We start from the raw sequence: 72,089 nt of genomic DNA on the forward strand, positions 1-72,089 counted from the left end.
CCACTCAGCTCTAAGACTAAGATTTGTCTGAATCTATCTTTATACTTGCTAAAATTAATATTACCAGAAAAAAATGAAAGTAAGCCCTGCATAAATGATGTGTGTGTGTGTTTCTTGGCTCAGTCATTTTTGACTCTTTACAACTCCATGGACTGTAGCTAGCCAGCCTACTCTGTCCTTAAGATTATGTCGGCAAGAATGCTGGAGTGTGCTGCCATTTCCTTCTCCAGGGGATCTTATTGACACAGAGATCAAACTGGCATCTTCTGCACTCCTGCATTGCAGATGGATTCTTTACAACTGAGCCAATTGAAATGAAGTGAAATGAAAGTCACCCAGCCATGTCCAACTCTTTGCAACCCCATGGACTGTGTAGTCCATGGAATTCTCCAGGCCAGAATACTGGATTGGGTAACGCTTCCGTTCTCCAGCGGATCTTCCCAAGCCAGGGATCAAACCCAGGTCCCCCGATTTGCAGACAGATTTTTTACCAGCTGAGCCACAAGCCACCTGGGAGGCCAATTAATGATACTAGAAATACACAGTTCAGTTCAGTCGCTCAGTCATGTTCGACTCTTTGCAACCCCATGAATCACAGCACACCAGGCCTCACTGTCCATCACCAACTGCCAGAGTTCACTCAGACTCACGTCCATCAGGTTAGTGATGTCATCCAGCCATCTCATCCTCTGTCGTCCCCTTCTCCTCCTGCCCTCAATCCCTCCCAGCATTAGAGTCTTTTCCAATGAGTCAACTCTTCGCATGAGGTGGCCAAAGTACTGGAGTTTCAGCTTTAGCATCATTCCTTCCAAAGAAATCCCAGGGCTGATCTCCTTCAGAATGGACTGGTTGGAACTCCTTGCAGTCCACGGGACTCTCAAGAGTCTTCTCCAACACCACAGTTCAAAAACATCAATTCTTCAGCACTCAGCTTTCTTCACAGTCCAACGCTCACATCCATACATGACCACAGGAAAAACCATAGCCTTGACTAGACGGACCTTTGTTGGCAAAATAATGTCTCTGCTTTTCAATATGCTATCTAGGTTGGTCATAACTTTTCTTCCAAAGAGTAAGCGTCTTTTAATTTCATGGCTGCAGTCACCATCTGAAGTGATTTTGGAGCCCCCCAAAATAAAGTCTGACACTGTTTCCACTGTTTCCCAATCTATTTGCCATGAAGTGATGGGACCAGATGCCATGATCTTTGTTTTCTGAATGTTGAGTTTTAAGCCAACTTTTTTACTCTCCTCTTTCACCTTCATCAATAAGCTTTTTACTTCCTCTTCACTTTCTGCCATAAGAGCGGTGTCATCTGCATATCTGAGGTTATTAATATTTCTCCCAGCAATCTTGATTCCAGCTTGTGCTTCTTCCAGCCCCGCGTTTCTCATGATGTGCTCTGCATAGAAGTTAAATAAGCAGGGTGACAATATACGGCCTTGATGTACTCTTTTTCCTATTTGGAACCAGTGTGTTGTTCCATGTCCAGTTCTAACTGTTGCTTCCTGACCTGCATACAAATTTCTCAAGAGGCAGGTCAGGTGGTCTCGTACTCCCATCTCCTTCAGAATTTCCCACAGTTTATTGTGATCCACACAGTCAAAGGCTTTGGCATAGTCAAAAGCAGAAATAGATGTTTTTCTGGAACTCTCTTACTTTTTTGATGATCCAGCAGATGTTGGCAATTTGGTCTCTGTTTCCTCTGCCTATCTAAAACCAGCTTGAACATCTGGAAGTTCATGGTTCACATATGCTGAAGCCTGGGTTGGAGAATTTTGAGCATTACTTTACTAGCGTGTGAGATGAGTACAATTGTGTGGTAGTTTGAGCATTCTTTGGCATTGCCTTTCTTTGTCATTGGAATGAAAACTGACCTTTTCCAGTCCTGTGGCCACTGCTGAGTTTTCCAAATTTGCTGGCATATTGAGTGCAGCACTTTCACAGCATCATCTTTTAGGATTTGAAATAGCTCAACTGGAATTCCATCATCTCCACTAGCTTTGTATGTAGTGATGCTTTCTAAGGCCCACTTGACTTCACATTCCAGGATATCTGGCTCTAGGTGAGTGATCACACCATCGTGATTATCTTGGTCATGAAGATATTTTTTGTACAGTTCTTCTGTGTATTCTTGCCACCTCTTCTTAATATCTTCTCCTTCTGTTAGGTCCATACCGTTTCTGTCCTTTATCAAGACCATCTTTGCATGAAATGTTCCCTTGGTATCTCTACTTTTCTTGAAGAGATCTCTAGTGTTTCCCATTCTGTTGTTTTCCTCTATTTCTTTGCATTGATCACTGAAGAAGGCTTTCTTATCTCTTCTTGCTATTCTTTGGAACTCTGCATTCAGATGCTTATATCTTTCCTTTTCTCCTTTGCTTTTTGCTTCTCTTCTTTTCACAGCTATTTGTAAGGCCTTCTCAGACAGCCATTTTGCTTTTTTGCATTTCTTTACCTTGGGGATGGTCTTGATCCCTGTCTCCTGTACAGTGTCACGAACCTCAGTCCATAGTTCATCAGGCACTCTATCTATCAGATCTAGTCACTTAAATCTATTTCTCACTTCCACTGTATAATCATAGGGGATTTGATTTCAGTCATACCTGAATGGTCTAGTGGTTTTCCCTACTTCAATTTAAGTCTGAATTTGGCAATAAGGAGTTCATGGTCTGAGCCACAGTCAGCTCCTGGTCTTGTTTTTGTTAATTGTATAGAGCTTCTCCATCTTTGGCTGCAATGAATATAATCAATCTGATTTCGGTGTTGACCATCTGGTGACGTCCATGTGTAGAGTCTTCTCTTGTGTTGTTGGAAGAGTGTGTTTGCTATGACCAGTGCATTTTCTTGGCAAACTATTAGTCTTTGCCCTGCTTCATTCCTTATTCCAAGGCCAAATTTGCCTGTTCCTCTAGGTGTTTCTTGACTTCCTACTTTTGCATTCCAGTCCCCTATAATGAAAAGGACATCTTTTTGGGGTGTTAGTTCTAAAAGGTCTTGTAGGTCTTCATAGAACCGTTCAACTTCAGCTTCTTCAGTGTTACTGGTTGGGGCATAGACTTGGATTACTGTGATATTGAATGGTTTGCCTTGGAAATGAACAGAGATCATTCTGTTGTTTTTGAGATTGCATCCAAGTACTGCATTTCGAACTCCTTTGTTGACCATGATGGCTACTCCATTTCTTCTGAGGGATTCCTGCCCACAGTAGTAGATATAATGGTCATCTGTGTTAAATTCACCCATTGCAGTCCATTTGAGTTCGCTGATTCCTAGAACATCGATGTTCACTATTGCCATCTCTTATTTGACCACTTCCAATTTGCCTTGATTCATGGACCTGACATTCCAGGTTCCTATGCAATATTGCTCTTTACAGCATCAGACCTTGCTTCTATCACCAGTCACATCCACAACTGGGTACTGTTTTTGCTTTGGCTCCAACCCTTCATTCTTTCTGGAGTTATTTCTCCACTGATCTCCAGTAGCATATTGGGCACCTACTGACCTGGGGAGTTCCTATTTCAGTATCCTATCATTTTGTGTTTTCATACTGTTCATGGGGTTCTCAAGGCAAGAATACTGAAGTGGTTTGCCATTCCTTTCTCCAGTGGACCACATTCTGTCAGACCTTTCCACCATGACCCGCCCGTCTTGGGTGGCCCCACGGGCATGGCTTAGTTTCATTGAGTTAGACAAGGCTGTGGTCCTAGTGTGATTGGATTCACTAGTTTTCTTTGAGTATGGTTTCAGTGTGTCTGCCCTCTGATGCCCTCTTGCAACACCTGCCCTCTTACTTGGGTTTCTCTTACCTTGGACGTTGGGTATCTCTTCACCGCCGTCCCTTCTGACCTTGAACGTGGAATAGCTCCTCTAGGCACTCCTGCGCCTGTGCAGCCACCGCTCCTTGGAGGTGGGGTTGCTCCTCCCAGCCTCGGCCCCTGGCCTTGGGCGTGGGGTCGCTCCTCTTGGTCATTCCTGTGCCATTGCAGCCTGGCACTCTCGGCCGCTGCCCCTGACCTCGGATGTGGGGTAACTCCTCTTGGCCGCTTCCCCTGGGACATGGGGTCCTTCCGGCTTCTGCCCCTGACCTCGGACATGGGGTAGCTCCTCTCGGCCGCGCTAAATGTGCCAATCACAGCCGCCTGCACTAAATGAAATACACAAATGGTTAACAAAAACATTTGTTTACTTCCTCCCCACTTCTTCTCATTACAGTGGCCTTACTGAATATTCATTCTCTCCTGAGTGACTACAGTAACCTCCTAAACTTACTACTTGTTTTTCTGCTCAAAGGACATCATTAGATGCTCAGGAGCATTTGTGTGCTTAGTAACTTAAATTCAGTAAAGGATAATCTTTGGATAATTTGAAAGTATCCTTGGGTATCTAATAAACTGCTTGAGAAAAAACAAAATATGATTATGGCAAAGCAATCCTAACAGAAATTCTGATTTGGGAAAATGGGGAAGAACTTAGGGCTGGAAATTGAAGAGAGATTTGCCTCAATGCTTTATTGAGATCTAGTTGAAATACAGCAAGTAGTACTTGTGAAAAATGTTTAATTGACTACATTGTAACATACATCCACATCCATGAAGCAATAACAACACTTAAAGAAATGAAACTATCTTTACCATTAAGTTTTCTCATGACTTTTGTAATGACTCCTTCAGGCCTTTTTCTGCCCCATCTTGTTCCTACTCAATCATGGATGTCTTTCTGAATACAGATTATCTCCTGTTTTCAAGAATTTTATGAAAATGCACATTTTTAATATAATTGTATATTTGACTTAATTCACTCAGAATACTCATTTTCCAGATATGTATATTGCTACATGTATCCATAATCTACGTTTTATTCTCTACTGTTGGGTAATATCCCATTGTAGGCGTATGCAGCAATTTTTTTATCCTTCTGCCAATGAATATTTAAATTTTTTCACATTTTTGGCCTGTACAGGAAAGTTGCTGTGAACATTCATTTGCAATGTTTATGTAAAAATTCCATTTTAGTTCTTTTACATGGAGAGAAAAGTCTGGGTCATAATATTAACTTTATTTCTACATTTTGAAGATATCATAACACTGTTTTCCAAAAATGGTTGTACAAATTTCTCATGAAAATTTCAGTTATATTCTTTTTGGGGAATAGAATTTAAGAATTTATCTCTTTAATGTAAATAAGAAGTCTCATATGACTACTGCTACAGATACATTTTTGTACTGATGGGTACCTTCACCATATGCTTCCTTCTCACTTTTTAAGTACTTGTCTCCTGTTGTTGTTGTTTAGTACTAGGTCCTGTCTGACTCTTTTGTAATCCCTGGAGCTTCCAGGCACCTCTGTATATAGGATTTCCAGGCAACAATACTGGAGTGGGTTGCCATTTCCTTCTCCAGGGGATCTTCCAGACCCAGGGATTGAACCCGAGTCTTTTGCATTGGCAGGCAGATTCTTTACCACTAAGCCACCTGAGAAGCCCCCCTGTGTCCTACTTGTGTCTATACCCGCAATTCAGTGTGAAAAAGGATGGCCCGACAACAGACTAATGATTCATATTTGCATCCCCCCAAAATTCCTGCCCCATCTCCTCTTAGGGTTTTACTTCCTAATTTATTTCCTTTTGTAAAAAGGGGTGGAGGGATATAAAACAGCCCAGCCTCTGATTGGTGAGATGTCCTTTGGAAATTTATGACCTCAGTTTTCACAAATACACATCAAGTTATACCACACAGTAAACTGAAAGAAGTCCTAATTTTGGATCTCCTTCCTTCTTAACATTATGCTTCTGTTTGGAATGAATTGCTTACTTCTTCCTTCTATTTTTTCAAAGGAGAGTGAACAGGAAAAAGGCAAGTACCAAATGTATTCCATTGGTACATTGTCATTCTCTCATCTATTTCTTATGCCCTTGCCTTCCACTCTTAAAGATCACCTTTAAATGCAAACAAAGACATAGTTTTACATGCTTTTATGTCAGTATCTTATCCTTCCAACTCAAGCTACCTATCTTCATTCACTATTCAATTTACGGCATTATTACCTCTTTTGTATTTCCAGTCATTGCAATCAAGGAGACAGAGCCTTTCCATGAATGTTGTTGCTCACTCACTAAGTCATGTCCGACTTCTCATGACCCCATGGACTGCAGTGAACCAGGCTTTCCTGTTCTTTACTATCTCCTGGAGTTTACTCAAACTCATGTCCATTGAGAAGGTAATGCCATCCAACCATCTCATCCTCTGTTGTCTCCTTCTCCTCCTCCTCTCAATGTTTCCCAACATCAGGGTCTTTTTCAGTGAGTTGGCTCTTTGTATCAGGTGGCCAAATTACTGGAGCTTCAGCCTCAGCATCAGTTTCCAATGAATATTCAAGGTTGACTTCCTTTAGGATTGACTAGTTTGATCTCCTTGTTGTCCAAGGGACTCTCAAATGTCTTCTCCAGCACCACAGTTCAAAAGCATCAATTCTTCAGTGCTCAGCCTTATTTATGCTCTAACTCTCACATGCATGCATTACTAATGGAAAAATCATAGCCTTGACTATCCAGAACTTGATCAGCAAAGTGATGTCTCTACTTTAATAATGTCCATGAAAAAAATTTTTTATGAAGATATGTGCCAAGTTTGAGTATTTCAAATTCTGACCAGTTTTCATCAAGATAGTCTCATTTGTCACAGATCTCTCTTCACTGCCCCATAACACCTCTTTTCTATTACTTTCTTGTTATTTAATTTAAAGAAATGAGTTTTTCCTTACTGGAAAGTATATGAGATTACATTAGTTTCCTTTCTTTTAAAGTGAGGAATTATATCCTAAAAGGCATCTAAATTTAGAAAAGTTACAACTTGAAATACAGATTGATGTTTTAGTCTAGTAAAACCAGGAGAAATCAGAAAAGACCACATAGTGGACATAATACCACCAGAGAGGTTTCCTCCAATAATGTAGGACAAGTAAAAGTGTACCTGGTACATAAAATCTTGAATTCTATAAATTCTAAGGGCTCTCAAATGTTGTCTTTTAATAAAATTTCAATTCTGGAAATGAGCTAATCTCTTGAAATTTGCATGAAAATTTAAGAGACTTCAGTGAAGTCTGGAGTCACATTATAGAAAGAAGATAAAACAAGTGTATAAACACAGCTTTCTAACACTTTGCTCCTGTAATGCTAGTATTTTTTCCTCCATTATCTCATTTTTACCAATTATGTTTCCTCGAAATGCATGAATCAGTCATCAGTATCAATTGTATTCCATTTGTTTGTTTATAGGAAGTTTGTTTGTTGAGAAATTTTCTTCTATTATCTAAGTTATTATGTAAGTAGTGGAGCAAATTTGGTTAGAGTCATATCACTCAATTTGTTGATTTTTCTGCAATAGATAATAAAATCAAAGTGTACAGGCTTTCAAAATTATTTTCAAAGTCCTATGAATTTGTAACAGAATTAATCTTATTGCCAATTTGTTATATGCAAAGAATTAGAAATCATCAGACTTGCAAAAAGTTTGTACCCATACATACATTGATTCACTTTCTCAGCAGGTTGTGGCATCTTCTTTTTTTTTTTTTTTTGTAACTTTTTAATAACTAAAAAGTAAAAATAACTCTTCTCATGCAAACATCAGATAGCAGCAAAATTCCAACCAGTCTATAAAATGAAAAGGATTTATTCCTCCTGGAATAACTTTCTTGAAGTCAAGGGAAGCATAACTTCAGGGATGGCATGGTCAGGGCACTCTGTTTCACTGAAGTTCTCCCTGGGCCCTTTTCTGTTGGCTTTGCCCCTGAGTTAGTGCTACCTTGATGGTCCCCATGATTCTGGATTTCTTGCTGTATGGCACTGCCACCCAGTCCCAATGGTGAGAATGTTTCTGTCTCTACATCCCAGAAGAGCCCTTTGATTTGTTTTGATTGGCTAGGCCTGAGGTTTGTTTTGATTGGAAAGACCTAGTTCACATGCCACTTCTGAACTAATGACCTAGTCTAGGGTGTGAAATGTCTGTATTTCTTTAAGTGTGGCATCTTCTAAAACGACCTTTTCAGAACTTATACCTGCATTTGTCCATGATTACACAAATAATTTTTTACTTAAAAAAATCTTGTTTAATCTGTCATATGTGTAGTATTTGCTGTAAAAATATTTTATTATTTTATTAAATACATATTTATTCTAAATTTTGAATTAGGAATTCTATATTTGGAAATTTTCATCTTTTATTTTCTGTTGATTTTCTATGATATTTACATGAATGTGATTTAAAAAAATTTTTTTGCTTTTCAGATGTACTTCAGATTGAAATTGGTATTTTTTTTCTTATCTCTTTCTTTTGCAGATGTATTACCTAGAAATACTTTTTCTTAGTTTCCTTGTTTTCCTTTAATACAGTGTTAAAGTACTATCTTCCAGATGATTATCATAATTTCACTATAAGGTTGGTTCAATGAAGACGGTTGGACTAAGAAGGATAGTGTTTTCTCTATTTAATAGAAGACATTCTTTAACTTGGGTTCTTCAACTTGTCCTCCGAGATAGAATGCCTCTGGTTTTGTTCAAGATTTTATCCCAGGTTTTAAAGGAATGGTTCAAACTCCAAACCTGGTGAGAGAGACATGTTTCTTTTTGATTTACACACTTTGTCTATTATAAGTCTCCTGTTATTGTCCTTTCATATATCTATTACTAATATCACATGTAAACCTGAGACTTGGTCTACTTTTCTTGACCATACTCTCAGTCCAGTTCAGTTGCTCAGTCGTGTCTGACTCTTTGTGACCCTATGGACTGCAGCACTCTTGGCCTCCCCATCCATCACCAACTCCCAGAGCTTACCCAAACTCATGTCTATCAAGTCGGTGATGCCATCCAACCATCTCATCTTCTGTCATCCCCTTCTCCTACTGCCTTCAATCTTTCCCAACATCAGGGTCTTTTCCAGTGAGTCAGTTCCTCACATCAGGTGGCCAACGTACTGGAGTTTCAGCTTCAGCATCAGTCCTTCCAATGAATATTCAGGACTGATTTCCTTTAGGATGGACTGGTTGGATCTCCTTGCAGTCCAAGGGACTCTTAAGAGTCTTTTCCAACACCAGTGTTCAAAAGTATCAATTCTTCAGCACTCAGCTTTCTTTATAGTTCAACTCTCACATTCATACATGACTACAGGAAAAACCATAGCTTTGACCACTAGACGGACCTGTGTTGGCAAAGTAATGCCTCTGCTTTTTAGTATGCTCTCTAGGTTGGTCATAGCTTTTCTTCCAAGGAGCAAGCATCTTTTAATTTCATAACTGCAGTCAACATCAGCAGTGATTTTGGAGCCCCCCAAAATAAAGGCTCCTACTGTTTCCATTGTTTCCTCATCTATTTGCCATGAAGAGATAGGACCAGATGCCATGATCTTCGTTTTCTGAATATTGAGTTTTAAGCCAGCTTTTTCAGTCTCCTCTTTCACTTTCATCAAAAGGCTTTTTAGTTCTTCTTTGCTTTCTGCCATAAGGATGGTGTCATCTGCATATCTGAGGTTATTGATATTTCTCCTAATTGAAATTAGGGTTAGGGTTAGGGTTAGGGTTCAGTTCAGTTCAGTTGCTCAGTCCTGTCCGACTATTCGCGACCCCATGAATCGCAGCATACCAGGCCTCCCTGTCCATCACCAACTCCCGGAGTTCACCCAGACTCACGTCCATCGAGTCAGTGATGCCATCCAGCCATCTCATCCTCTGTCGTCCCCTTCTCCTCCTGCCCTCAATCCCTCCCAGCATCAGAGTCTTTTCCAATGAGTCAGCTCTTCGCATCAGGTGGACAAAGTACTGGAGTTTCAGCTTTAGCATCATTCCTTCCAAAGAAATCCCAGGGCTGATCTCCTTCAGAATGGACTGGTTGGAACTCCTTGCAGTCCAGGGGACTCTCAAGAGTCTTCTCCAACACCACAGTTCAAAAGCATCAATTCTTCGGCGCTCAGCCTTCTTCACAGTCCAACTCTCACATCCATATATGACCACAGGAAAAACCATAGCCTTGAATAGACGAACCTTTGCTGGCAAAGTAATGTCTCTGTTTTTCAATATGCTATCTAGGTTGGTCATAACTTTCCTTCCAAGGAGTAAGCATCTTTTAATTTCATGGCTGCAGTCACCATCTGCAGTGATTTTGGAGCCCCCCAAAAATAAAGTCTGACACTGTTTCCCCTGTTTCCCCATCTATTTGCCATGAAGTGATGGGACTGGATGCCATGATCTTCGTTTTCTGAATGTTGAGCTTTAAGCCAACTTTTTCACTCTCCACTTTCACTTTCATCAAGAGGCTTTTTAGTTCCTCTTCACTTTCTGCCATAAGGGTGGTGTCATCTGCATATCTGAGGTTATTGATATTTCTCCCGGCAATCTTGATTCCAGCTTGTGCTTCTTCCAGTCGGTAACCATCTTGATATCCGTTTATGCTTCATCCAGCCTGGCATTTCACACGATGTACTCTGCAAAGAAATTAAATACTCAGGGTGACGATATACAGCCTTGATGTACTCCTTCCCGATTTGAAACCAGTCTGTTGTTCCATGTCCAGTTTTGACTGTTGCTTCTTGATCGGCATACAGATTCCTCAGGAGGCAAATAAGGTGGTCTGGTAGTCCCATCTCTTTAAGACTTTTCCACAGTTTGTGGTGATCCACACAGTCAAAGACTTTGGTGTAGTCAGTAAAGCAGAAGTAGATGTTTTCTTGGCACTCTCTTGCTTTTTCGATAATCCAACAGATGTTGGCAATTTGATCTCTGGTTCCTCTGCCTTTCTAAATCCAGCTTGAACATCTGGAAGTTCATAGTTCATGTACTGTTGAAGCCTGGCTTGGAGAATTTTGAGCATTATACTCTCAGATGATCCAATGTCTATAAATATTTTTCCTGATTTTGCCTAATTATTTTCTCTTCCCTACCTTAGTTATTATTCATTTTTATTTCAATTCAAACAATAATTCAAGCAATTACTCTTCCTTTGGATATTTTATATTGCATTTTTTGCTCAAGTAAACTTCATTGACAATGTATTTCTACAGTCTAAGGCTATTTTATGAGGTATTCCAACAATATTTTTTTAGTACTCCACTGTGTGAACTGTTTAAATTCTCATTACCCTATGGATCAGATAGTTCTCTTTAAATTGAAGTGAATTTTTCATTTAGAATAGACTTTAGAGATTTCTCTGATTATTTTAAAAATATGCATACTTGACAAATATGCAGACATAACTGATTGCAGATGTATGGCTTTAATTGCATCTTCCTTATACTGTTAAGAAATCCTGTCATATATATGCCTATTTGTGTGTTTTCTCTCAGATAGGAGGATGGTTCAGTTCAAAATGGTGAGTAAACAGGCAAGGAGATCCAACCAGTCCATCCTCAAGGAAACCAGTCCTGAATATTCATTGGAAGGACTGATGTTGAAGCTGAAACTCCAATACTTTGGCCACCTGATGCGAAGAGCTGACTTATTTGAAAAGACACTGATGCTGGGAAAGATTGAAGGTGACAGGAGAAGGGGATGACAGAGGAAGAGATGATTGGATGGCATCACCAACTGAATGGATGTGAAATTGAGTAAGCTCCAGAAGTTGGTGATGGACAGAGAGTCCTGGTGTGCTGTGATCCATGGGGTCACAAACAGTCGGACACAACTGAGTGACTAAACTGAACTGAACTGAACTGAAATGGTTACCTCAGAAAGTTTCATCCTTTCATCTGTCTTGGGTCCTGTCTCTATAGCAATAGGATAAGATACGGGAATAAACATTAAAATGTCTACAGTCAGCAAAGAAGCATTTATTTTTCTTTCTCTATGCTGTTCTGTGTTTAGTCACTCAGTCGTGTCTGACTCTTTGTGACCTCATGGACTGTAGCCCGCCAGAATTCTCTCTCCATGGGGATTCTCCAGGTACGAATACTGGAGTGGGCTGCCATGCCCTCCTACAGGGGATCTTCCCAATCCAGGGATCAAACCAAGGTCTCCCACATTGCAGGTGGATTCTTTACTGTCTGAGCCACCAGGGAAGCCCATAAATGTCTGTAATTTTGATGAATTATCTCTGAAATGTAAATGAGGAGTTATTCAGCATATTCTTCCCCTTCTTCCTGTCTTGTCTTTATTTCATGCTGTCTCTGTGATGCTCCAACTCTGTCCGTATCACATTTTGTTTCTCCTATAATTCTACCTGTTTTACACCTGATAATTTTATCACATCTGAAAGAAAATGGAATATAAAGGTGATGCAGGATAGAAAGAGAAAGTCCAAGGAATTCAAAAGAATAAATGGGATAAGGACAGGAGGGAAGAAAAAGACAAGAGAAAAACAGGAAAGGAAAACAGGTAAAGGGTTTCCTATTTGTTCTTTTCCAGCCTGGAAGAATGCACCATTATATCCTGGTGAGTGATATGGACGCTAATGAAGAATATCCTACTATCAAAAATATTTAAATGAACACTTACAGTATGCAAAATAGTTTACTGAAAATTAAAGAAACTCCGAAATATACATAGCATAACTTCCATAGATTACTCATTAACAGATAATAATGTGTTTGAAACATTAAATTTTAACAATTTCTTTTGTTTGTTTGTCTTTAATTGTATCTTGCATTGTGTTCTGAGATAAGGAAAGTGGATTTCATCAGTTAGATGATGTGGAAACTGACTTGAAAAGTAAATTATTTGGTCAGACATGCCATGTTCCTTATTTCCTTTTTAACACTGTAAGTAGATTCTAGATATTAATCCTGCAAGAATGTCTACCCCTCTGAGTGGGCTAGTTATGGATGAGGTCTCATATCAGACATAATTTAGTAGATTGTAAACAGAAATTCAAGGTATTGAAGAGTACTTTCTTTGGTTGCTATTATTCTTTAATTAATCCTAGGTATTTTGGACAGACAGGCAGCTGTTTTTCAGATGGTAGGTTCTCATGTTCATCTGTTCCTTGTAGATTGGAGGAAAGAAGAATTCAAAAGTGGTGAGTATGTGATGATCCATGAGGGACCTTGATCTTTGTGGGACAGTCTGGAGGAATGTTGGGTGGAAGTGAGCTGGATCTACCCAGGGTCAGAGGAGTCCTCACAGAATGAGAACCCTGTGGCCCAGGTCTACTGAAACCCTTCCCAGAAACATGATGGTCCACTTGTCTTTGCAGCAAATGTGACCCTGGATGCAGCCACTGCTCATCCTGTTCTCCTCCTGTCTGAAGAAGGGAAATGAGTTACCTGGCAAAACAAGCATCAAGATCTTCCCAGCTCCACACAGAGATTCAACTCTGTTTCCTGTGTGCTGGGTCAGCTGAGCATCAGCTCAGGGAGATACTTCTGGGAGGTGCAGGTTGGGAACACCTGTTCCTGGGACCTGGGAGTTTGTAGGGATAATGTAAGAAGGAAGGGAAGGGTCCCAGTGTCTCCACAGAGTGGTTTCTGGGCGATTAGGTTCTACAAGGAAGAGTACTGTGCCCTCATTGCCCTAGCAACTCCTCTTACTGTAAAAGGAAAACCCCTTAGTGTGCGGGTATTCCTGTATTATGAAGCTGGGGATGTGTCTTTCTATGACATGACAGATAGATTTCACAGTTTCACCTTTCACCAGAACACATTCTGTGTTGTCCTAAAACCTATTTTTAGACATTGGTCCTCTGGACACCTAACCATCTGTCCAGGTGAAGGAAAACAGACTGATGCTGTATTTCATGGGCCTACGTTTTCATGAATAATGTTTACTTTGGACTTCAGTGGTGTTCACAATTTTCCCCCAAAGACATACAAGTAGATTTTTTTTCCTCCTTCTTACTGCTAATTCTCAAAATAAAGCTCTGGAACACAGATTGATGACCGCCTCACATATCAATGCTCCCTTCATCATTAGTTATCAAATTACTATAGAACTGTGAACATTTGCAGCACAACATGAATTATATATGGTCTTATACAGTTTCCTATTTTTCTTTTCATAATCAATCCTCTCAAAATATTTATCCAAATACTCCAGTTCTATTTCCCTGTTTCTTATTTCTATCTCAATATACCCTATGTTATGGGCTAACATCCAATATTCATGATATGAGCTTATTTGGAAGTAGAGTTATTCAAATGTAATCAGTAAAGATAAGGTCATACTGGAGTAGGGTGGGTCCTTAATCCAATGTGCTGGGTGTCCTTATAAAAAAGGAAATTTAGATACAGAAATATACGTATGGGTGCTTCTCAGGTGGCACTTGTGGTAAAGAATCTGCCTGTTGATACAGGAGATGTGGGTTTGATCCATGGGTTGGGAAGATTCCTTGGAGGATGGCATGGCAACCAACTCCAGTATTCTTGCCTGGGAATTCCATGGACAGAGGAGCATGAGGTCTACAGTCCATAGGGTCACAAAGAGTTGGACACAACTGAAACGACTTAGCACACGTGTGTATATAGAGAAAGCATCATGTCATCATGTCAGACTTGGAGTTTCATTGTCACAATCTAAGACTGGTGGTAAATCACCAGAAGCAAGGAGAACTGCTTGGAAGAGATCCTTCAAAGCAAGCATGGCCCTTGCAATACCTTGAGCTCGAACTTCTAACCTCTACAATTGTGAGACAACAAAGTTTTGTTTTTAAAGCCACTTAGTTTGTTCTCTTTGTTACAACAGCCATAACAAATGAATGCACTTTATTTTTATTCCAAGAATTTCACTGAACTTTTAGGTTTGCAAAGAGTCTGACATGACTGATGTGACTTAGCATGCAATACAAGAGACAAGGATTTGATCCCTGAGTCGGGAAGACACCGTGGAGAAGTAAATGACAACCCACTCCAGTATTCTTGTGGAGATAATCCCATGGACAGAGGAGCCTGGCAGACTATAGTCCGTGGGTCTGTGAAGAGTCAGACACAAATGAAGGATTAAGCACAGATATGAGCTAAGTGAAAAGACTCTTGCTTGCACAGGGGAAAATATCAACATTAATATACTTAACAAAATAGAAGTGAAAGTATAACTGGTGCAACCAATTAAAGACTAGACAAATACTTTTGAGAGTGCGGGAGGGAGAAAGTGTGGAGAAAAGTCAGAAGGAATGAAGATCCTTATAAGATGGGCTTATTGTTCAGTCACTAATTTGTGACCAACTCTTTTGCAACCCCATGAACTGTAGCCCGCCAGGCTCCTCTGTCCATGGGATTTCCCATGGCAAGAATACTGGAGTGGGTTGCCTTTCCCTTCTCCAAGGGATCTTCCTGACCCAGGGATGGAACCTGTGTCTTCTGCTTTGTGCAGATGGATTCTTTACCACTGAGCCCCCAGTGAAGCCCTATAAGATGGGCAATTGCCAGCAATACTGGTAAAAGCTGATATAATTTCTATTGGATAATGCCCTCTTATGTTTGTAGACTGTACTGTAAGTAAATAAGCCTAAGACCTAAGTTCCTGTATTAAAAAAACACTTCTGAAACAAAGCCAAATGAAGAAAACAATAAGTAAATTATTTCTGGTGAGTTTTTATCTGGTGTGAAAGGGAGGAAAGAATTAATACATTCTCATGAGGATATACTATATGGTAATTAAAATAATGCTCTGCTTAAAACTCATCAATAAAATAAGATGTACCATGAGGAAAGAAAAATATCTCTAAGAAAGAAGGGATTGACAGGAGGAAGCCAAGAGACTGGAGTGCATGGGAAGGAAATGTTTCATAAGAAGGGCTGTTAGGTGTCTGGGTAATGACAGGAAAGAGAAAAATAAGGGGAAGAATAAGAATCTCCTCTTTGGAGGGTATTGGAAAGCAGACAGAATTCTCCCTTAGGGAACAACAGAAAGGTTGAATCATCTGTGGGCAATAAAGAACCTCATAAGTGGAACAAGAATTAAAGTTGTGCAACTTCACAACCACATGCTGAAGCATTGCTATTTAAAAAATGTGAAAAATATCTATGATCATCAATTGAGACCTAATAAAAACTGCAGAGTCTAGGCGATGCTTAAATTAAATATAAGAATTTTTTAACTTCTTTGAATTAAGGTTGAGTATATATGTTGTTAAGGTTGAATATACTCAAAAATAGCCTTTTATAATGATAGGCAACACCTGTGGCCTGTATACCTGTAAGGAGTACAGAACAGTTGCCAACACATGAAAAGGCTTCCTGAATCCTATGTTGTCTATAGATTCAAAGCCTTTTTGTTTGGAAAAGAGATGAAGAAGGTCCAGATTACTGGGTATATTTTTCAGTCTATCTTATTACACTTTTATGATTATATATATATATATATATATATAATATATATACCTATTAGAAGTGAATGTGTATACAGTCATTTGCACATAGCCAGAAGAACCAAACTTCTATGCACATCACACAGAGATTTCATATTCAAGAACTTTTGTGGTTTTTGGAATGCCAAACCTTCCTGCTGCTGCTGCTGCTGCTGCTGTCTCTTCAGTCATGTCCGACTCTGTGTGACCCCATATACGGCAGCCCACCAGGCTCCCCTGTCCCTGGGATTCTCCAGGCAAGAACACTGGAGTGGGTTGCCATTTCCCTCTCCAGTGCATGAAAGTGAAAACTGAAAGGGAAGTCACTCAGTCGTATCTGACTCTTCGCAACCCCATGGACTGCAGCCTTCCAGGCTCCTCTGCCCATGGGATTTTCCATGCAAGAGTACTGGAGTGGGGTGCCATTGCCTTCTCCAAAACCTTCCTCAGTTCAGTTCAGTTCATTTCAGTCATTCAATCGTGTCCAACTCTTTGTGACCCCATGAATCACAGCATGCCAGGCCTCCCTGTCCCTCACCAACTCCCTGAGTTCACTCAGACTCATGTCCAATGAGTCAATGATGCCATCCAGCCATCTCATCCTCTGTTGTCCCCTTCTCCTCCTGCCCCCAATCCCTCCCAGCATCAGAGTCTTTTCCAATGAGTCAACTCTTTGCATGAGGTGGCCAAAGTACTGGAGTTTCAGCTTTAGCATCATTCCTTTCAAAGAAATTCCAGGGCTAATCTCCTTCAGAATGGACTGGTTGGATCTCCTTGCAGTCCACGGGACTCTCAAGAGTCTTCTCCAACACCACAGTTCAAAAGCATAAATTCTTTGGTGCTCAGTCTTCTTCACAGTCCAACTCTCACATCCGTACATGACCACTTGAAAAACTATGGCCTTGACTAGTTGGACCTTTGTTGGCAAAGTAATGTTTCTGCTTTTGAATATGCTATCTAGGTTGGTCATAACTTTTCTTCCAAGGAGTGTCTTTTAATTTCATGGCTGCAGTCACCATCTGCAGTGATTTTGGAGCCCCCCAAAAATAAAGTCTGACACTGTTTCCACTGTTTCCCCATCTATTTCCCATGAACTGATGGGACCAGATGCCATGATCTTCATTTTCTGAATGTTGAGCTTTAAGCCAACTTTTTCACTTTCCTCTTTCACTTTCATCAAGAGGCTCTTTAGTTCCTCTTCACTTTCTGCCATAAGGGTAGTGTCATCTGCATATCTGAGGTTATTGATATTTCTCCCGGCAATCTTGATTTCAGCTTGTGTTTCTCCAGTCCAGCATTTCTCATGATGTACTCTGCATAGAAGTTAAATAAGCATGGTGACAATATACAGCCTTGATGTACTTCTTTTCTATTTGGAACCAGTCTGTTGTTCCATGTCCAGTTCTAACTGTTGCTTCCTGACCTGCACACAAATTTCTCAAGAGGCAGATCAGGTGGTCTGGTATTCCCATCTCTTTCAGAATTTCCCACAGTTTATTGTGATCCACACAGTCAAAGGCTTTGGCATTGTCAATAAAGCAGAAATAGATGTTTTTCTGAAACTCTCTTGCTTTTCCTAGGTGTGTCTATATAATCTAATTCCCAAATATATGTTTGTTCTGGTATTCCTTTTGTTGACTAAAAAAAATATGCCTGTCCAAAAAGTTGAGAACTATGTTTTATTAGAAGACATACTAAGGACTTCAAGCCTGGGACTCAGTGTCTCAAATAACCCTGAGAAAACTGCTCCAAAGAGGTAATGGGGGAGCCTGGATATACATGAGTTTTGCAACAAAGGACAGGTAGTAGGAACAGAAAACTACTGTTAATAAAAGAAAACTAGACAGTTGATTAAAAAGCAGAGGCATTACTTTGCCAACAAAGGTCTACAGATTCAAAGTTATTGGGTTTCCAGTAGTCGTATATGGATGTGAGAGTTGGACCATAAAGAAGGATGAGCACTGAAGAACCGATGCTTTTGAACTGTGGTGTTGGAGAAAACTCTTGGGAGTCCCTTGGACTGCAAGATCAAACTAGTCAATCTTAAAGGAAATAAATCCTGAATATTCATTGGAAGGACCAATGCTGAAGCTGAACTGGCCAATACTTTGGCCACCTGATGCGAAAGGCCGACTTTCTGGGAAAGACCCTGATGATGGGAAAGAGAGAAGGCAGAGATGGTGAAGGACAGGGAAGCCTGGCGTACTGCAGTCCGTGGGGACGCAAAGAGTTAGACACATTGAGCAACTGAACAACAACAACAAGACATCTCAAGTTAAGGAATTAAGCGCTTTTTTATGTGTGTGGGAAGAGTCTGGGTTCACTGAAATCATTCCTTTGATATGCACCTCAGCTATGTAGGGCCACTATCCTGTGTTTTCATACCCTGAGTCCTTTTAGAGTTCACCATGGGGAGTGGCTGCTGTCTGATGGCTGCTGTGTGTGTTCAGTCCCTCAGTCGTGTTCGACTCTTTGTGATCCCACGGACTGTAGCCCACCAGGCTCCTCTGTCTATGTGAATATATTGGCAATAATACTTGAGTGGGTTGCCTTTTCCTCCTCCAGGGGATCTTCCCAACCAGGGATCACACTCAGATCTCCTACAGCTCCTGCAATGGCAGGTGGATTCTTAACTACTGAGTCTCTGGGAAGCCTTAGGAAGTCTGATGGCTGCTAGATGACAGCTTCTCTTTTCCTTCCTGACTTCTCTCAGGGCTCACCAACTCAACATTGATTGGTTGTGGCTGCAATCGCTGATGACAGTGACATCCTTCGTTTACTGATGTATGTGCCTCATGTTTCCAGGAGGGATCACGCGTGATTGGCAAATCTGGAATCCAATCCAGTGTCCCCATATGTCAGAGATCACACAGATATACACAAAAAGCCAATGTGTAATCTACATTTTGCAGTATGTTTTATTTATGTGTCATGTATAAATGTGAGAATTGGACCATAAAGAAGGCTGAATGCCCAGAGAATTTATGTTTTTGAATTGTGGTGTTGAAGAAGACTCTTGAGAGTTCTTTGGGCTGCAAGGAGATCAAACTAGTCAACCCTAAAGGAAATCAACCCTAAATATTCATTGGAAGGACTGATGCTGAAGCTGAAGCTCCAATACTTTGGCCACCTGATGCAAAGAGCCAACTCACTGGAAAAGATCCTGATGCTGGGAAAGATTAAAGGCAAAAGGAGAAGAGGGTGACAGAGGATGAGAGGGTTGAATAGCATCAGCAAGTCAATGGGCATGAATTTGAGCAAACTCCGGGAGATAGTGAAGGACATAGGAGCCTGGTGTGCTGCAGTCCATGGGGTCACAAAGAGTCAGACACCACTCAGTGACTGAACAATAGCATAATTTTTAATCCTTGAGCAGAGTTTTTTGCTACACAGGAGAGAAAAATAAGACATTGTTTTAAAGAAAATAGATGAATGAATAAATAGAAATATTGTAGGTTAGGTTATCCTGCTAAAAATAATTCATATTACTTAAAAACAGAAACAGGGAGACAAGTATAAAATATAAACAGAGACTTGAAAGGAAAAGCTAAAGGAAGTAACAGTTTTGGGCAAAATATGAAATGTTTAAGCACCATGGAGACCTTATAAAGCTGCACCAGTGTGCACTGCACACCTTGATATCAATCCTATAGACTAGAAATCAGCATGTTTATTCTACAAAGGGCAATAAAATAAATATTTTATGTTTTGGAGGTCACACATAGTCTGTGTCATGTATTTCACACCCCCCCCACCCTATATCCCTTTTAAAATATGAAAAATCTTCTTGGTTGTGAACTATACAAAAGTTTACAGTGAGTCAGAACAGATCCACAGGGCTTCCCTGGTGGCTTAGTGTTGCCTGCAATGCAGGAGACACAGAAGATGCAGGTTTGATTGTCTGGGAAATCCCACGGACAGAGGAGCATGAGGAGTTACAGTCCATTGGGTTGCAAAAACAACTGGATATGCCTTAGCAAATGAAAAGCAACTAGCATTAAAAAATAAATGTCATTTAGTGGTGGTTTAGAGGCTTCCCTGGTAGTTCAGTCAGTAAAGAATCTGCCTGCAATGCAGGAGACATGGGTTGGATCCCTGGGCCTGGAAGATCCCCTGGAGAAGGAAATGACAACTCACTCCAGTATTCTTGCCTGGAGAATGCCTTGGACAGAGGAGCCTGGTGGGCTACAGGCCTTGGAGTTGCAAAGAGTAAGCCATGACTAAAACACCTGAGCATGCACCCATGCAGAACAGGTCCACAGACTGTGATTTTCAAAACCCTTCTATGGACTTTGACATCTGGTTGCAACATGGTGATCCTTTAACATTAACATCAAGGTTTAGATTAGGTGAATTCATAAGTCTAATTTTTTTTTTTTTCTTAAAAGCTGAGTGGCATTTATACCCTTATCAAACCTCAACGTTTTCAGGAAATGAAAACCTAAATCTCTGAGATTATTACATACTTAAGCAAGTCTCAAAGTGAGGAATAAAATTTTGCCAGCATATCATTAAACAAAGGCTGTCACACTCATCATCTACTGCAGAATAGGTTAGCTGGTCAGCCCTGAGGGAACTAAGGAAACAAAGAGTTCAGTTCATCTCATCCCCTTCTCCTCCTGCCTTCATTCTTTCCCAGCATCAGGACCTTTTCCAATGAGTCAGCTCTTGGCATCAAGTAGTCAAAGTATTGGAGTTTCAGCTCCAGCATCAGTCCTTCCAATGAATATTCAGGACTGATTTCCTTTACAATGGACTGGTTGGATCTCCTTGCAGTCCAAGAGACTCTCAAGAGTCTTCTCCAACACCACAATTTAAAAGCACCAATTCTTCAATGCTCAGCTTTCTTTATAGTCCAATTCTCACAACCGTACCTGACCACTGGAAAAACCATAGCTTTGACTAGATGGACCTTTGTTGGGAAAGTAACATCTCTGCTTTCCAATATGTTATCTAAGCTGGTCATAACTTTTCTTCCAAGGAGCAAGTGTCTTTTAATCTCATGGCTACAGTCACCATCTGCAGTGATTTTGGAGCCCCCCAAAATAAAGTTTGTCACTGTTTCCATTGTTTCCCCATCTACTTGCCATGAAGAGATGGGGCCGGATGCCATGATCTTAGTTTCTGAATATTGAGTTTTAAGCCAACTTTTTCATTATCCTCTTTCACTTTCATCAAGAGGCTCTTTAGTCCTTCTTTGCTTTCTGCCATAAGGGATGTGTGATTTGCATATATGAGGTTATTGATATTTCTCCTGGCAGTCTTGATTCCAGTTTGTGCTTCATCCAATCCAGCATTTCTCATGATATATTCTGCATATAAGTTAAACAAGCAGGGTGACAATATACAGCCTTGACTTACTCCTGCCCCCAGGAGTACAAAGAGTACATGCCCGCCTAGCAGCCATCAGACTGTAGCCACTCGCTACAGTGAGCCCTGAGGGAACTTAGGGTGAGATAACACAGGATACTGGCCCCAAATAGCTGAGGTGCATATCAAAGAAATGGTTTCAGTGAGCTCAGACTCTTGCTTCTTCACATACAAAAAAAAAAAAAAAGTGCTAAATTCTTTAACTTGAGATGTCTAGTTTTCTTTTATTAAGAGTAGTCTTTTGTTTCTGCTACCTGTCCTTTGTTGTAAAACTCCTAAATATCTTAGCTCCCCCCTCACTTTCTTGGAGTAGTTCTCTCAAAGTTACTTAGATGCTGTCCTTCCAGTCTTGAAGTCCTCAGTGTATCTGTCAAAAAAGTAAAACTCTCACCGTTTCCAGATGATATGATCCTCTACATCAGTTCAGTTCAGTTCAGTCACTCAGTCCTGTCTGACTCTTGGCGACCCCATGAATCACAGCACACCAGGCCTCCCTGTCCATCACCAACTCCCGGAGTTTACCCAAATTCATGTCCATCGAGTTGGTGATGTCATCCAGCCATCTCATCCTCTGTTGTCCCCTTCTCCTCCTGCCCCCAATCCTTCCCAGCGTTAGGGTGTTTTCCAGTGAGTCAAATCTTCGCATGAGGTGGCCAAAGTATTGGAGTTTCAGCTTTAGCATCAGTCCTTCCAATGAACACCCAGGACTGATCTCCTTTAGGGTGGACTGGTTGGATCTCTTGCTATTGTTATTCTAAAATAAGCAACTGTGGGGAATTCAGAAAGTAGTGTATCTTTGCTCCAACTTCACTTTTCTCCTCTACATATGTGTAATTACGTATCTGGAGCACTTCTGATGACCAAATGTAATGCTACTTCTAAAACAAGTATCATAGAGTCTAGTATGGGGAAAGTACTTCGGTAAAAGTCAATTGTCATAATGGTGATGACGGTGATGATAACAGTAATGCTACCATATCATTAAAAGGATTTTGGGAAACCATTTTGTGGGATTTTAAGTTCAGTCATGATAAATTAAAATTTCTTTTTCTACTTCATCATTTGGTAAAGAGCAATGTGACCCCTGTATATTTTACAGAACAACACCTAGAAAATAAATATAATTTCTTCACCCTAAAGTGGGTAATCTATTATATATAAAACAAGTGAAGAGATTTTGGAAGGTTTTTGTGTTTGTTTTCATTTCTTAGTGATTTTTATATTACTTCTTACTTTTCAGATCAACTTAGGAAAGAACATGGTAAACTTTAATGATTATTTACAAAACATGATCTTTCTGTTAAATGTTTCATAAGAATTCTTATGTTACTTTTTTTTTCAGATCAACCTAGGAAAGAAGATGGTAAACTTTAATGACTCTTTATAAAATATAATCTTCTTATTAGCTGTTTCTTAAAAATTCTTGTATAATTATTTTTATTTTTTCAGATCAACTTAGGAAAGAAAATGGTAAACTTCAATGACTCTTTGCAAAATATGATCTTCCTATTAGCTCTTTCATAAGAATTCTTTTTTAATTAATAAATTTATTTTAATTGAAGGCTAATTACTTTACAATATTGTAGTGATTTATATATTACTTTTTATTTTTTCAGATCAACTCAGGAGAGAAAATGGTAAACTTTTATGACAACTTATAAGATATGATCTTTTTATAGTGATTTTTCTTGCATCTTCTCTTTTTCAATCCTCCTACTTCCTATGTATAATTTTCTCTTTTGTGAATTTTATTCATTCTTACTTTATTACAAACTTCTATTATCTGTTTCTGTTTGTTCTGCTTTCATCAGCTAACTCACTTTTCCTATTCACTCTTCTCTTTATCTGATGTATTGTTATATTTTGATTGTCTCCATGATGCTAACAGTAACTCCTTCTCATGACTCTGAAATGAATGAAATTCTATTGAGAATATATTTGAAAAAGCTCTCTTGGTGCTTACTATGCCCTTGATCTGATTCTAAGAAAAATTCAAAACCTCTTCTATGCAGGACCCTGTTGAAAAAGTACAGTAAATTCTTCCTTGCAGAGAATGCCACTGTTCTCTGTTTTGTGATTGAAGACTCAGCAGGCTGGACCAGGGGTGGAGGTTTATGGGGATACAAAAGGGATAGGGACAGGGAGACATAGGGACACAGCATCTTCACTTCACATTTAAACAGAGCTGATTTCAAATTATTAATCTGTCCATTAACTCACAGAAATTTCTTCATGCTACTGACCCCTTTGATTCTCAGATTTTTCTTTTGTAATCAGTGGAGCACTATTTCACAAGTAGTTTTCTAGTATTAATTAATTACATAAAGCAGTTAGCAAATATTTGTCATTGGAAACATTGAATAAATTGTAGTTTCCACTGCACAGATGATTTATAGCATGACAGCATTGCATGTGATGATTATCATGACTAAAAGAATAGTTCATGGAGGAATTGGATAATTTCCCTGTTGAATTTTAACTGTAAACTTATTTATCTATATTAACATGTAATATGTTTTCTTATTTTCTTTCTTTTTTGAAACAAGTGTTGGAGAAAACAGGGTTTTTTAAAACCTTAATGAGCTAATTTAAGTCATCATATATCATCCTTCCAAGCAAGTTTAGGTGTTTGTTTCACTGGAACATTAAAATGCGTTTTTCACTCTTGTTTTTCAGGAAAATTGCAAAATGAAATTGGTAATTGTATTCTAGTAGCCAAATATTTGCAAAATTGTCCTCTGCTGGAGGACAATCTAAAACCCCTTGCTTTCTTTTATTCTTCCCCCTTAACTCCTTATTTCGTGTATCTTTTGCATTCCCTTACTGCCTCTACATATTGCAGCTATCATGCTAGGAATAATTTATCTGCTTGCCTTGATTTAACACTTAAAATCATGTGATTCAACGTTTTATTCATAAAAAACAATTTCAGAAGAGAGCAATGGCTTGACTAATAATAGTAATAATTAAGATAAACCCCTCAGTAAAAAGCATATCTTTTTTTCTTTGTCTTCTTCATCTCTTTGAGAGTCCCTGTCTTACATGTACATCTCCTTTCAGATGAGAGGAAAGCTCAATTTCAGAATGGTAAGTAACTCAGAAGTTTGTTCACTGGATAGAATTCCACAGATAATCAAATACCTAACCCTTCTCTAAACCTCCTTCCCAAAAGAGTCAGGCATAATATACCCTTGTATGTGCTCACCATAGAAGCATGAATGGAAGAGAGTCTGTAAAAATGAATTAACTCATTTTCTCTCTTAATTGATGATATCTTTTCCTTGAGATGAAAAAAAAATGTAATTTTTGATGACTATTTCTCAAGCTTTCCTTCCTTTCTCTTATCCCCTTACTACTTTTCTTTACTGTTTCCGTCTTTGTCTCACTCTTTTCAGTTCTTTATCCTTTCACCTCTGTTCTTCCTGTTTCTCCTTCCTTCTACCTCCCCGCAATCCTTCCAGTTTGTCTATTATTCTTTCTTTCCATCTTCATTTCCTAAACCATCTACCTTTCTTTCCATCACTTCTTTATTTTCTATGTTCCTTTTCTCTTTTCTTCCTTCTCTTGCTTCTAGCTTGATTTTCCTTCTAACTTTATATATTTTTCCCACTCACATACACAGACCCAACCATTCTAAAGTTAAAGGCATGGTCACAGTATTGTGAGGAAGGGAAGGGATGAAGAGGTAAATAAGTCACTGAATAGTTAGAGAATGCCAGTGATGAGAGAGGAAAAGCTATGAGAAGAACCAGGAAAGGGGAATAATATTATCTCATTTTGCTCACTTTCAGGCTGGCAGAAGACATCATTGTACCCTGGTAAGTACATGGCCCTGAAGAAGATGATTCTAAGATACAGAATTAAGCTCCTAAAGTCTATGCAATATTATACTACTAACAGAAAAAAATACAGAACATAACTTCTTGTCCTTAGCAAACATAACAAGAACAATAATTTTTAAAGTATTTTTTCTTTTCATTTTTTTTCTCACATGCATCTTACAAGTTGATTAAAGCAGAAATTAAAAAATGAAATTAAAATATAATTTTCTCTTTTGTGGTTTTTATTATTCTTACTACATTACATCTTCAGTTATCCTTGTATAACAAGATTATTCAATTTTTTCTCTATTTTTTTCTACTGAAAATTTTATATTTTTAGCTATTACCATTAGGTCTATAACACATTTTGAGTTAGTTGTTTTGTGTGGGTAGAGAGAAAGATCTAAACACATTTTTTTTTTTTTTGTATGTGGATATCCAACTGTGCTAACACCAACTCTTGAAAACAGTATACTTTTCCTCATTGAGTTGCATTGGTAACTTTTGAAAAGACATCACTTGATCATAAATTGACTTCTAGACTCAAAATTCTGTTCTGTTGCCCGAATTTATTGTTCTCCTTTTAGTCCATTTAGGGAGAAGCTTAGGTTACTGGTTTAAACTAACAGTTTTTTCTGCTTCAAACATTTAAAGCTCTAAGTTTCTCTCTAGGCAATACTTTTAGCTGCATTCAACAGTTTAGTAGATAGCGATTTCATTTTTATTCAATTCCAAGTATTTTCAAAATTTTCTTTTTGATTCACAGATTATTTATAAATATATTGATTAATACCCAGATGTTCTGTATATCTAAATTTTGCTTCTTCTTTTTTATTACTATTGAATTTTATTTAAAAGATAGATCATCCTTTTATTGCCATTCTTCAATTAACAATTTTAAATATTTTTTCATGAATGACTGGTTCTCAGTATAAAGTGATCATTTTTCACAATTTCTCCAGTCTCAGTTGTTGCCTTGGGGAAGAAGATTTGCTTAAGTTATTTACTCAGCCCTTCCATAAATATTCTTCATGTTGATTTCAACAACATTTTTCTTCTAATTAAGTAGGTTTCTCATACATTTTCTTCAGTTAGTTTCATGTGTCAATCATTGTATTAAAAATAAACTATAGACTTATTTGCCAATCTCATTTTTTTTTCTAAGGTTCCCTGTTATGGTTGCTCACTTGAAGCTCCCTGGTAAAGCTGTAAAAAGTCCATCATCTTGATTTCTGCTCATTCTTAATTTTCCTAAAACACTCTATTCCATAAATAAATTGCACTATTCCCTTGTGCTGAGTGCACTTTTAATTTCATCTCTTATTTTAGGTGGCCTACAAAAGTGATGGCCATACTTGTTCTTAAAGGCCAAGACTGTAAATATTGTAAGGTTGATGGGTTACATGGTCTCTGTCACAATTACTCAACTGTGCCCTTTTAGCACAAAAGCAGCCACAGACAATACATAATTAATATGGCTGTGTTGAGAAGGAAATGGCAACCCAGTCCAGTATTCTGCCTGAAGAATCCCATGAACAAAGGAGCCTGGTGGGCTGTAGTCCATGGGATCACAAAGACTTGGACACAACTCAGCAGCTGAACACACACATGCACACACACTGCTGTGTTACAATAAAACAGTATTTAAACAAACATGGGGTGGGCTGGATTTGGCTCCCAGGCCATACACAGTTTGTTAACTCTTGGCTAGAAAGTCACCTTTTACCTTTGAAAATTTACCCATTTTGGAAGCTTTTATTTTGATTTATGAGTGGAAAAAGGTGAGTAATTATTTTTAAATGAAGTTTTTTTTTTTTTTTTTTTTAATAGGATGTCAATAACAGACCTAGTGAATACCCTCTTCAAATTAGCTCCTTTAGTCCTGTGTAGTGCATAAAGGTGTGTTTCCTAAATAATCTTAGGAAACTGTCTTAGCAACTGTTTTGTCTCCTCTTATCATGGATATCTTGGGCTTCCCAGGTGGCTCTGGTGGTAAAGGACCCACTTGTCAATGCAGGAGACATAAGAAACACAGGTTCAATCCCTGGGTTGGGAAGATCTCCTGGAGGAGGGCATGGAAACCCACTCCAGTGCTCTTGCTTGGAGAATCCCATGAACAGAGGAGTCTGGTGGGCTACAGTCCATAGAGTTGCAGAGAGCTGGACATGACTGAAGCAACTTAACACACACACATATCATGGATGTCTCTATATGCAGTCGGTTTCACCTTTTTTTGTGACTCCTATTACCTAAGCATTAAACCAAGACCACATGTTTCTTAAGTGTTGGTTACAGTATTTTGCTTTCACTTTACAATAGCACTTTCTGCAACAAGCAGTATAATTAGCTTTGATTTTTTTTAAAAAAGCAATTCCTATTATCTCCACAGTTTAACCACACTCATATCAATTATATCATCTTGGTCAGTGGTTCTCCAGAGCAACTCTCTTAAAAACAGTAACTCTGATGACTAGGTTTTTTTCCCCAGTCTTCTCCATTTTTAGGGCCTTACAGTTCTGGGATTCGGTGGGAAAGTATACAGTGAGAATGAAAACAAAACAAAAAAATCACATGAACTATTTTATTGTCAAATCTAGAAATGATATGATCCCTTGCTGAGCACATTTTATTGCCTACAATTCACTCACATAGTCTCAACTAAATTCAATGAAGGTGATGAAAGGCAAGCATATAGCTATTTGTTTAAGAAGAGGGTAACTGTTTGTTGGGAATGACTATAGTCTGCACTATATAAAGAATAATTTAGAGGAATTCATTCTTATAAAAATATTTAATAAGAGAAGCAGTGAAAGCTTTAATTCAAGCATAAGTTATAGAATATTTTTGGATCCTTAGCAAAAGAAGCATTAGAAAGAAGAAATTACCTCTTGTTCAAGGAAATTTACTTACTAGGTCTGATAATGATTATTTATTTTCTTTTTAGACTGGAGGAAAGAATTTTTCCAGACTGGTGAGTTATTCACTGATGGCAGAAGAGAGACTACTCTTTACTCTCTCAGGATCAGTCTAGAGATTCTTTGGAAGAAGGCAGATGAAAGAGTCTATGTGGGAATATATGAGTGTCCCACAAGCTCAAACACATCTCAGGCTAATAATAGCAGTACGTCTGCCTCCTGATCCCTCTTTTTCAGATATTAAAATGGTTATTGTCTTTGCAGTGGATATTACTCTGGATCCAGCCACCGCCCATCCTTCCCTCTTCTTGTCGGAAGGGAACAGACATGTAACCTGGGGAGAGAAGTCTCAAGATCTACCTGAGGACCCACAGAGATTTTGTTCTCTTCCCTGTGTGCTGGGTCATCAGGTCATGACCTCAGGGAGGTGGCACTGGGAAGTAGAGGTCGAGAGCCATGGCACATGGGACCTGGGGATTTGTAGGCCTCATGTAATGAGAAAGGGCAGGGTTTGTATTAAACCTGAGGATGGTTTCTGGGCCCTCAGGTTCTATAAGCAGGAGTACTGGGCACTCACGTCTCCAGAAACAAAACTCACTGTAAAGGCGCACCCGGCCAGAGTGTGTATTTTCCTAGAATATGAGGAGGGAAGCATTTCATTTTATAATATGATAGATAAATCTCACATTCACACTATGTCTCAAGGAGCCTTTGGTGGGCCCTTAAAGCCTTTTTTTAGGCTTTGGCCCAGTGAGTCAGAGCCTTTGACCATCTGTCCATGGCCTGGAGCAGACCAGATTCCCCTGTACTAGGAGCATCATATAAGCTGCAGGTCAGTGTGGCTTGAAGCATTTGATCATGACGTGACTTTTCCTAGACCAGAAGCAAATTATTTTTCCTTATCCTTTTTTATGGTTTTTCTTATCCTTTTATTGTCTTCATAAACAGCTTCCCCAAAGCATGGTGCAGGGTAGAAAACTATGTGTTGCTTGTGGTATGTGTAATGAAAAAAAAAAGAGATCATAAAATATAATCATATCATCATTCTAAATGTATACAAAGCACTAGTGTATGTGATTGTCCATAGAATGTTGCAATGTCTTTAAGATTACAAATTAAAATGTCAAAGGTGAAAATAAGGGGAGAATAACTTTTTGTTTTGTAGTCTTTTGCACCTTTGGGTTTTGTACTATATTTATAAAGTGAAATGCAGAAAAATAAAATTAAGACAAAATAATTGAGTTGTTCTCAGTTGTCCAGCTATGTGGCATTCAGAGGGAAACAGATGTTTTCAAGCATATTCTTCAGCTTCCTCTGTGTGAGCATCTATATTCCATCCTTACACTTTTTACCCTCCCATTCACTCTGAGGTATTGGTTCATTCCTGCCTTTGCTTGCTACTAGGCATAGCTTGGGATGACAGTTTCTTAATGTACATGGAGTATGAATTATTTTTTAGAACAATCTTGTGGGTTTTAGTACTTATACAGACTCATGTAGCCACTACTACATTCAAGATAAAAGATAGTTTCATTACTCTAAAAAACTATTTTTTGCTAGATTTGTGTAGTCAAACCTTTCATTAATACCTAACCTGGAAACAATTGATCAGATTAGTGCTTCTGTATGTTTTGTTTTTTACCAGAAGTTCATATAAATAGAATCATTATATTTTGTGTTTGAGATTGGCTCCTTTCCCTTGGAATAAGGCTTTTGATATTTAACCATGGTATTAATACTTGATTCCTATTTGCTGAGTAGTATTCCAGTGAATTAATGTACAGCATTTTGATCATTTAATCTCTAAAGAACGTTTATGTTGTTGCCTATTGGGATGACTATAAATTAATGTGGAGTCCTGCCCCAAGGCCACAGATGCAGAGCCCAGCATCAAGGTCATCTCGGAAGCTGACTGAGCCCCATTATAATCGTTGTCAAAAGCCCCCAGTAGGTGAACATCACCAGTAGGCTTCCTGACCACATATTAGGCAAAAATATACCCACCCTATATCACCCTAATGCCAATTTTGCAGCAGAAATTTTGTCTTGAAGCTATATAAATTGGCTACTAACCCACAAAAAGTGTTGACTTTCCACTGAGAGTACAACCTGAGGCATGGCAGTGCCCACATTATCTCTGCTGTTTGTTCTTAATAAGCTCCCTCCTTTCTACAATATTCTGTGTCTAGAAATTCTTTGCAAACCCATGGTTCAGACTGCCGCAACAATTAAGATGCTATAAACATTAATGTAAACATTTGCTTGTCAATGTCAGTTTCCATTTTTCTATGGTAAATATATAAAAATGAAATGACTGGGTCACGTGATTAGAGCAGTTACAACTTAATAAGAAACTGCCAAACTCTTTCTAGAGTGGCGGTACCATTCTGCATTCCTACTAGAAATGATTGAGAGTTCCAAGTGCCCCACATCCTTACCAGCACCTGGTATTGTTAGTTTTGATTTCTTGTTTCACTTTCTATTTATTATTGATACTTAATTCTCTCAATTATAGTAAGTATGGGATGGTATTTCATTGTGTTATGGGATAGTATTTCATTGTGTTATTATTTGAATCCATCTAATAATAATAATCTTGTGCTTTGTTACTCTTTGTGTGCTTTCTGGGCATCTTTAGTCCATTTTACAAACATTATAATAGATTTTAAGAGCAACCTTAGGTTTACAGAGGAGTTTTGCAGAAAATACAGAAAATTTACCTATATCCCTTATTCCCTAACACTCTTCCACCTAGTAATAGCTTGCATTGGTATGGTACATCCATTATAATTGATGAACCAACATCAACTGGGCTCCACCCTCCACCTATCCATTCCTACTCCCCTCCTAAATCCATGGCAACTACTGATCTTTTGACTGTCTCTATAGTTTTTCCTTTTTCTGCATGTCATATAGTAGAAATCAAATAGTATTGTAGCTTTTTTCAGACTGACTTATTTCGCTAAGAGAAATGCATTTGAGTTAACTCCAAGCCTTTTTGTGACTTGATAGGCAATGGCACCCCACTCCAGTACTTTTGCCTAGAAAATCCCATGGACGGAGGAGCCTGGTAGGCTGCAGTCCATGGGGTCGCTAAGAGTCGGACACGACTGAGCGACTTCACTTTCACTTTTCACTTTCACGCATTGGAGAAGGAAATGGCAACCCACTCCAGTGTTCTTGCCTGGAGAATCCCAGGGACGGGATGCTGGGTTGGCTGCCATCTATGGGGTCGCAAAGAGTCGGACACAACTGAAGCGCCACCGCCGCAGCAGCAGAAGCAGCAGTGCGTGGCTTCTAATTGATGAATAACGTTCCTCGTGGCTCAGATGGTAAGGAATCTGCTTGCAATGCAGGAGTCTTGAGTTCAATAACTGGGCTGGGAAGAACCCCTGGAGAAAGGAATGACTACCCACTCTAGTATTCTTGCCTGAAGAATTCCCTGGACAGAGGAGCCTGACAGGATATAATCCATGGGTCACAAGGAGTCAGACACCACTGAGTGACTATCACTTTCACATTCTATCATAAGTGTGTTTCACAGTTTGTTTATCCATTCTCCTAGTGAAGGATATATTGGTTTCTTTCAAAGAATTTTTAAAGCCATAATAATTGTATTAGAAATTTTTTGAAATATCTAAAGTCAAATTATTTGGCAGTGGCTTTGGCAGTGCTGGATGTGGAGCCAGCACCTAGGAACTTTGAGTTACCTAGAGAAGACCAAAACAGTATCTCACTTTCTAAAGAGGGAAGCTATCAGCTTGATTTTCTAGCTTGAACATGTATGGGTTCCATGTCCCAGATGTAGTGGGGCACAATGAGCCCCTGAAGGCAGGTCTTGAGGGGAGGGTGGTAGTGGGAATGCTGTTCTCAACAGAGGAAGCATCTTTTACAGTATCCCTACTGGTTGTTTACAGGGAGCCCTTGAGATGCAGACTTCTCAAGGCCTCCTAACACAAACAGTAATCAGGCAGTTTAGGGCTTTCAATCTCTTCTTATTATTCTCCACTGGCATTTAATCACTATTACCTTTATCAATCTATACATATATATATATATATATATATATATATATATATATATATATACACACACACACATATATAAATACAGATAGACAGATATTTTGATATTAGTTTTCCTCTCAGATTTTCTTCCAATATTCTTTGATATATTATATTTTCAGTGCTAATATTTCAAAATTTTATATGGCAAAACTGATCACCTATTTGAATATGTGTTTAACCTCCCTGGAATTTATGTGAATCTGTGTAGAGGAAGATGGAAAAAGCATTAGGATTTGAAAATGGTCTACACAGGGATTACCTGAAGGAAAGTCAGGCAAAGGAGAACAAAGCTACCTCCAAAAGAGTAGAAGGGAATACAAATACCCAGGAAGCCAAAAAAGCAGTCCTTAAAAGAGACGCGTGAGTACTTGGAGGATTTAACATATCGATGGTCTACTACAAATACTTAACATTCATAAATCCTCACTCTTCATTTTAAAGTAGTTATAGCAGGGAAGGTTTTTGCATGTTTGTTTTTTAACAAAGAAGTCTATTATCTCTATTTGGTATTTAAATTGCTATTATATATTAAAACTATAAACTTTAAAAACAAATTTCTCTAATTCTTTTATTTCAAATTTTATATACAAAGAATGATCATGAGAGGTAGAGATTGTCTTCTATTTCATGTGAAATTAAATCAAATTGAGCAAGGAAATTCACATTAAAATTTATTCCACTTAAAGACATAGTTAACTGGTGACTTATGTTTCTGAGTAGAATCTGGTGGGTAATACTCTTAATAAAAAAAAAAAAAAGAGAGAGAGAGAGAATAAATGAAATGAGTAAATTAAATCATAGATTTAAACGAGTCAAAATGTTACTTGGAAGAGCCAATTTTGTCTCCATGTTGGATCTGCTTCTTTGACTTTAACCTTCCCATTGCTTTGTTCACTAAAAGGATATTGTTTATACATAATTGTTGGGAGCCGCGTTAGGCATTACTGACAAAATGGAGGCACAGCCCCAACCCCCTCTCCTCATCTTGCAGGCATGGTCCTGGGATGAAGGAGTTAGGCCTTGTGATTGTGACTTGTTCTTTACTTTCTTCAGTTGAGTTGGCTGGAAAGAATGTTAAGGTGCTTGAGAGAAGCATGAGAAAGCACAAAGCTTTCTGCAGTTGTGCCCAGAAAATAATCTATAAAATAACCATTGACATTTGTTTAAGGATATTTACAAAGAATGTCCCAGGATGAACATGTAGGCCGCAGCTTGAGGCAATGGGAAGGATTGTTACCTGCGACCTGTTTGTGAGGGAAATATTTATGGCAAAAGAAGTTTGCTGAGTTTAGGGTTTAGGAATAATTAAGAATAGCTAGAAGCCTTTTTAGGAGATAGTGATCTTAAGGTGCTAGGGGCAAACAGGATTTAGAAAGATAAGAAATAAACTGAGGAATGTAGCATGAGTTAGAATGTAATCACAAGTTAAGTATAGGACATATAAGAAGAAGTAGATAATAGATAGTAAAGCTGATTCTGAGAGAATCCCTGAAGCAGGAACTCTGTTTGTAGGACAACAATGATTTCTGGAGACAGTAAATCTGGGTGGGGGAAGCTGAAAATGTCAAATCTCTGACCTAATGCTTTTGTCAAAGTAGAAAAGAGAACCTGGGGGTCGGTCCTAAGATGGCAGAGAAATAGGACAGGGAGACCACTTTCTCCCTGAAAAATTCATCAAAAAAACATTTAAACACTGAGTAAAATCCACAAAACAACTTCTGAATGCTGGCAGAGGACATCAGGCACCCAAAAAAGCAGCCCATTATCTTCAAAAGGAGGTAGGAAAAATATAAAAGACAAAAAAAGAGACAAAAGAGGTAGGGATGTAGCTCCGTCCTGGGAAGGGAGTCTTAAAAAGAGAGAAGTTTCCAAACACCAGGAAACACTCTCACTGCCGAGTCTGTGGCGAGCCTTGGAAGCACAGAGGGCAACATAATAGGGAGGAAAAATAAGTAAATAATTAAAACCCACAGATTACGAGCCCAACGGTAACTCCCACAGTGGAGAAGCAGTGCAGACGCCTGCGCCTGTCACTAGCAAGCGGGGGCTGGGCAGGGAGGCGTGGGCTGCATTGCTTAGAGTAAGGACCGGGCCTGAATGCCTCCGAGGACAATCAGAGCGAACTAATTTGGGCTAGCCAACCAGACTGTGGGATAGCTACCACGTGAAAAGCCCTAAGACACCACCAGGCTCGCATATAGAACAAAGAGCGGAACAGAACTAGCCTGCTGCATACCATCCCTCTCCGGTGACAGGCAGCCAGAGCCGGAAGGGGGCAATCACAGCCCCAGAGAGACATTATCTACTAAACTGCACAGCTCCAGAGAAACATTATCTACTAAACTGCAAGCAGGCTTCTTTGCTTACTAAGACTTCTTGGGTTTCTGGACAGTCATCCACCTGAGAAGGTGAGCCAGTTGTACACCTAGAAAACCAAGTGGCAGGGATGGGAGAGGCGATAAATCGCAGTGACTGTGCTCGCCAAACACCTCATCACCCGAGCTGCTCAGAGCTGGGAAGGGCACAAAACACAGGCCCAACAGAGTCTGCACCTCTGAGGACTGCCCGAGTGCTTGAACCTGAGCAGCTTAGACCTGGGAGGTGCACGCAGCCCAGGGCCAGCCTCGGATGGCTCCTGGCAGAGAAACCTAGAGCCTCAGCTGTGTGGGCAGGGAGGGGGCATGTGCCGTGAGCCGGCACAGGCCTAGTGTGGCTGAGACACTATGAGGACAAACCAGTGTTATTTGTTTGCAGCGTCCCTCCCTCCCCACAGCGCGACTGAAGAAGTGATCTTAAAAAAGTGTCCACCACTGCCCCCTTGTGTCAGGGCGGAAATCAGACACTGAAAAGACCAGCAAACAGAAGTTAAAACCGAGGGAACCGCCTTGGAAGTGACAGATGCAATAGATTAAAACCCTGTAGTTAGTACCGACTACATAGGAAGGGACCTATAGATCTTGAGAAATAAAAGCCAGACCAAGAAACTATCCAAAAATGAACTGACCCCACACTGCCCAGAACAACACCACAGAAAGTCCTAGATATATTTTTACTATTTTTATGATCATTCTTTTCTTTTCTTTTTTTCTTCTTTTCTTTTTTTTTGCTTTTTAAAAAAATTTTTAAGTCCTCTATTACTCCTTTTTCATTTTTATAACCTACTATTACTTTTCAAAAAAAGGACTATTTTTAAAAGCAAATTTCATATATATATGTATATTTTTTAATAACTTTTGTGACTTTGTTTTTTTTCTTCTTCTTTTCTTTTTTTTTTCTTTTTTTTTTTAAGGATTAATTTTATTTTATTTTTAAATTTACATAATTGTATTAGTTTTGCCAAATATCAAAATGAATCTGCCACAGGTATACATGTGTTCCCCATCCCGAACCCTCCTCCCTCCTCCCTCCCCATACCATCCCTCTGGGTCGTCCCAGTGCACCAGCCCCAAGCATCCAGCATCGTGCATCGAACCTGGACTGGCAACTCGTTTCTTACATGATATTTTACGTGTTTCAATGTCATTCTCCCAGATCTTCCCACCCTCTCCCTCTCCCACAGAGTCCATAAGACTGTTCTATACATCAGTGTCTCTTTTGCTGTCTCGTATACCAGGTTATTGTTACCATCTTTCTAAATTCCATATATATGCGTTAGTATACTGTATTTATGTTTTTCCTTCTGGCTTACTTCACTCTGTATAATAGGCTCCAGTTTCATCCACCTCATTAGAAATGATTCAAATGTATTCTTTTTAATGGCTGAGTAATACTCCATTGTGTATATGTACCACAGCTTTCTTATCCATTCCTCTGCTGATGGACATCTAGGTTGCTTCCATGTCCTGGTTATTATAAACAGTGCTGCGATGAACATTGGGGTACACGTGTCTCTTTCCCTTCTGGTTTCCTCAGTGTGTATGCCCAGCAGTGGGATTGCTGGATCATAAGGCAGTTCTATTTCTAGTTTTTTAAGGAATCTCCACACTGTTCTCCATAGTGGCTGTACTAGTTTGCATTCCCACCAACAGTGTAAGAGGGTTCCCTTTTCTCCACACCCTCTCCAGCATTTATTATTTGTAGACTTTTGGATTGCAGCCATTCTGACTGGTGTGAAATGGAACCTCATAGTGGTTTTGATTTGCATTTCTCTGATAATGAGTGATGTTGAGCATCTTTTCATGTTTTTGTTAGCCATCTGTATGTCTTCTTTGGAGAAATGTCTATTTAGTTCTTTGGCCCATTTTTTGATTGGGTCGTTTATTTTTCTGGAGTTGAGCTGTAGGCGTTGCTTGTATATTTTTGAGATTAGTTGTTTGTCAGTTGCTTCATTTGCTATTATTTTCTCCCATTCTGAAGGCTGTCTTTTCACCTTGCTAATAGTTGCCTTTGATGTGCAGAAGCTTTTAAGGTTAATTAGGTCCCACTTGTTTATTTTTGCTTTTATTTCCAATATTCCGGGAGGTGGGTCATAGAGGATCCTGCTGTGATGTATGTCAGAGAGTGTTTTGCCTATGTTCTCCTCTAGGAGTTTTATAGTTTCTGGTCTTATGTTGAGATCTTTAATCCATTTTGAGTTTATTTTTGTGTATGGTGTTACAAAGTGGTCTAGTTTCATTCTTTTACAAGTGGTTGACCAGATTTCCCAGCACCACTTGTTAAAGAGATTGTCTTTAATCCATTGTATATTCCTGCCTCCTTTGTCAAAGATAAGGTGTCCATATGTGCGTGGATTTATCTCTGGGCTTTCTATTTTATTCCATTGATCTATATTTCTGTCTTTGTGCCAGTACCATACTGTCTTGATAACTGTGGCTTTGTAGTAGAGCCTGAAGTCAGGTAGGTTGATTCCTCCAGTTCCATTCTTCTTTCTCAAGATTGCTTTGGCTATTCGAGGTTTTTTGTTTTTCCATACAAATTGTGAAATTATTTGTTCTAGCTCTGTGAAGAATACTGTTGGTAGCTTGATAGGTATTGCGTTGAATCTATAAATTGCTTTGGGTAGTATACTCATTTTCACTATATTGATTCTTCCAATCCATGAACATGGTATATTTCTCCATCTATTAGTGTCCTCTTTGATTTCTTTCACCAGTGTTTTATAGTTTTCTATATATAGGTCTTTAGTTTCTTTAGGTAGATATATTCCTAAGTATTTTATTCTTTTCATTGCAATGGTGAATGGAATTGTTTCCTTAATTTCTCTTTCCGTTTTCTCATTATTAGTGTATAGGAATGCAAGGGATTTCTGTGTGTTGATTTTATATCCTGCAACTTTACTGTAGTCATTGATTATTTCTAGTAATTTTCTGGTGGACTCTTTAGGGTTTTCTATGTAGAGGATCATGTCATCTGCAAATAGTGAGAGTTTTACTTCTTCTTTTCCAATTTGGATTCCTTTTATTTCTTTTTCTGCTCTGATTGCTGTGGCCAAAACTTCCAAAACTATGTTGAATAGTAATGGTGAAAGTGGGCACCCTTGTCTTGTTCTTGACTTCAGAGGAAATGCTTTCAATTTTTCACCATTGACGATAATGTTTGCTGTGGGTTTGTCATATATAGCTTTTATTATGTTGAGGTATGTTCCTTCTATTCCTGCTTTCTGGAGAGTTTTTTATCATAAATGGATGTTGAATTTTGTCACAGGCTTTCTCTGCATCTATTGAGATAATCATATGGTTTTTATTTTTCAATTTGTTAATGTGGTGTATTACATTGATTGATTTGTGGATATTGAAGAATCCTTGCATCCCTGGGATAAAGCCCACTTGGTCATGGTGTATGATCTTTTTAATGTGTTGTTGGATTCTGATTGCTAGAATTTTGTTAAGGATTTTTGCATCTATGTTCGTCAGTGATATTAGGCTGTAGTTTTCTTTTTTTGTGGGATCTTTGTCAGGTTTTGGTATTAGGGTGATGGTGGCCTCATAGAATGAGTTTGGAAGTTTACCTTCCTCTGCAATTTTCTGGAAGAGTTTGAGCAGGATAGGTGTCAGCTCTTCTCTAAATTTTTGGTAGAATTCAGCTGTGAAGCCGTCTGGACCGGGGCTTTTGTTTGCTGGAAGATTTTTGATTACAGTTTCAATTTCCATGCTTGTGATGGGTCTGTTAAGATTTTCTATTTCTTCCTGGTCGAGTTTTGGAAAGTTGTACTTTTCTAAGAATTTGTCCATTTCTTCCACGTTGTCCATTTTATTGGCATATAATTGTTGATAGTAGTCTCTTATGATCCTTTGTATTTCTGTGTTGTCTGTTGTGATCTCTCCATTTTCGTTTCTAATTTTGTTGATTTGATTTTTCTCCCTTTGTTTCTTGATGAGTCTGGCTAATGGTTTGTCAATTTTATTTATCCTTTCAAAGAACCAGCTTTTGGCTTTGTTGATTTTTGCTATGGCCTCTTTTGTTTCTTTTGCATTTATTTCTGCTCTAATTTTTAAGATTTCTTTCCTTCTACTAACCCTGGGGTTCTTCATTTCTTCCTTTTCTAGTTGCTTTAGGTGTAGAGTTAGGTTATTTATTTGACTTTTTTCTTGTTTCTTGAGGTGTGCCTGTATTGCTATGGACTTTCCCCTTAGGACTGCTTTTACCGTGTCCCACAGGTTTTGGGTTGTTGTGTTTTCATTTTCATTCGTTTCTATGCAAATTTTGATTTCTTTTTTGATTTCTTCTGTGATTTGTTGGTTATTCAGCAGCGTGTTCTGTCTCCATATGTTGGAATTTTTAATAGTTTTTCTCCTGTAGTTGAGATCTAATCTTACTGCATTGTGGTCAGAAAAGATGCTTGGAATGATTTCTATTTTTTTGAATTTACCAAGGCTAGCTTTATGGCCCAGGATGTGATCTATCCTGGAGAAGGTTCCATGTGCGCTTGAGAAAAAGGTGAAATTCATTGTTTTGGGATGAAATGTCCTATAGATATCAATTAGGTCTAATTGGTCTATTGTATCGTTTAAAGTTTGTGTTTCCTTGTTAATTTTCTGTTTAGTTGATCTATCCATAGGTGTAAGTGGGGTATTAAAGTCTCCCACTATTATTGTGTTATTGTTAATTTCTCCTTTCATACTTGTTAGCATTTGTCTTACGTACTGTGGTGCTCCCGTGTTGGGTGCATATATATTTATAATTGTTATATCTTCTTGGATTGATCCTTTGATCATTATGTAGTGACCTTCTTTGTCTCTTTTCACAGCCTTTGTTTTAAAGTCTATTTTATCTGATATGAGTATTGCTACTCCTGCTTTCTTTTGGTCCCTATTTGCATGGAAAATCTTTTTCCAGCCCTTCACTTTCCGTCTGTATGTGTCCCCTGTTTTGAGGGTGGGTCTCTTGTAGACAACATATGTAGGGGTCTTGTTTTTGTATCCATTCAGCCAGTCTTTGTCTTTTGGTTGGGGCATTCAACCCATTTACATTTAAGGTAATTACTGATAAGTATGATCCCGTTGCCATTTACTTTATTGTTTGGGGTTCGAATTTATACACCGTTTTTGTGTTTCCTGTCTAGAGAATATCCTTTAGTATTTGTTGGAGAGCTTGTTTGGTGGTGCAGAATTCTCTCAGCTTTTGCTTGTCTGAAAAGCTTTTGATTTCTCCTTCATACTTGAATGAGATCCTTGCTGGGTACAATAATCTGGGCTGTAGGTTATTTTCTTTCATCATTTTAAGTATGTCTTGCCATTCCCTCCTGGCTTGAAGAGTTTCTATTGAAAGATCAGCTGTTATCCTTATGGGAATTCCCTTGTGTGTTATTTGTTGTTTTTCCCTTGCTGCTTTTAATATTTGTTCTTTGTGTTTGATCTTTGTTAATTTGATTAATATGTGTCTTGGGGTGTTTCGCCTTGGGTTTATCCTGTTTGGGACTCTCTGGGTTTCTTGGACTTGGGTGATTATTTCCTTCCCCATTTTAGGGAAGTTTTCCACTATTATCTCCTCAAGTATTTTCTCATGGTCTTTCTTTTTGTCTTCTTCTTCTGGAACCCCTATGATTCGAATGTTGTAGTGTTTAATATTGTCCTGGAGGTCTCTGAGATTGTCCTCATTTCTTTTAATTCGTTTTTCTTTTATCCTCTCTGATTCATTTATTTCTACCATTCTATCTTCTAATTCACTAATCCTATCTTCTGCCTCTGTTATTCTACTATTTGTTGCCTCCAGAGTGTTTTTAATTTCATTAATTGCATTATTCATTATATATTGACTCTTTTTTATTTCTTCTAGGTCCTTGTTAAACCTTTCTTGCATCTTCTCAATCCTTGTCTCCAGGCTATTTATCTGTGATTCCATTTTAGTTTCAAGATTTTGGATCAATTTCACTATCATTATTCGGAATTCTTTATCAGGTAGATTCCCTATCTCTTCCTCTTTTGTTTGGTTTGGTGGGCATTTATCCTGTTCCTTTATCTGCTGAGTATTCCTCTGTCTCTTCATCTTGTTTAAATTGCTGAGTTTGGGGTGTCCTTTCTGTATTCTGGCAGTTTGTGGAGTTCTCTTTATTGTGGCGTTTCCTCACTGTGTGTGGGTTTGTACAGGTGGCTTGTCAAGGTTTCCTGGTTAGGGAAGCTTGTGTCGGTGTTCTGGTGGGTGGAGCTGTATTTCTTCTCTCTGGAGTGCAATGAAATGTCCAGTAATGAGTTATGAGATGTCTATAGTTTTGGGGTGACTTTGGGCAGCCTGTATCTTGAAGCTCAGGGCTGTGTTCCTTTGTTGCTGGAGAATTTGCTTGGTATGTCTTGCCCTGGAACTTATTGGCCCTTGTGTGGTGCTTGGTTTCAGTGTCGGTATGGAGGCATTTGACGAGCTCCTGTCAATTAATGTTCCTTGGAGTCAGGAGTTCCCTGGTGTCAGGGTTTGGACTTAAGTCTCCTGCTTCCGGTTATCGGTCTTATTTTTACAGTACTTTCAAAACTTCTCCTTCTATACAGCACCATTGATAAAACATCTACATTAAAGATGAAACGTTTCTCTACGGTGAGGGTCACTCAGAGAGGTTCACAGGGTTACATGGAGAAGAGAAGAGGGAGGAGGGAGTTAGAGGTGACCCAAATGAGATGAGGTGAATCAATAATGGAGAGAGTGGGCTAGCCAGTAGTCACTTCCTTATGTGCACTCCACAACTGGACCACTCAGAGATGTTCACGGAGTTATACAGAGAAGAGAAGAAGGAGGAAGGTGACAGAGGTGGCCAGAAGGATAAAAGGGGGGAATGAAAAGGAGGGAGACAGATCCAGCCAGTAATCAGTTCCCTAAGTGTTCTCCACCGTCTGGAACACACAGAAATTCACAGAATTGGGTAGAGTAGAGGGGTTAGGGAGGAGACACAGGCGACCTGGTGAAGAAAAAGGAGAGTCCAAAGGGAGAGAGAGCAGTCAAGCCAGTAATCTCGCTCCCTAGTGAAAAATGGGTCCTGAAGATTGGGTTCTTAAAGGTACAAAATTGGCAACAAATACATAAAAGCAAAAATTAAAAATCTAGAGTAGAGTTTGGAATTTCAAAAATACGATGTTAAAGAAAAGAAGAAGGAAAAGAAAGAGAGAAAAAACGAACAAACAAAAACAAACAAGGTCGCGAAAATTGTAAAGAAAGTACAGGTACAAAATTGATAACTAATACCAAAAAGCAAAAATTAAAAATCTAGAGTAGAGTTTGGAATTTCAAAAATACAATGTTAAAAAAAAAGAAGAAGAAGAAGAAAAATAAAGAGAGAAAACAGACAAACAAAAACAAACAATGTCACAAAAATTATAAAGAAAATACAGGTACAAAATTGATATCATTCAGATATACAATGTTATATAAAAGAAGAAGAGAAAGAAACAGAGAAGAAGAAAAAAAAGAAGTCACAGAAATTATATAAAAAAAAACTATAGGTACAAAATTGATAACAAATACCAAAAAGCGAAAATTAAAAATCTAGAGTAGAGTTTGGAATTTCAAAAATACAATGTTAAAGAAAAGAAGGAAAAAAAAAAAAAAAAACAAGGTCAAAAAATTATAAAATATATATATATGAAGTTTGCTGAAGAAGAAAAAAATAAGGTCTTTTTTTTTTTTTTGCAAAGTAATAGGTTATAAAAGTGAAAATTAAAGGAACAATAGAGAGGCTCCTCTGTCTGTGGGACTCTCCAGGCAAGAATACTGGAGTGGGTTGCCGTTTCCTATTCCAGGGGACCTTCCTGACCCAGGGGTTGAACCTGCGTCTCTTGCATCTCCTGCATTGGCAGGCAGATTCTTTACCACTGAGCCACCTGGGAAGTTGCTGCTCATCCAGAAAACAGATTTTGAGGCCCACTGGCTTACAGGAAGTTCTAGTAAAGTTTGGTAGAATAAAAGCTTGAAACACAAACTGTTGTTTGGAAACAAGCTATGTGGCCTACATGCAGAAGAGTCAAAAAAAATTCAGTCCCAGCTGAAGGAGCTTCGTTATGGGAAGAAGGATTTATTATTTAAGTTTTTAAAACTCCAACTCTTCGAAAGGAGAGAGAAGAAATACAGCTCCACCCACCAGAACACCGACACAAGCTTCCCTAACCAGGAAACCTTGACAAGCCACCTGTACAAACCCACACACAGTGAGGAAACACCATAATAAAGAGAACTCCACAAACTGCCAGAATACAGAAAGGACACCCCAAACTCAGCAACTTAAACAAGATGAAGAGACAGAGGAATACTCAGCAGATAAAGGAACAGGATAAATGCCCACCAAACCAAACAAAAGAGGAAGAGATAGGGAATCTACCTGATAAAGAATTCCCAATAATGATAGTGAAATTGATCCAAAATCTTGAAACTAAAATGGAATCACAGATAAATAGCCTGGAGACAAGGATTGAGAAGATGCAAGAAAGGTTTAACAAGGACCTAGAAGAAATAAAAAAGAGTCAATATATAATGAATAATGCAATAAGTGAAATTAAAAACACTCTGGAGGCAACAAATAGTAGAATAACAGAGGCAGAAGACAGGATTAGTGAATTAGAAGATAGAATGGTAGAAATAAATGAATCAGAGAGGATAAAAGAAAAACGAATTAAAAGAAATGAGGACAATCTCAGAGACCTCCAGGACAATATTAAACGCTACAACATTCGAATCATAGGGGTTCCAGAAGAAGAAGACAAAAAGAAAGACCATGAGAAAATACTTGAGGAGATAATAGTGGAAAACTTCCCTAAAATGGGGAAGGAAATAATCACCCAAGTCCAAGAAACCCAGAGAGTCCCAAACAGGATAAACCCAAGGAGAAACACCCCAAGACACATATTAATCAAATTAACAAAGATCAAACACAAAGAACAAATATTAAAAGCAGCAAGGGAAAAACAACAAATAACACACAAGGGAATTCCCATAAGGATAACAGCTGATCTTTCAATAGAAACTCTTCAAGCCAGGAGGGAATGGCAAGACATACTTAAAATGATGAAAGAAAATAACCTACAGCCCAGATTATTGTACCCAGCAAGGATCTCATTCAAGTATGAAGGAGAAATCAAAAGCTTTTCAGACAAGCAAAAGCTGAGAGAATTCTGCACCACCAAACCAGCTCTCCAACAAATACTAAAGGATATTCTCTAGACAGGAAACACAAAAACGGTGTATAAACTCGAACCCAAAACAATAAAGTAAATGGCAACGGGAACATACTTATCAGTAATTACCTTAAATGTAAATGGGTTGAATGCCCCAACCAAAAGACAAAGACTGGCTGAATGGATACAAAAACAAGACCCCTACATATGTTGTCTACAAGAGACCCACCTCAAAACAGGGGACACATACAGACTGAAAGTGAAGGGCTGGAAAAAGATTTTCCATGCAAATAGGGACCAAAAGAAAGCAGGAGTAGCAATACTCATATCAGATAAAATAGACTTTAAAACAAAGGCAGTGAAAAGAGACAAAGAAGGTCACTACATAATGATCAAAGGATCAATCCAAGAAGAAGATATAACAATTATAAACATATATGCACCCAACACGGGAGCACCACAGTACGTAAGACAAATGCTAACAAGTATGAAAGGAGAAATTAACAATAACACAATAATAGTGGGAGACTTTAATACCCCACTTACACCTATGGATAGATCAACTAAACAGAAAATTAACAAGGAAACACAAACTTTAAACGATACAATAGACCAGTTAGACCTAATTGATATCTATAGGTCATTTCATCCCAAAACAACGAATTTCACCTTTTTCTCAAGCGCACATGGAACCTTCTCCAGGATAGATCACATCCTGGGCCATAAAGCTAGCCTTGGTAAATTCAAAAAAATAGAAATCATTCCAAGCATTTTTTCTGACCACAATGCAGTAAGATTAGATCTCAATTACAGGAGAAAAACTATTAAAAATTCCAACATATGGAGGCTGAACAACACGCTGCTGAATAACCAACAAATCACAGAAGAAATCAAAAAAGAAATCAAAATTTGCATAGAAACAAATGAAAATGAAAACACAACAACCCAAAACCTGTGGGACACTGTAAAAGCAGTCCTAAGGGGAAAGTTCATAGCAATACAGGCACACCTCAAGAAACAAGAAAAAAGTCAAATAAATAACCTAACTCTACACCTAAAGCAACTAGAAAAGGAAGAAATGAAGAACCCCAGGATTAGTAGAAGGAAAGAAATCTTAAAAATTAGAGCAGAAATAAATGCAAAAGAAACAAAAGAGACCATAGCAAAAATCAACAAAACCAAAAGCTGGTTCTTTGAAAGGATAAATAAAATTGACAAACCATTAGCCAGACTCATCAAGAAACAAAGGGAGAAAAATCAAATCAACAAAATTAGAAACGAAAATGGAGAGATCACAACAGACAACACAGAAATACAAAGGATCATAAGAGACTACTATCAACAATTATATGCCAATAAAATGGACAACGTGGAAGAAATGGACAAATTCTTAGAAAAGTACAACTTTCCAAAACTCGACCAGGAAGAAATAGAAAATCTTAACAGACCCATCACAAGCATGGAAATTGAAACTGTAATCAAAAATCTTCCAGCAAACAAAAGCCCCGGTCCAGACGGCTTCACAGCTGAATTCTACCAAAAATTTAGAGAAGAGCTAACACCTATCCTGCTCAAACTCTTCCAGAAAATTGCAGAGGAAGGTAAACTTCCAAACTCATTCTATGAGGCCACCATCACCCTAATACCAAAACCTGACAAAGATCCCACAAAAAAAGAAAACTACAGGACAATATCACTGATGAACATAGATGCAAAAATCCTTAACAAAATTCTAGCAATCAGAATCCAACAACACATTAAAAAGATCATACACCATGATCAAGTGGGCTTTATCCCAGGGATGCAAGGATTCTTCAATATCCGCAAATCAATCAATGTAATACACCACATTAACAAATTGAAAAATAAAAACCATATGATTATCTCAATAGATGCAGAGAAAGCCTTTGACAAAATTCAACATCCATTTATGATAAAAACTCTCCAGAAAGCAGGAATAGAAGGAACATACCTCAACATAATAAAAGCTATATATGACAAACCCACAGCAAACATTATCCTCAATGGTGAAAAATTGAAAGCATTTCCTCTAAAGTCAGGAACAAGACAAGGGTGCCCACTTTCACCATTACTATTCAACATAGTTTTGGAAGTTTTGGCCACAGCAATCAGAGCAGAAAAAGAAATAAAAGGAATCCAAATTGGAAAAGAAGAAGTAAAACTCTCACTATTTGCAGATGACATGATCCTCTACATAGAAAACCCTAAAGAGTCCACCAGAAAATTACTAGAAATAATCAATGACTACAGTAAAGTTGCAGGATATAAAATCAACACACAGAAATCCCTTGCATTCCTATACACTAATAATGAGAAAACAGAAAGAGAAATTAAGGAAACAATTCCATTCACCATTGCAACGGAAAGAATAAAATACTTAGGAATATATCTACCTAAAGAAACTAAAGACCTATATATAGAAAACTATAAAACACTGGTGAAAGAAATCAAAGAGGACACTAATAGATGGAGAAATATACCATGTTCATGGATTGGAAGAATCAATATAGTGAAAATGAGTATACTACCCAAAGCAATTTATAGATTCAACGCAATCCCTATCAAGCTACCAACAGTATTCTTCACAGAGCTAGAACAAATAATTTCACAATTTGTATGGAAATACAAAAAACCTCGAATAGCCAAAGCGATCTTGAGAAAGAAGAATGGAACTGGAGGAATCAACTTACCTGACTTCAGGCTCTACTACAAAGCCACAGTTATCAAGACAGTATGGTACTGGCACAAAGACAGAAATATTGATCAATGGAATAAAATAGAAAGCCCAGAGATAAATCCACGCACATATGGACACCTTATCTTCGACAAAGGAGGCAGGAATATACAATGGATTAAAGACAATCTCTTTAACAAGTGGTGCTGGGAAATCTGGTCAACCACTTGTAAAAGAATGAAACTGGACCACTTTCTAACACCATACACAAAAATAAACTCAAAATGGATTAAAGATCTAAACGTAAGACCAGAAACTATAAAACTCCTAGAGGAGAACATAGGCAAAACACTCTCCGACATACATCACAGCAGGATCCTCTATGACCCACCTCCCAGAATATTGGAAATAAAAGCAAAAATAAACAAATGGGACCTAATTAACCTTAAAAGCTTCTGCACATCAAAGGAAACTATTAGCAAGGTGAAAAGACAGCCTTCAGAATGGGAGAAAATAATAGCAAATGAAGCAACTGACAAACAACTAATCTCAAAAATATACAAGCAACTCCTACAGCTCAACTCCAGAAAAATAAACGACCCAATCAAAAAATGGGCCAAAGAACTAAATAGACATTTCTCCAAAGAAGACATACAGATGGCTAACAAACACATGAAAAGATGCTCAACATCACTCATTATCAGAGAAATGCAAATCAAAACCACTATGAGGTTCCATTTCACACCAGTCAGAATGGCTGCCATCCAAAAGTCTACAAATAATAAATGCTGGAGAGGGTGTGGAGAAAAGGGAACCCTCTTACACTGTTGGTGGGAATGCAAACTAGTACAGCCACTATGGAGAACAGTGTGGAGATTCCTTAAAAAACTGGAAATAGAACTGCCTTATGATCCAGCAATCCCACTGCTGGGCATACACACTGAGGAAACCAGAAGGGAAAGAGACACGTGTACCCCAATGTTCATCGCAGCACTGTTTATAATAGCCAAGACGTGGAAGCAACCTAGATGTCCATCAGCAGATGAATGGATAAGAAAGCGGTGGTACATATACACAATGGAGTATTACTCAGCCATTAAAAAGAATACATTTGAATCAGTTCTAATGAGGTGGATGAAACTGGAGCCCATTATACAGAGTGAAGTAAGCCAGAAGGAAAAACATAAATACAGTATACTAACGCATATATATGGAATTTAGAAAGATGGTAACAATAACCCAGTGTACGAGACAGCAAAAGAGACACTGATGTATAGAACAGTCTTATAGACTCTGTGGGAGAGGGAGAGGGTGGGAAGATGTGGGAGAATGGCAATGAAACATGTAAAATATCATGTAGGAAACGAGTTGCCAGTCCAGGTTCGATGCATGATGCTGGATGCTTGGGGCTGGTGCACTGGGACGGCCCAGAGGGATGGTATGGGGAGGGAGGAGGGAGGAGGGTTCGGGATGGGGAACACATGTATACCTGAGAGAAAAAAAAAAAATAAAATAAAAATAAAGGAACAATAGAGGACTTAAAATTTTTTTTTTTAATTAAAAAAAAAAGAAAGAATGATCGTAAAAATAATAAAAATATATCTAGGACTTTCTTGATGTTGTTGGTTCAGTTCATTTTTGGCTAGCTCCTTGGTCAGACTTATATTTCTCAAGATCTATAGGCCCCTTCCTATGTAGTCCGTAGTAACCACAGGGTTTTGGTCTATTGCCTGTAGCTTCCAAGGCGTTTCCCTCTGTTATATCTTCTGTTTGCTAGTCTCTTCAGTATCTGGTTTCCGCCCTGACAGAAAGGGGACGGTGGAGGACACTTTTTTTTTTTTTTTAGGCTTATTTGTTCAGTCACGCTGTGGGGAGGGAGGGAGGAATGCTGCAAACAAATAACACTGGCGTGGGCTCGCAGTGCCTCAGCCACCCTGGGTCTGCCCCCGCTCACGGCGCATGTAGCCACCCTGCCCACACTGCTCGGGCTCTAGGTTGTTCCTCCGGGAACAATCCGAGGCCGGCCCTGGGTTGCATGCACCTCCCAGGTCCAAGCCGCTCAGCTTCAGGCACTCGGGTAGTCCTCAGAGGCGCAGACTCAGTTGGGCCTGCGTTTTGTGCTCTTCCCAGGTCCGAGCAGCTCAGGTGATGAGGTGTTTGGTGAGCGCCAATGCTGCGACTTATCGCCTCCCCGCCACTCCGTTATCTGGGTGTAAAACCGGCGCACCTTCTCAGGCAGATGTTGACCGTCCAGACCCCCAAGAAGTTTTAGTTAGCAAAGAAGCCTGCTTACAGTTTTATAGATAATGTCTCTCTGGGGCTGCGATTGCCCCCTTCCGGCTCTGGCTGACTGTCACCAGAGGGGGAAGGTCTGCAGCCAGCTATCTCTGTTCAGTCCTTTGTTCCGTGCGCAGGCCTGGCGGTCTTAGGTTAGGGCTGGCTTTTCGCGTGGTAGATATCCCACAGTCTGGTTTGCTAGCCCAAATTATTTTGCTCAGATAGCGCTCAGGGTATTCAGGCCAGATTCTTACTCTCAGCGATGCAGCCCGCGCCGCGCCTCCCTGCCCAGCCCCCGCTTGCTAATGGCGGATGCAGGCGTCTGCACTGCTTCTCCGCTGGGGGAGTTACCGTAGGGCTCTCAATCTGCGAGTTTTAATTGTTTATTTATTTTTTCTCCCTGTTATGTTGCCCTCTGTGCTTCCAAAGCTCGGCACAGATTCGGCAGTGAGAAGGTTTCCTGGTGTTTGGAAACTTCTCTCTTTTTAAGATTCCCTTCCCGGGACGGAGCTCCGTCCCTCCCTCTTTTGTCTCTTTTTTTTGTCTTTAATATTTTTTCCTACCTCCTTTCGAAGAGTTGGGTTGCTTTTCTGGGTGCCTGATGTCCTCTGCCGGCATTCAGAAGTTGTTTTGTGGAATTTACTCGACGTTTAAATGCTCTTTTGATGAATTTGTGGGGGAGAAAGTGTTCTCCCCGTCCTACTCCTCCGCCATCTTGGCTCCTCCCCTTCTTCTTTTCTTTAATATTGTATTTTTTAAAATTCTACCTCTACTCTAGAATTTTAATCTTTGCTTTTTGGTATTTGTTATCAATTTTGTACCTTTAAGAACCCAATCTTCAGTACCTATTTTTACTTGAGGTCGAGATTACTGGCTTGACTGCTCTCTCCCCCTTTGGACTCTCCTTTCTGTCCACTAGGTCACCTCTGTCTCCTCCATTCCCCTTCTCTTCTCTACCCAACTCTCTGAATCTCTGAGTATTCCAGATGGTGGAGGACACTTAGGGAACTAATTACTGGCTGGATCTGTCTCACTCCTTTTCACTCCCCCCTTTTATCCTCCTGGCCACCTCTGTCTCCTTCCTCCCTTTTTTCTTCTCTGTATAACTCCATGAACATCTCTGAGCAGTCCAGACTGTGGAGCGCACACAAGGAAGTGATTACTGGCTAGCTTGCTCTCTCCTCTTTTGATTCCACCTCATCCCTTTCAGGTCACCTCTAACCCCCTCCTCCCTCTTCTCTTCTCCATGTAACTCTGTGAACCTCTTTGGGTGTCCCTCACTGTGGAGAAACTTTTCATCTTTAACCTAGATGTTTTGTCAATGGTGCTGTATACAAGGAGAAGTCTTAAGACTACTATAAAAATACGACTGACAACCAGAAGCAGGAGGCTTAAGTCCAAATCCTGAGAACATCATAGAACACCTGACTCCAGGGAACATTAAGCAATAGGATCTCATCAAATGCCTCCATACCTACACTGAAACTGAGCACCACCCAAGGGCCAACAAGTTCCAGAGCAAGACATACCATACAAATTCTCCAGCAACACAGGAACACAGCCCTGAGCTCCAATATACAGGCTGCCCAAAGTTACTCCAAATCCATTGACATCTCATAACTCATTACTAGACACTTCATTGCACTCCAGAGAGAAGAAATCCAGTGCCACCCACCAGAACACCGACACAAGCTTCCCTAACCAAGAAACCTTGACAAGCCACCGAAACAACCCCACCCACAGCGAGAAAACTCCATAATAAAGAGAACTGCACAAACTGCCAGACTACAGAGGACACCCAAAACTAAGCAATATAAACAAGATGAAGAGACAGAGGAATACCCAGCAGGTAAAGGAACAGGATAAATGCCCAGCAAACCAAACAAAAGAGGAAGAGATAGGGAATCTACCTGATAAAGAATTCCGAATAATGATAGTGAAATTGATCCAAAATCTTGAAATAAAAATGGAATCACAGATAAATAGCCTGGAGGCAAGGATTGACAAAATGCAAGAAAGTTTTAACAAGGACCTAGAAGAAAGAAAAAAGAGTCAATATATAATGAATAAGGCAATAAATGAGATCAAAAACACTCTGGAGGCAGCAAATAGTAGAATAACGGAGGCAGAAGATAGGATTAGTGAAGTAGAAGATAGAATGTTAGAAATAAATGAATCAGAGAGGAAAAAAGAAAAATGAATTAAAAGAAATGAGGACAATCAAAGAGACCTCCAGAACAGTGTTAAACACTCCAACATTTGAATCATAGGAGTCCGAGAAAAAGAAGACAAGAGGAAAAACCATGAGAAAATACTTGAGGAGGTAATAGTTGAAAACTTCCCTAAAATGGGGAAGGAAATAATCACCCAAGTCCAAGAAACCCAGAGAGTCCCAAACAGGATAAACCCAAGGCAAAACACCCCAAGACATATATTAATCGAATTAACAAAGATCAAACACAAAAAACAAATATTAAAATTAGCAAGGGAAAAACAACAAATATCACACAAGGGGATTGCCATAAGGATAACAGCTGATCTTTCAATAGAAACTCTTCAGGCCAGGAGGGAATGGCAAGACATACTTAAAGTGATGAAAGAAAATAACCTACAGCCCAGATTACTGTACCCAACAAGGATCTCATTCAAATATGAAGGATAAATCAAAAGCTTTACAGACAAGCAAAAGCTGAGAGAATTCAGCATCACCAAACCAGCTCTCCAACAAATGCTAAGGGATAGTCTCTAGACAGGAGACACAAAAACGGTGTATAAACTCGAACCCAAAACAAGAAAGTAAATGGCAATGGGATCATACTTATCAATAGTCACCTTAAACGTAAATGGGTTGAATGCCCCAACAAAAAGACAAAGACTGGCTGAATGGATACAAAAACAAGACCCCTACATATGTTGTCTACAAGAGACCCACCTCAAAACCGGGGACACATACAGACGGAAAGTGAAGGGCTGGAAAAAGATATTCCATGCAAAAAGAGATCAAAAGAAAGCAGGAGTAGCAATACTCATATGAGATAAAATAGACCTTAAAACAAAGGCTATAAAAAGAGACAAAGAAGGTCACTACATAATGATCAAAGGATCAATCCAAGAAGCAGATATAACAATTATAAATATATATGAACCCAACATAGGAGTACTGCAATATGTAAGATGAATGCTAACAAGTATGAAAGGAAAAATTAATAATAACACAATAATAGTGGGAGACTTTAATACCCCACTCACACCTATGGATAGATCAACTAAACAGAAAATTAACAAAGAGACAGAAACTTTAAATGATACAATAGACCAGTTAGATCTAATGGATATCTATAGGACATTTCACCCCCAAACAATGAATTTCACCTTTTTCTCAAGTGCACATGGAACCTTCTCCGGGATAGATCACATCCTGGGCCATAAATCTAGCCTTGGCAAATTCAAAAAAAAAAAAAAATGAAATCATTCCAAGCATCTTTTCTGACCACAATGCAGTAAGATTAGATCCCAATAACAGGAGAAAATATTATAAATTCCATCATATGGAGGCTGAACAACACACTGCTGAATAACCAACAAATCACAGAAGAAATCAAAAAAGAAATAAAAATATGCATAGAAACGAATGAAAATGAAAACACAACAACCTAAAACCTATGGGACACTGTAAAAGCAGTGCTAAGGAGAAAGTTCATAGCAATACAGGCATACCTCAAGAAACAAGAAAAAAGTCAAATAAATAAGCTAACTCTACACCTAAAGCAACTAGAAAAGGAAGAAATGAAGAACTCCAGGATTAGTAGAAGGAAAGAAATCTTAAAAATTAGAGCAGAAATAAATGAAAAAGAAACAAAGGAGACCATAGAAAAAATCAACAAAGCCAAAAGCTAGTTCTTTGAAAGGATAAATAAAATTGACAGACCATTAGCCAGACTCTTCAAGAAACAAAGGGAGAAAAATCAAATCAATAAAATAAGAAATGAAAATGGAGAGATCATAACAGACAACACACAAATACAAAGGATCATAAGAGACTACTATCAGCAATTATATGCCAATAAAATGGACAATGTGAAAGAAATGGACAAATTCTTAGAAAAGTACAACTTTCCAAAACTCGACCAGGAGGAAATAGAAAATATTAACAGACCCACTACAAGCATGGAAATAGAAACTGTAATCAGAAATCTTCCAGCAAATAAAAGCCCAGGTCCAGATGGCTTCACAGCTGACTTCTACCAAAAATTTAGAAAGAGCTGACAACTATCCTGCTCAAACTCTTCCAGAAAACTGCAGAGGAAGATAAACTTCCAAATGCATTCTATGAGGGCAATATTACCCTAATACCAAAATCTGACAAAGATGCCACAAAAAAAGAAAACTACAGGCCAATATCACTGATGAAAATAGATGCAAAAATCCTTAACAAAATTCTAGCAATCAGAATCCAACAACACATTAAAAAGATCATACACCATAACCAAGTGGGCTTTATCCCTGGGATGCAAGCATTCTTCAATATCCACAAATCAATCAATGTAATACACCACATTAACAAATTGAAAAATAAAAGCCATATGATTATCTCAATAAATTCAGAGAAAGCCTTTGACAAAATTCAACATCCATTTATGATAAAAACTCTCCAGAAAGCAGGAATAGAAGGAAATACTTCAACATAATAAAAGCTATATATGACAAACCCACAGCAAACATTATCCTCAATGGTGAAAAATTGAAAGCATTTCCCCTAAAGGCAGGAACAAGACAAGGGTGCCCACTCTCACCACTACTATTCAACATAGTTTTGGAAGTTGTGGCCACAGCAATCAGAGCAGAAAAAGAAATAAAAGGAATCCAAATTGGAAAAGAAGAAGTAAAACTCTCACTGTTTGCAGATGACATGATCCTCTACATAGCAAACCCTAAAGACTCCACCAGAAAATTACTAGAGCTAATCAATGAATATAGTAAAGTTGCAGGATATAAAATCAACACACAGAAATCACTTGCATTCCTATACACTAAGAATGAAAAAATAGAAATAGAAATTAAGGAAACAATTCCATTCACCATTACAACGAAAAAAATAAAATACTTAGGAATATATCTACCTAAAGAAACTAAAGACCTATATATAGAAAACTATAAAACACTGGTGAAAGAAATCAAAGAGGACACTAACAGATGGAGGAATATACCATATTTATGGATCGGAAGAATCAATATAATCAAAATGAGTATACTACCCAAAGCAATCTATAGATTCAATGCAATCCTTATCAAGCTACCAATGGTATTTTTCACAGAGCTAGAACAAATAATTTCACAATTTGAATGGAAATACAAAAAAACCTCGAATAGCCAAAGCAATCTTGAGAAAGAAGAATGGAACTGGAGAAATCAACCTGCCTGACTTCAAGCTCTACTACAAAGCCACAGTCATCAAGACAGTATGGTACTGACACAGAGACAGAAATATAGATCAATGGAACAAAATAGAAAGCCCAGAGATAAACCCACACACCTATGGACACCTTATGTTTGACAAAGGAAGCAAGAATATACAATGAAGGAAAAACAATCTCTTTAACAAGTGGTGCTGGGAAAACTGGTCAACCACTTGTAAAAGAATGAAACTGGAACACTTTCTAACACCATACACAAAAATAAACTCAAAATGGATTAAAGATCTAAACATAAGACCAGAAACTATAAAACTCTTAGAGGAGAACATAGGCAAAACACTCTCTGACATACATCACAACAGGATCCTCTATGACCCACCTTCCAGAATATTGGAAATAAAAGTAAAAATAAACAAATGGGATCTAATTAAAATTAAAAGCTTCTGCACAACAAAAGAAACTAGAAGCAAGGTGAAAAGACAGCCTACAGAATGGGAGAAAATAATAGCAAATGAAGAAACTGACAAACAACTAATCTCAAAAATATACAAGCAACTCCTGCAGCTCAATTCCAGGAAAATAAACGACACAATCAAAAAATAGGCCAAAGAACTAAATAGACATTTCTCCAAAGAAGACATACAGATGGCTAACAAACACATGAAAATTTGCTCAACATCACTCATTATCAGAGAAATGCAAATCAAAACCACAATGAAGTACCATTTCACGCCACTCAGAATGGCTGCTATCCAAATGTCTATAAGCAATAAATGCTGGAAAGGATGTGGAGAAAAGGGAACCCTCTTACACTGTTGGTGGGAATGCAAACTAGTTCAGCCACTATGGAGAACAGTGTGGAGATTCCTTTAAAAAGTGGAAATAGAACTGCCAAATGACCCAACAATCCCACTGCTGGGCATACACACCGAGGAAACCAGAATTGAAAGAGACACGTGTACCCCAATGTTCATCACAGCACTGTTTATAATAGCCAGGACATGGAAGCAACATGGAAGCAATAGCCAGGACATTCATCAGCAGATGAATGGATAAGAAAGCTGGGGTACATATACACAGCTGAGTACATTACTCAGCCATTAAAAAGAATACATTTGAATCAGTTCTAATGAGGTGGATGAAACTGGAGCTTATTATACAGAGAGAAGGCAAAAAGAAAAACACAAATACAGTATCAGATCAGATCAGTCGCTCATTCGTGTCCGACCCTTTGCAACCCCATGAATCGCAGCACGCCAGGCCTCCCTGTCTATCACCAACTCCCGGAGTTCACTCAGACTCACATCCATCGAGTCAGTGATGCCATCCAGCCATCTCATTCTCTGTCGTCCCCTTCTCCTCCTGCCCCCAATCCCTTCCCGGATCAGAGTCTTTTCCAATGAGTCAACTCTTCGCATGAGGTGGCCAAAGTACTGGAGTTTCAGCTTTAGCATCATTCCTTCCAAAGAAATCCCAGGGCTGATCTCCTTCAGAATGGACTGGTTGGAACTCCTTGCAGTCCAAGACTCTCAAGAGTCTTCTCCAACACCACAGTTCAAAAGCATCAATTCTTCGGCGCTCAGCCTTCTTCACAGTCCAACTCTCACATCCATACATGACCACAGGAAAAACCATAGCCTTGACTAGACGAACCTGTGTTGGCAAAGTAATGTCTGCTTTTGAATATGCTGTCTAGGTTGGTCATAACTTTCCTTCCAAGGAGAAAGCGTCTTTTAATTTCATGGCTGCAATCACCATCTGCAGTGATTTTGGAGCCCAGAAAATAAAGTCTGACACTGTTTCCACTCTTTCCCCATCTACTTCCCATGAAGTGATGGGAGCGGATGCCATGATCTTCGTTTTCTGAATGTTGAGCTTTAAGCCAACTTTTCCACTCTCCATTTTCACTTTCATCAAGAGGCTTTTGAGTTCCTCTTCACTTTCTGCCATAAGGGTGGTGTCATCTGCATATCTGAGGTTATTGATATTTCTCCCGGCAATCTTGATTCCAGTTTGTGTACAGTATACTAATGCATTTATATGAAATTTATAAAGATGGTAATGACAACCCTGTATGTGAGACAGCAAAGGAGACACAGAGGTATAGAACAGTCTTTTGGACTCTGTGCGAGAGGGAGGGGGGGGATGATTTGCGAGAATGGCATTAAAAAGTGTATAATATCATATAAGAAACAAATCGCCAGTCCAGGTTCAATGCAGGATACAGGAAGCTTGGGGCTGGTGCACTGGGATGACCAGAGGGATGTTATGGGGAGGGAGGTGGGGGGGGGGGAGGTTCAGGATGGGGAACACGTGTACAACTGTGGCAGATGCATGTTGATGTATGGCAAAACCAATACAATATTGTAAAGTAAATAATAATAATAATTTTAAAAAATAAAAAAATAAATTTAGAAAAAAAAAAAAAAAGAGAGAGAACCTGAAGCTTGAAGTAAACATGTAGTTCCGTACTATGAGTCAGAGGCTACATCATCATCCGTTGACACTGCTCACCACTTCAGGCTGATTCCCTGGCTGCTGGAGCTGGACTCCGGCACATAATGGCCTACCTTGGGGAACCCTGCCCCTCTGCTTGAATGCTAAACCAAAATATCTTTGTTTGGGACCCTGTCTACCTGTGGGTGGCTACAAGAAGGAAGAAATGAACAACGTCTTCTCCCTGAGGCTTGCCATTCTAGGACATATCTGCCAGATTAATGGCATTTTAACTTCATTTCCTCACCTCCCCTCAACTCTGTTCTGTGAAAGAATCTGACATCCAGACCCCAAGAAGATGGTTATGTTAAGACATTAGTCTGATTAGTAAGCTATCTTCTTGATCTGTTGGCTTTCCTAATAAAGTCATATTCCTTGCCTCAACCTGGGAGGCTTCCCAGGTAGCTCAGTGGTAAAGAATCTGCCTGCCAATGTGGGAGACACAGGAGACTTGGGTTAGATCCCTGGGTTGTGAAGATCCCCTGTAGAAGGTAAGGACAATCAACTCCAGTATTCTTTCTTGGGAAACCCCATGGACAGAGGAACCTGATGGGCTACAGTCCATGTGATCACAAAGAGTCAGACAGACTCAGAAACTAAGCATGGCATTTCCCTCAACATCCCATCTATATGCTTATTGGCCTTTCGTGCTGCAAGAAAAGTGAGCTTGGTCTCAATGACAAAAAGCTAAGGAAGAAATACTTGAACATATGAGCTGATTCACTGGGCAGTTTATTTCCCAGGGGTCATTTGCTAATTCAGGAAAGGGCTTAGTTTGAGCAGAAGGACACTGGTGTAGCCTTTGACAGACAGGTGAATCTGTAGCAATGAAGTAGAAATTAGAGGCTCCCACTCTGAGGGATATTTTCCCCCATAAGACATTCATTAAGTGCTGGGGCAATGCAGGAGGTTGGCAGGGGTAGCAGGGGAAAAGAGGAGACTAGTATAAAATTTCCCACAATTCTGAAGTGCTTGGAAGAAAAAGTTTCCTAGAAGGAAAAAATCTCAACAGATAGATGTTTGCCAGGTTTTGAACCATGTTTTCAAAGATAGTGTAAGACGAGTGTAGAGAAAAAGAGAGTGAGCTGGGCAGTGAGGCAAGAAAAGGAAATTTATCAGAGGTAAAAGAGAGGATGACTGGTTCTTAAGGAGAACCAGTGTTCTCCATTTCTGACGGAGTCCTTCTTATACCCCACCAATGAAAAATTCTCTGACGGGATGGCCATGTAGCCGGAGGTCTGGAATCTGGTGGTCTTGCAGCTTTGAGAAGTTAAGCGCCAGTGAGATAACAAGATGCCATTTGGGCAATTTGGCCAGTCTCACAGATCACTGTGATTTATTCTTTGTTTGCAACCCCATGTGGGCCGTATCATTCCAGCCTTTTTGATTTAGGATAAGGGCCAAAGGTCAATCTTCTGTAACTGCTTCCTGCCAGACAGGGTCATTGTGGGGGTAAGATAAGAAAAAGCTGGAATGTGGATCAAGGGGATTTGTGTGGGGTCAAATTTTTGATAATCTGAGTGAGTTCGAATAGCTTGTGGATAGTTTGGTTGGTGAAGGCTTGTAAGAGGTCCTGAAGAAATTTTGAAAAAAGGTACATTAAACATGGGCCAAAAGTTAGAATAAGGGTAAGCAGAAGGAGAAGGCCTAGAAAAAGTAGGACCCAGGGCATCCAATTCCAATTGCTTAACCAATTTTCCCATGAATTACTGAGGTGTTGGCGTATTTTCAAGGCCCTGTTTGTCAGATTTCTTGCTGTTTCCTTTTGTGAGGAGGCCTAATCCTCTTCTGTTTTGGAGGACCATGGCTGCCAGGGAATCTAGCTGGTTTTGGATAGTGATAAGGCTGTTAGCTGTTTCTTCTAGGCTGTCAGTGAGGTCTTTAGAAAGGCTGTGATAGTAATTTAAAGACACTGTGAGTCCTGTGGTCTTTGTCCCAATCCCAGTAGCTATTCCTAAACTGATTAATAGAGGAATGAATGGAATTGCCCATCTGGGTTGGTTATGAGTTCGTGGGATAGGAAGGGTCTGATTGTTAGGAGCAATAGAAATATCTGGTCCAGATATACCAGGGTGCATGTTCCTGTCCTGTTAGTGGGGAGACATTAATAAGTAGTGGTTTCACATAAGAAAAATATTCCAGGAGTAAGAAGACAACAGCTGAAATCGATAGCAAATAGGAGTCTTTCTGGGAACTTGTTAGTAGTCTCTGAAACTGACAGTGAACTCGCCAGTGTAACCCCTACAAGAGGAGTATTTACATCATATGCAGAAGGCAGTCTCCATGAAAAAGTAAGAGAATGTCCTGTAGTTCCTGAGACAGGATAGACAGATCAGCCTGAAGGAAAGGAGAGATGTGAAGTGTGATTACAGAGGTGTGGCTGTATACTTCCTAGTTAGGGCTAAGAATTGTTCACAGAGTTTTGTCTGGAAAAACAGAAAGGAACCTGTTGTAAATGAACTTCAGAGGTGGAGGGTCCTCCTATAGCTGGTTCTTTATGAGTAGAAGTGAGATCTGTAAGAATGGAGGTCCGTATCCTGTTGGGATTGTGAATTTGATCAGTTGAACATAAATGATGTATGTATGATAAAAAGAGAGATTCTCCTCTGTATGTGTGATAACCAGAAGTGTTTATGTGAGTGCATTTATCTGTGGAAATTGGAAGTGCTGATCCTCTGGAGAGGAGATGGATAAGCAAATCCAGCAATCACTGGCCAGGACCAGGATTGAGGTATTGAGTAAATGATGGGTCAGATTTAGAGTCCTGAATAGGTAGGCAAGCTTTGGGCAGGGTGAGTTATTCAGTTCAGTTCAGTTCAGTCACTCAGTCATGTCCGACTCTTTGCAACCCCATGAATTGCAGCATGCCAGGCTTCCCTGTCCATCACCATTTCCCGGAGTTCACTCAAACTCACATCCATAGAGTCGGTGATGCCATCCAGCCATCTCATCCTCTGTCGTCCCCTTTTCCTCCTGCCCCCAATCCCTCCCAGCATCAGAATCTTTTCCAATGAGTCAACTCTTCTCATGAGGAGGCCAAAGTAATGGAGTTTAAGCTTTAGCATCATTCCTTCCAAGGAACACCCAGGGCTGATCTCCTTTAGAAAGGAGAGGTTGGATCTCTTTGCAGTTCAAGGGACTCTGAAGAATCTCTTCCAACACCACAGTTCAAAAGCATCAATTCTTCGGCGCTCAGCCTTCTTCACAGTGCAACTCTCACATCCATACATGACCATAGGAAAAACCATAGCCTTGAATAGATGGACCTTTTTTGGCAAAGTAATCTAGGTTGGTCAGAACTTTCCTTCCAAGGAGTAAGCATCTTTTAATTTCATGGCTGCAATCACCATCTGCAGTGGTTTTGGAGTCCAAAAAAATAAAGTCTGACACTGTTTCCACTGTTTCCCCATCTATTTCCCATAAAGTGATGGGACCAGATGCCATGATCTTAGTTTTCTGAATATTGAGCTTTAAGACAACTTTTTCACTCTCCTCTTTCACTTTCATCAAGAGGTTTTTTAGTTCCTCTTCACTTTCTGCCATAAGGGTGGTGACATCTGCATATCTCAGGTTATTGACATTTCTCCTGGCAATCTTGATTCCAGCTTGTTCTTCTTCCAGCCCAATGTTTCTCGTGATGTACTCTGTGTATAAGTTAAATAAGCAGTGATGCTTTCTAAGTAGTGATGCTTTCTAAGGCCCACTTGACTTCACATTCCAGGATGTCTGGCTCTAGATCAGTGATCACACCATCATGATTATCTGGGTCATGAAGATCTTTTCTGTACAGTTCTTCTGTGTATTCTTGCCATCTCTTCTTAATATCTTCTGCTTCTGTTAGGTCCATACCATTTCTGTCCTTTATTGAGCCCATCTTTACATGAAATGTTCCCTTGGTATCTCTAATTTTCTTGAAGAGATCTTTAGTCTTTCCCATTCTGTTACAAGGTTGAATTCTTTCTTGCTTTTGGCTTCTGCCCACTAAGGTTGGTCCAGTGGTTTGTGTAAGGTTCTATAGGGTGAGATTTGTGTAGAGATTTTTGTTTGTTTGTTTTTCCTCTGATGGGCAAGGCTTAGTGAGGTGGTAATCCTGTCTGCTGATGATTGGGTTTGTATTTTTGTTTTGCTTGTTGTTTAGATGAGGTGTCTTGCACAGGGTGCTACTGGTGGTTGGGCTTGATCTCTGGTCAGCAACGAATTTTCCACAAGTAGTTTGTTGTGGCATTAAGTGAGATTAAAACAAATACCCCAAAACAAGAAACCAAAGAGAAGCCCCAGACAAATGGCAGTTACAAAATCAGGCAAATAATAATAAAAATAATGGACTATACACATATACATATACACCCATAAGCAAAGTCAAACAGTCCAACAAAAATAAAGTATAGTAGATTAACCCATTGAACAGAGGAAATCACAAATTATATTTACCAGTTAAGAGCAAGACTAACTGAAGCACAAACTGGAAAACAAAACTAAAGCAAGGTGCCCAGTGGGGAATAAGGCTATGAAAACAAAACTAACAAATATGTTGAGAAGAAAGGAAAGAAACAAAAGAAAGAAAGAATACATATGCAAAGTTAAATGGTGGTAGATGAAGAAGATTTATATACATTAAAGATTAACTTCAAGGGGAAAAGAACAGTAGGAAAGGCAAGCAAAGGAATAAATGTAGAAAAAATATAATAGGCTTTAAAAAGGCAAAATTATAAAAGGATGAAAGAGAAAAAAAAAGGAAAACTCCACAGAACTGCAAAAGCCCCATGTAGAGGCAGAGGTTTATAACAACAATAAAAAATGCAACTGAGGAAAAAGAGAGAAAAAAAGCTCAAAATCTTAATTAGATTTCATAATGCATATAAAATTGACAACTACAACAGAGGGGGGAAAGAAAAGAGGGAAAAAAAAGTCCAAAAGAATCTACAAAACAAGTCAAAGCATAAGAATAATAAATGTTTTTCTTGAGTCACTGCTGTCGGAGTCCTTTCCCTCACTGGGAGTCACAGTCCACCTCATCTCCCTAGGATGCCCTCCAGCACTGTGCTGATCTCTGCACATGCTGTGAGGGCAGCTCAGATTCTAATCTGGTTCTACTCCTCTGTGTTCTTACCTCCAGTGTCCACAGCTATCAGAACTAGTGTGTTCTTTTTTGTGGGAGCTCTCATGTCCTTTTATACATTCCACAGACACAGAGTCTGCTTAGTTGATCATGTGGTTTTAATCTGCAGCTTGTACAACTGATGGGAAGGTTTTGGGTCTTCTTCCTTAGGCACACTGCCCCTGGGTTTCAATTGTGGTTTTATTTCCATCTCTGCATGTGAGTTGTCCACTGGGGTTTGCTCCTGAGGCTCCCTGGAGGACTTGGGTTTGCCTGTGTGAGGACCAGGTGTGGAGGTGGTGGAGCTGCTTGGATCACAGGGGTTCTGGCAGCACCAGGTCCTCAGGGGAGTTGGCGGCAAGTTTTACATAGTTCTCTATATTCTTTTCTGCTGATCAGGTACTCCTGTCTGCTCTCAGCTAGTGTTCTGTATGCACTTCTGAGTCTGAAGGTGTATTCCTGATGTATCCATGGAGAGAGATGTACTCCATGTCCACCTACTCCTCCACCATTGAGACCAAGAATTATCTTTTACAACAAATATAACAAATCTATCTAAATCTCCACCTCTCCAATACTCCTTCCTCATTGTGATACTGAGAGAAGAATCCCCATTTTTTCATGAGAACATCAACCCATCTTTATCTCCATCCATCCTATACTGTCCTCTCTAGTACGAGGATCCATCAGTTAGTTGCTCAGCTTAGACTTTCCACTATCTTTTTCCTATGAACATTACATTTTCCAAAAGCTTACCCATCTTAAAACAGTACAATTTTCCTCCAACTTTGGATCCTCCTGCATATTTTTTTGTCTTTTATATTCAAGCTTCTCAAAGTAATTATTGAAAAACCCTTTTTCTATTACCTTGATTCCTATTTCCTTCTGAATATTTCCTATACTATGGGTAAAATTGTATCTTCCTCATCACCTCTTCTATGTTCATATGTTGAAAGTTCTGATCTCCAGTACCTCAGAATTTTGGGCTTTCTAGGTTGTGTTAGTGGTAAAGAACCCATCTGCCAATGCAGGAGACATAAGAGACATGGGTTCAATCCCTGGTTTGGGAAGATCCACTGGAGGAGAGCATGGCAACCCACTCCAATTTTCTTGCCTGGAATCCCATGGACAGAGGAGCCAGGCAAGCTATGGTCTACCGGATCACAGAGAATTGGGCACAAGTGAAGTGACTTAGCAAGTTTGCCCCTCAGAATTTTACTGTGAAAATAGGGTCTTTGCAGATATTGATTAAGATGGAATAGAGTTGGCCCCTAATTCAATAAGACTGCTATTCTTACAAAAAGAGGGAAACTTAGACATCCACATGCACAAAAGGAGAATGCCACGTGAAGTTTACAGTTTTGCTGCCACAGCCAAGTAATATCCATTTTTTCCCATCACTACCTCAGCCCTGTGTACTTCCATTTCACCAATTCCACCTATAGGCCTAACAAGTGGAAGCATCTGCATTAGTTGCAGTCACAGAAGACTGAGTTTTAGAAGACACCATGGAAATAATCTATTTGGGGAAAGTAGAATTATTTTCATGAACTATGAGACAGGCTATTAAAAATCAGACATGAACACAAACATATCTGAATACCTTTGACAAGTTATTCCCCACATTGGATAACCTTAGTAGCACCCAAAGTGACTTTTAATTTTAATTTTTAAAATTATGCAGCCTAAGTTACATTTCAATTGACTTAGAATCTTCTGAAGTTTTGATTGAGGCAGCAGTGTTTTTACTATTGTTGTTGTTTTGATATTCCTCCAAGTGATTTTATATGTAGCCATGGTTAGTATAAACAGTGCTATAAGAATGAATGCACATTCTAATTCTTTGAAAATGTTCTCTGGATCCTAATTAAACTTTTGCCAATTTTACAGAAAAGCTTAGATGATCTGGGGGACTCAAGTTCACCTTGTTGAGCCATATCTCAGTAGTAAGATTCCTCCATGTCTTTAGGTTCCCACTGCAGGGTGTTCTGCTGTTGCTGTTGTTCAGATCAGAACAGATCAGATCAGTCGCTCAGTCGTGTCCGACTCTTTGCAACCCCATGAATCACAGCACACCAGGCCTCCCTGTCCATCACCAACTCCCGGAGTTCACTCAGACTCACGTCCATCAAGTCAGTGATGCCATCCAGCCATCTCATCCTCTGTCATCCCCTTCTCCTCTTGCGCCCAATCCCTCCCAGCATCAGAGTCTTTTCCAATGTCAACTCTTCGCATGAGGTGGCCAAAGTACTGGAGTTTCAGCTTCAGCATCATTCCTTCCAGAGAAATCCCAGGGCTGATCTCCTTCAGAATGGACTGGTTGGATCTTCTTGCAGTCCAAGGGACTCTCAAGAGTCTTCTCCAACACCACAGTTCAAAAGCATCAATTCTTCAGTGCTCAGCCTTCTCCACAGTCCAACTCTCACATCCATACATGACCACAGGAAAAACCATAGCCTTGGCTAGACAAACCTTTGTTGGCAAAATAATGTCTCTGCTTTTGAATATGCTATCTAGGTTGGTCATAACTTTCCTTCCAAGGAGAAAGTGTCTTTTAATTTCATGGGTGCAGTCACCATCTGTAGTGATTTTGGAGCCCAGAAAAATAAAGCCTGACACTGTTTCCACTGTTTCCCCATCTATTTCCCATGAAGTGATGGGACCAGATTCCATTATCTTCATTTTCTGAATGCTGAGCTTTAAGCCAACTTTTCCACTCTCCATTTTCACTTTCATCAAGAGGCTTTTTAGTTCCTCTTCATGTTGTTATAGTGCACTAATTTTATAAAATTTACAAAATAGCAAGCCTCATCTGGCAATTTGTCTCAAAATTAGGAAATTCTTAGAACCTATGATTTTATCTAGTCATCTGACACAGGCCTTCAGTTTTGGGGGGTTTCTGAGTTACATGTTTTCTGTATAACCTTCTATCTAGTATCCCTTAACTCTGATTCATGGGTGCTCCTATTTTTATCTTTCTGTGTTAGCTTTGTATGTCAACTTGACTAGGTGATAGTGACCAGTTATTTAATTGAAAACTATTTCAGGGTGTTGCTATAACAGTGTTTTGTAGATGAGGTAACATCTACAATCAATTGACTTAACTAGGGAAAACTGTCCTCAATCGTGTAGATAGTCTTATCCAATTAGTTGAAGGCCTTTAGAACAAAACGGGTTTACCAGCCTTGCCCTATGGTTACTTGCTAGCCCCCACAATAACTGATACAATGAGGGTTCAGTCCCTGGCCTGGGAAGATCCCACATGCTGCGGGGCAACTAAATCCATGGACCACAACTACTGAGTCTGTGCCTTAGAGCCCATGCTCTGCAACGAGAGAGTAGCCCCCACTCATCACAACTAGAGAAGAGCCAGTGCAACAGCTAACACCAAACACAGCCAATAAATAAATGAAAAAATTGTTTTTTAATTTAATAGATACTATATATATATCAATATAGCTTCAGTTGTGTCCGACTCTGTGCGACCCCATAGACAGCAGCCCATCAGGCTCCCCGTCCCTGGGATTCTCCAGGCAAGAACACTGGAGTGGATAGCCATTTCCATCTCCAATGCATGAAAGTGAAAAGTGAAAGTGAAGTCGCTCAGTCATGCCCGACTCTTAGCGACCCCATGGACTGCAGCCTACCAGGCTCCTCTGTCCGTGGGATTTTCCAGGCAAGAGTACTTGAGTGGGTTGCCATTACCTTCTCTGATATATATTAAGAAGACCAAGAAGATGGTCTTAAACCAAGAGCACAGGTCCTGAAGATCATATAAGAGGAAAAGGTCAGAAATGAGGCAAAGTACTAAAAACAGGGCTTTCCTGGTGGCTCAGATGGTAAAGAATCTTGCTTCCATGTGGGAGACCTGAGTTCGTTCCCTGGGTTGGGAAGGTCCCTTGGAGCAGGGCATGGCAACCCACTCCAGTATTCTTGCCTGGGGAATCTCCATGGACAGAAGAGCCTGGCCGGCTACAGTCCATAGGGTCACAAAGAGTCAGACGTGACTGAGCAACTAAGCACAGCACACACATTAAAAACATGGAAAAAATGTAAAAGGTCATTCAAAGGGTGTGTCAGTCAGGGTACACCAGAGAAGTAGCACCAGGTGAGAGAGAGAGAGGAACTGGCCAGGTCTCCTGCATTGGCAAGATGGTTCTTTACTACTGAGGCAACAGGGAAGTCCTGTCTTCTTGAGTTTTAACTCTTTGTCTTGACAGTTCCCATAACAATTTGTATACCTTGCCTCCAGAATGCTTACCTGGTACTGATACCCCAGCTATACTTCTGGATGCTCTTTTCTGGCAGTCTCCAAGATGTCACTTGATTTTATCCCAGCTTTGTTTATCAGGGTACCCTTGATTCTGGCTCTATATTTTAACTATATGATTTACTATCTGCCAGAATTTTCTTCCTCTCTTCTTCCACCTTCTTATCCATTCTACTTTTCATCCCCAAAGTAATAGCAATAAGTCACTAGGAAATGAAGTCTGCTGCTGCTGCTGCTGCTGCGTCGCTTCAGTAGTGTCCGACTCTGTGCGACCCCATGGACTGCAGCCTACCAGGCTTCTCCGTCCATGGGATTCTCCAGGCAAGAACACTGGAGTGGGTTGCCATTTCCTTCTCCAAGTCAGGAGACCTCTAATAAAGCCTTCTGTCACTTACAAGTTAAATGACTTTGACGTCAAGTTCTTCATTTTTAAGGTAATCTCAGATTATCTCTAAATTACATTTTGGATATTATAATGGATAAATAGTGTAGTCTTTCAAGTCCTGAGGTGAAGAAAGCTCAGAGAATCTACTTGGGGAATCAGCTCAGTTCAGTTCAGTCGCTCAGCAATGACCGGCACTTTGTGACCCCATGAACTGCAGTATGCCAAGCTTCCCCGTCCATCACCAACTCCCAGAGTTTGCTTAAATTCAGGTCCATCGAGTCGGTGATGTCATCCAACCATCTTATCCTCTGTTATCCCCTTCTCCTCCCGCCTTCAATCTTTCCCAGCATCAGGGTCTTTTCCAATGAGTCAGCTCTTTGCATCGGGTGGCCAAAGTATTGGAGCTTCAGCTCCAGCATCAGTCCTTACAATGAGTATTCAGGACTGATTTCTTTTAGGATTGACTGGTTTGATCTGCTTGCAGTCCAAGGGACTCGCAAGAGTCTTCTCTAACACCACAGTTCAAAACCATCAATTCTTCAGCACTCAGCTTTCTTTATGGTCCAACTCTCACATCCCTACATGACTACTAGAAAAACCGTAGCTTTGACTAGATGGACCTTGTTGGTAAAGTAATGTCTCTGATTTTTAACATGCTGTCTAGGTTTGTCATAGCTTTTCTTCCAATGAGCAAGTGTCTTTTAATTTCATGATTGTAGTCACCATCTGCAGTGATTTTGGAGCTCAGGAACCTAAAGTCACTCACTTTTTTCCATTGTTTCCCCATCTATTTGCCATGAAGTGATGGGACTGGATGTCATGATCCTGGCTTTTTGAGTATTGAGTTCTAAGCCAGCTTTTTCACTCTCCTCTTTAACTTTCATCAAGAGGCTCTTTAGCTCCTCTTCACTTTCTGCTATAAGGGTGGTGTTATCTGAGTATCTGAGGTTATTGATATTTCTTCCTCATATCTTGATTCCAACTTGTGTTTCATCTAGTCTGGCATTTCACATGATGTACTCTGCATGTAAGTTAAACAAGCAAGGTGATAATATACAGCCTTGACAGGTATTTATAGTAGAAATATTGAAATTGCCTAGTTTCTACCATATTTTCTGCACAGCAATTCCCCAACTGAGCCCTAAATCCCAACCACTTTTGGAACTTATTCCTAACAGTTCACCTGAGCACTGGACACTGGCCAAATCTATATCCTCCACTGCAACTTAGAATTTGGAATAGACTGCCTATGTTACCTAGATCTGAACCTATACTTTCTAAGTTGTGAATACTTGAACCTTGGAATCCTTCTATTCCTTTTCTTTTTTAGTTTATTTCTTTTTAATTAGAAGAGAATTGCTTTACAATATTGTGTTGGGTTCTGCCATATATCAACATGAATCAGCCATAGGCTTACATATGTCCCCTTCCTCTTGAAACTCCCTCCCACCTTCCACCCCAGACCACCCTTCTAGGTTGTTGCAGATCACTAGGTTTAAGCTCCCTGCATCATGAGGCAAATTCCCACCAGCTGTCTATTTTACATATGGTAATGTATGTCTCTTAGTGCTATTCTATTTATCTCACCCTCTCATTTCCCCACTGTGTTAAGTCTGTTCTGTATGTCTGCATCCCCACTGCTGCTCTGCAAATAGACTCATCAGAATTATCTTTCTAGCTTCCATATATATGTATTAGCATATGATATTTGTTTTTCCCTTTTTGACTTACTTCACTCTATATAATTGGCTCTAGGTTCATCCACCTCATTAGAACTGACTCAAATGTGTCCCTTTTTATGGCTGAGTAATATTCCATTGTATATACGCATTCCATCTTCTTTATCCTTTCATCTGTCAATGGACATCTAGGTTGCTTCTGTGTCATAGCTATTGCAAACAGTGATGCAATTTAACTTTGGTGTACATGTGGCTTTTTCAATTGTGGTTTCCCCAGTTCACCAGTAGTGGGATTATTGGGTCATATGGTAGTTTTATTCCAATTTTTAAAGTAATCTCCACAGTGTCTGTATCAATTTACATTCCTACCAACAATGAAAGAGAGTTCCCTTTTTCCACACCCTCTTGAGAATTTATTGTCTATAGATTTTTTGATGATGGCCATTCTGACCACTGTGAGGTGATACCTCACAGTGTAGCTTTGATTTCCATTTCTCTAATAACAAGCAATGTTGAGCATCTTTTCATATGTTGATTAGCCATAAGTATGTCTTCTTGGAGAAAGGTCAGGGTGTGAGATGTTCACTGTGGGCACCGCTGTAAGGGTAGCCACTGGGGAAATTCAAGGATAGCTTATACCTCAGGATTCAATATGACAGTGCCAGCTGCTTCATGTATGGTCCCCACTCATTTGAAAAGGTTGTCTGATTCAGGAAAGGCAGAAATTCCTTTATCACTAGACGTCATGAGGGTCATCAGCTCTTACTGTAGCCTCTTACCACCAGGCCTGGGGGGCACGTGCACTGGGCTCTGCTCCATCAAGAAAGGTTGCAACTCTGGTGGCAGGTGGGTTTAGGTGACATTGGCAGTAGGTGAGTTTAGATTCTGGGAAGCCATCTGGTCAGGGCTGAGAGGGAGACAGGAGTACACGGAGACCACAGCTGCAACTGTAGCTCCTTTTCTCTTTAATTTTAAATCAGTATGCATACTCTGGATTTGGAAAGCTTTGCTCTGCTTATCATAATGCTCAATCGACTAGAACACCTGCATTATGAATGTCAGCTACCATTACATACCACACCAACCATAACATTTATCATATTTTTATAAGGTCTCTTGTCCACAGAATTATAAGAACTATTCTAAAGTCACACACACACACACTCAAACAAACAAACAAAAAAAAAAACACTTTCTGGTTCCATCACTAGAGTTTGGATCATAGTTAGACAAACCAGACAGAAAGCCAAGAGAAACAAGATACCCTGACATAGGTGATGGAGATGAGGCAGATATTAGGCTCAATTCCAGCAGCAGGAAGGAGTCCATCAAGGCAGGAAGACCTCAGATAATAGCAGAGATAAGTAGATGGGTAGCCAGCTTCAGGGAGGGCCCGTCATGAGGAAAAAGAAAAAATCTAGAGAGAAACTGATAGACATGCCCAGCAAACAGAAACTGAATGAGGTGTATAGTTGGCATAAAAAAGACAAGTGCTAGTCCTTGGCAAGTAGAGATCCAATATTGGAAGAGAGTCTAGCACTAGCTGGCTAGTGGAAACTGGCATTAGCAGTTCCAAAGCAGGGCTGAGAAGCCCCTATGTAGACAAGGGGACATGCAAAATCTCAGCACAAACTGTAGGATCCAATAAGTAAAGTGATTGGGTCACTTGCCATCCAAACAGTGCCTATAAACTAAACTAAAATCAAAGTTCATGAATGGATATTAGTATATTTCACTACCTCTTGATATGAAAGGATATTTTCCAAGATAAAATATATAAAATCTCACTACTGATAAACACAAATGAACATTTTTAATAAATTGGGAGATAGGAAACAATAATGTTAAGGCTGAATTAAGCAAAATGCTAACCCATGAAAAAAAGAGAAAGTATGATTATTATTGATAAATCTGTATTACTACAAAAAACTCACTCTGCTAATATATTTTGAATTTCTTTGAATTAATTTTTATAGGAGTGTATTTGCTTTACAATGTTGTTCATTTTTAATTTTATCAATGCAAGTTTATGAAAATTGTTTCCCACTCTTATTATATAAGTACATAGCTTTGATTTCATACACATATCTGGACATTTCTGTGTAGTTTCTTTAATTTTGCCTCTTGGCTGAGAGAGCCTAACCTATTTATCACATGTACTATGTGGTCCTTTACAAAATGGTTTGTCTGTGATCTACACCCTAACTCTTTCAAATTTCAAAGTCTGGCACTAATCTCCTTTTTAAAATATATGTGCAATTAACATAGAGCACTGTATCAGTTTAGGTATACATATGATTTTGATAAACATGTATAATGTGAAATGAGTAACACAGTAAGTTTAGTTAACATTTATCACCACACTTAGTTACAAATTTGCATTTTTCCATGGAAATGTCTTTCCCAACCTATGTTATTGAACTATGTATTTGCTTTGAAATCTGCCTTTCTTCAAGATTCATGTCAACTGTTTTATGGCCTGGGATGACTCACCAAGTGTGAGGGATCTGGTGCGACTCTCAGTTTTGAAGCTTTTCCTTTTCTTAGATTGCTGCTGCTGCTTCTGCTAAGTCGCTTCAGTCATGTCCGACTCTGTGCGACCCCAGAGACGGCAGCCCACGAAGCTCCCCTGTCCCTGGGATTCTCCAGGCAAGAACACTGGAGTGGGTTGCCATTTCCTTCTCCAATGCAGGAAAGTGAAAAGTGAAAGTGAAGTCGTTCAGTCGTGTCTGGCCCTCAGCGACTCCATGGACTGCAGCCTTCCAGGCTCCTCCATCCATGGGATTTTCCAGGCAAGAATACTGGAGTGGGGTGCCATTGCCTTCTCCATTTCTCAGATTAGCAACTTGCTAAAAGATATATAGCTCCTTGCTAAAGATTAGCAAGGCAGGCATTCTTTCTGATCCTTTCGGATGTCTATGTCAGAAACTTTCCCTATATCTTTTATATTTTAATAAAATTTTATTACACAAAAGTTTGAGTGATCAAGCCTCATCTCTGGCTTAATTTCCAAAATATACAAGCAGCTAATACAACTCAGTACCAGAAAAACAAACAACCCAATCAAAAAGTGGGAAAAAGACCTAAACAGACATGTCTCCAAAGAAGACATACAGATGACTAACAAACACATGAAAAAATGCTCAACATCGCTCATTATTAGAGAAATATAAAAATAAAAACTACAATGAGCTATCGCCTAACACTGCTCAGAATGGCCATCATGAAAAAGCCTACAAACAATAAATGCTGGAGAGGGTGTGGAGAAAAGGGAATGCTCTTGCATTGTTGCTGCTGCTACTGCTGTTTCAGTCGTGTCTGACTCTGTGCGACCCCATAGATGGCAGCCCACCAGGCTCCCCTGTCCCTGGGATTCTCCAGGCAAGAACACTGGAGTGCGTTGCCATTTCCTTCTCCAATACATGAAACTGAAAAGTGAACGTGAAGTTGCTCAGTCGTGTCTGACTCTTAGCGACCTCATGGACTGCAGCTTACCAGGCTCCTCCGTCCATGGGAGGGGGAATGTAAATTGATACAGCCATTATGGAAGACAGTATGGAGATTCCTTAAAAAACTAAGAATAAAACCACCATATGACCCAAGAATCCCTCTCCTAGGCATATACCTTGAGGAAACCAAAATTGAAAAAGACACATATCCCATTGTTCATTGCAGCACTATTTACAATAGCTAGAACATGGAAGCAACCTAGATGTCCATCAACAGATGAATGGATAAAGATGTGGTACACATACACAATGGAATATTACTCAGCCATAAAAAGGAATCAGCTTGAGTCAGTTC

At 39.4% G+C, this 72,089-nt stretch overlaps 1 protein-coding gene across 1 annotated transcript; it reads left to right on the top strand.

Moving 5' to 3' along the window:
• Positions 1-11,729: 11,729 nt before the first annotated feature.
• On the top strand, positions 11,730-29,613 carry LOC112443860 (butyrophilin subfamily 1 member A1-like). The gene is made up of 8 exons (XM_059880600.1): positions 11,730-12,019; positions 12,397-12,423; positions 12,980-13,006; positions 23,257-23,277; positions 24,701-24,727; positions 25,432-25,458; positions 28,406-28,432; positions 28,641-29,613. Exons 1-8 carry the CDS (start codon positions 11,920-11,922, stop codon positions 29,186-29,188), a joined length of 804 nt encoding a protein of 267 aa, XP_059736583.1. The 5' UTR covers positions 11,730-11,919; the 3' UTR covers positions 29,189-29,613.
• Positions 29,614-72,089: the final 42,476 nt, after the last annotated feature.

Source organism: Bos taurus, chromosome 23 (genome assembly GCF_002263795.3).
Source record: "Bos taurus isolate L1 Dominette 01449 registration number 42190680 breed Hereford chromosome 23, ARS-UCD2.0, whole genome shotgun sequence".
In the NCBI taxonomy this organism is placed as follows: domain Eukaryota; kingdom Metazoa; phylum Chordata; class Mammalia; order Artiodactyla; family Bovidae; genus Bos; species Bos taurus.

What these genes read in the sequence shown, in the direction of transcription:
- LOC112443860 (XM_059880600.1), top strand. Translation starts at nt 11,920, where the DNA reads ATGGGGATTCTCCAGGTACGAATACTGGAGTGGGCTGCCATGCCCTCC. An exon ending in GAATGCACCATTATATCCTG is followed by an intron (nt 12,424 to 12,979) that starts GTGAGTGATATG and finishes TGTTCCTTGTAG; the next exon opens with ATTGGAGGAAAGAAGAATTC. An exon ending in GAAGACATCATTGTACCCTG is followed by an intron (nt 25,459 to 28,405) that starts GTAAGTACATGG and finishes TTTTCTTTTTAG; the next exon opens with ACTGGAGGAAAGAATTTTTC.